This window comes from Dermacentor andersoni, chromosome 9 (assembly GCF_023375885.2).
Source record: "Dermacentor andersoni chromosome 9, qqDerAnde1_hic_scaffold, whole genome shotgun sequence".
In the NCBI taxonomy this organism is placed as follows: domain Eukaryota; kingdom Metazoa; phylum Arthropoda; class Arachnida; order Ixodida; family Ixodidae; genus Dermacentor; species Dermacentor andersoni.
In genome coordinates this window covers 86,342,955-86,409,476 of record NC_092822.1, presented here as the reverse complement: position 1 = coordinate 86,409,476, position 66,522 = coordinate 86,342,955, and the positions used below count along the sequence as shown (strand labels likewise).

Sequence of the window (66,522 nt, the reverse complement as noted above, 5' to 3'; positions counted from 1 at the left end):
TTCGACCTTCTGGATCTATTCTCTAGATCGTCTAGCCTTAATTCCAAGGACGATACAGTTTTTTGAAGGCTAGCGATTTGTTTAGTGCAAGCTGAAACATTGTCTTCAAGGCATGATAGCCGTTCTAGTTTTTTATCTATCGAAGTCAGTCGTTCTTCCTTTATTGTCTTTATATCAGCGGCGATTTGAGTTAACTGTTTGGCAAGGCCCGAAAGGTCAGGCCCGGGATTTGTCTCGACATCTCCGGCAAGCAATAACAACTTTGCAAGGTACACCATGTCATACAGAGAATCGAGAAGCACCGTAGGGCACGGCAGCACGACGAGACAGCGCTCACTAGAGCGAAAACACTTTCCAAAACGTCTTCTTACCTGCATAAAGAAGACAAGCGGGTGAGCCATCTGCGTGCAAGCCCTGCTGCCGTGCCCTTTGGGATGTGCTGGGTCGTCGCCGGCTTTTATGCTCCGGGTAAGGTGAGGGGCCGTACTGGATGGCTTCAAGAATCTTCTTCCACTGGAAGTAGACGATGACGGCTTCCCTTCCGCAAATGGTATATTGATTCCCACATGAAAGCGGGAGGTTGTAAACCACCCGGTGGACACACTCAACAAATTTTTTGAGCTAAAGTGCAGAAAGCATCACCGCAAAAAGTTTGTCGAGTGTGTACACCGGGTGGTTAACAACCTCCCGCTTTCAAGTGGGCAGCAACATATCGGACAAACTGGGCGTTGCCTCAATAATTGGCTCCGCGAACACAGCAACAACGTAAAAAATGGCTCCGGTGCGTTCTTGGTGATTCATTGTCGAGATCATGGATGCAAACCTATTGAAGGCCGATGCACGATTATTTCCCGTGGCAGCACGCAGCTCATCCGTGAAATATATGAAGCGGAGAATCTTGAAAAATGGGGTGATAAGTGTGTTAGCTTCCCTACACTGGCTCTCACAGAAAAAGAACTTAGTTTTTTGGAGGCTGCAGCACATGACATTAGCTATGTTACATGAATGCGCAGTTCATTTTCATGCAAGCGCATGCTCAGTCTTCACTGCTTCACGTGTATAAAATTGATTCAGTGGTACAATAAACTAAAGGGAAAGTTTGCGCTTGCTGTGTTGTCTCCTCTTACGTCTATGTCATTTTGTGTTGCACAATATCATTTGAGTAAAGCAGATATTCTTACAAATTAAATGGAACAGATATGAAGAGCAATGAACAAAGAAGGATAAGTACTTGCGGTATAACTTTGCAGAGTGATGTTGAGGGAGCTTAAACTGTGGAATCGCTGATTTTCCAGTCTACATAGTCTGAAGAGGCGTTTCCACTTTTGCCACATTGGCGCAATGATTAGATTGTCCTTTTTCAAACAGTATATTACCTTACAGCTTTAACCTGTCTGTACTGTACCGACTTGTCTGAGGTGTGACTCTTAGTTTGACTGCAGCGCCTAAAGCGATCACAAAATCCGTCCTCGTGCTCGAGATAACTAATATGCGCTTCCTGGAAAGTGTCCCGTATCGAGTATGTATAAAACACTCTGTGAAATGCAGTCTCAAATTGAGGCAGCAAATTTTGTCGTTGCCGGTCTGCGCTGTCAGACGAAGGGACACATGAACAAGTAATACATAGCGAACACATTGTACTTTGATCCTCGGGCATGCTTCCTATCGGTCCCTGATGCAGGAGTGGAAACAAATCATTTGGTATCGCGTGTACTACATCCGTGCAGACGAGATAAAGAGGGAGCGGCTCGATAGTGATATTTTCACGTGGTACTGACGGTGAAGAATGACACAGTGTCAAAACTATTTGCCTGTCTTTATCCTCGTTCATGTGCTGCACGCAACATTCCATACACAACGCTTGACAACCACCGTTCGTCGCAGTGCAGTGATTCGTGCCCATCCTGATATAGGTTCAATTTTTTAATGTGCTGCCTTAACCTGTCAATTAGGCATCTCCGAATCTGTCATATGTACACCTCGCCGCACTAGAGCGGAAAGCGTTAAGCGACTCTTTGCGAGAAGGGCGCAAAAGGAGACTGGTGCTTCTTTACGTAACCTCCGTGCGTCGTTGCAAACTAATTTGTAGTTTTAACCAACCTTGAGAGTTTCTGAGGAGCAGAAAATGCCACGCCCACTTGTACCTTGCGGCCCACTGTTTTTTTAACCCATGTGACACACAGTGGATATACCACACAACTTACTTCTTTCTATTTGCGTCGTTGCGGTCACACGTGCCATTCTGCTTCCTCAGCTTTCTGAGAGCATATTCCGCCACTGAAACAAGAAGGTGGTCAAAGGACCCTTTTTTTGCTTTACAAAGCTCGCGGACATTACATGGGGGCACACTTTGCAGTTGGGCACGATTTGTGATTAGCTAAGTAATCCGAGCTCCCGCAAGGCGGCTTTAGTACCGCACAATTTCTATTAAAAAAAATCAAAAAAACTATATATATATATATATATATATATATATATATATATAGTCGGCTCATAGCGCACAAAGTACACTTGCAGGTTATGGGATCAATTCATGACATTAAATGGTTTTAATACAAAGGTAACAAAGCCATATATACTGCGTTGCATAGGAACGTTCGGGAACAGGCGATGGTGGTATTTAAACGAGCACATAAAACAGATCTGTCCAACACCCCCACAGACAATGGAACTCGCGTACCAGCGGCAATGGGTGCTTGGAAGCCGGATTTGCTTAACACTGGGCAGCACTCCGACATGAAAAGTTGGGCAAGGTATATAGCGCCTCACATTGACTCAGAGTGGAGTGCACACCATTTGGGAGCCTACAGCCGAAAATGCTGTAGCAGACGAGGAAGAAGCGGTCCACAGTGCACGGAATTTATTCTTGAGAATGGCGTCGGCGATGAGACCCCGATAGGCCGGTTGAATGTAGTAACTTCTTTCTCTCAATTTCCTGACATTGTTGTCACCCACATCTCACGATTGGCCGATTGGGGTGATAACATGGGTGAAACGCTGGTCGGACACTCGATAAAGCACGTAATGCGAAAAAATATGAGGATTGGGATCGTCTTATTATCACAGATCCACTGTCGCATCGAGTTCAACGCCAAGCACATAGCTGTGGCCGCATGATTTTTGTGCAGCCGGCCCAGCGGTTTGATTGTCTTGTTTAGAGAGCGCCAGGCTATGATGAAACTTAGCTTTTCATTCTCGTCCTCTAAGCCTCCCACAGCCCAGCAGAAAAAAAAAGAACACGCATGCTTTGAATTCTCGAGATTGCAAGCGAAATCAGCGTTTCAGAAGACCAGCCAGAGCACTGACACACGCCGGCACCGCCTGCCGACCCTTGGTATTATTTCAGTGGCAGCCACGTCACCTGGCAGATGGCTCAAACCTCTTACGGCTTTGCTGTGGAATGTGGCGAGCACATTGTTGTTCGAACAAACGCTACAGAAATATCTCGATTAACGTCATTCGCAACAGCGTTTGCTGAGTGAGTGCAATAAAGTGTTATCAACAAACTCGTTCAATCACCTTGCGCAGCGTGGGCAGGCATAACACTGTGTGAAATTTAACCAAATAAGCTCTGAGCCATGAACCGCCTTTTTAGATGTAAGTGCCTGCTTTAGTGATGAGTGACTACTGGTGTTGGTTCGCTAGCTATAGTGGCACCTGTGTTGGAGCATTTGGTGAAGCTTCCTTTGTGATTGCGGTCTTCTAAAAAGGAAGGCATTACAGAATTAAGGCATTCAGAACAGAACAAAAGCGACGTTCAATAAAAAAAATATTGAAGAGCCGCACAGACTACATTCTTCCAGTATCCCGTAGAAGGAAGGTGGTGCTAGATTGGAATGTCCATGCATTATCAATGTGTCATCAACGTACTTTATTGACACAGAGATAGGGATAGTAGATTTAGTGGCCAGTTCTCCGAAAGTATTTGTTCTTTTAAAACTCCCGGGAGATGTGTTTCTTCATTCGTGCAATTTGTCAGCGCTCTGACTATAAATACCGCAACTACGCGCCCAATAAGAGTACACAAAAGCAATATTGATCGTTCTGCGCACAAGCACAACCTTATTCTACCATTGCGCGTACAATTAAAGGGGCCCTTAAGCATGCACATGGACATGTACTCACGTACGCTTTAAAAACAAGTGCCCACAACAATTTTTTTAAAGAGGGAGCGAACATTCTTAACAGAATGACTATATATTCTGGCCGATCAACCTGGCAGGACAGGACTCATAAAGTGTGCAACATTAGCGCGGAACTGCTCAACTAACGGAGTTTTCGTAGTTACTTGTTAGGCCACCGACGCAACACATTTCAGGTGCGATACTGAAATCTGTGGATGCTCTAAGCCAGTTGCGGATATTGATATTTTCGACACGGGCTCGAATTTGAATATATCAACGAAATATAGCGGTGTTTTATATAGTGATATCCACAGGGGATCGGCAAGGGAATACAGTTAATGGTACGTTGAAGGCCAATGAATTTCGCTCTAAGTCTGGCGATGTATTTCTCTAAGTTGGCTTTAGTCTTAGGATTGCCGCTTGCAGGACATCCAATAAGCAACGAGTGTTTTCAAGAGAGCAACCGCAGGGAGCCCGTTAAAAGCACTCAAGAAATAATTAGGGAAATATAATTCTTTAAATGGTTAAGTGACGCTTATCACGCGATATGTATCGCATGCCTGATCTGCTACGAATTTAGTCTGGCAAAATTGTGTACTATTTGGATTCAACGCAGTTGTCACTGAAACAGCCCGCAACCCGCTAATGGTGCTCTAAAAAGAATAGTGTAGGTGCTAAGAATTGCCTGCGCACACAGTAGAAGCCGGTAAAATTTACGAAAAACACTGAGGGATCCGGAGTTCAAGCTACGCTTGTAGTGAAATGTCTAAAAAAAGTGTAAAATGAACAATTTTGGCATATTGCATCAAGACGACTGGTTTATACATCACTAATGCAAAAGTCCCCGCGAAGTTGGATTTACGGCGGAACAAAAGAAATGCTTGCCGTAGCTGCACAGAGTTCGAGTAGTTATTAAACAACACGGACGTCAAAATGAATTTCGAAACGTGACAAGCGTTCACGCCTCTGCAAAAGACTAAAATGTTTGTATAGGCTAGCAGTTGCTTTCGATGCGCGAAATTCACATCCGTGTTTCCTATGTTAATTCTCAATGCCATTCGGCATTGCAGGAAGGAGTGGATGGAGCAACCAGGGACAAGCTGTGATGGGTGATCATGTAGCAATGATTCGAAGTTGCTTTGAACATTTCATGCTTGGTATTAGCAGGAATGATGTGGAGTAGTTTCGTTGAAAGCCTCGCTGCTCCGACGTTGAAATGACTCAAAAGCACGGTACGCTGAACACGTTGGTAATCCATACTGAAACTATCGACAGAACAAACGTGGGTCCGACACGTGTCCGTGAATCTTTTTTGTGTAGTTCATGCTGTTTCGCTCTGTCAGTAGTTTCAGTTGACATGATATTCGAACCTAGGCAATATATAACTACGGGTAATATATCGGGTATTTTTTTTTGCCTATAATGCTGCGCCAAATTTTGTGAGAAAGATATCGATCACAGATGGCATGTCATAATGAAAAGTTAAAGGGATCAAATTTTTCTTCGCTTGTGTAACGCTATTCGAAGAAGCGATGTTGGAGTGCTTGAAGCCTGCGGGGTAATTTTGGCTGAGCGAAATTCTAAAGGCCAGAAAATCAGTGGGAATATCCTATACGGAAGAATCATGTACATGCACAGGGCGTGTCAATAGTCTTCTATGACAGAAATTTCAAACGTGTATTAATGTGTAGTACGCCAATCATGAGACAGACCACCGATGGCCCTAAATTTGTAAGCAGATTCCTTGTTCATATTGTTGATTAGCCCTATACTTTCTTTTGCTAGTACATACGGTTTGCTATTTGTTCATTAGGCACGCTAGCAAGAAACGCGCATGGAATCAATTTATAATCTGTATTTTTTTTTTTTTGAGGCCCATGTGTGTCTGCGCATGTGCTGAAAGGGTTATCCTGGGGCAGTTTCATTTTCTTTGTGCTATTTTTATTTTCCTTTCGCTTGTAGGGCGACATCCAATTATTTATTTTTTTGAAAAGCGTCGTACTAGACGCACCATAGCGTGACATGAAAGTAAACTCTGTTAAAGGCCTCGGCTTCAATTTACAAAACAAGTACCTTCGACTGCACGCTCAAGGACCTTCCGAAACTACCTTAACGCTCATCCTTAAAGAATAAGCTTTCATTGTTAATGTCTCTATTTACGTTGTAAGCGAAGGTGGGCGAGATCGCACGTGAATTGGTCTTTAACCCTGCGAAGTGTAAACAGGCCCAATACGAAACGCGGACCATTGAAGTGGGGCGCGATAACGTAACTCTATTCCAAACGAAAAGTGTTCCAAACTCCGGACGTCAAAATGACGCGACTGTTTCTGCGTACGGGGGCGGGAAGCTGCGACGTTTTTCAATCTGCCCAATCAGCAGCCTCCATCGTTGCCACAAGCATGTTTTGCTTGTTTTTTACTTGCAAAGGGACCGTATAGCAACTAACATTTAGGTATTAACGCTTAATAAGAGAACAATTGTATGTCGCTGACCGTAAAATTGTTTTGTAATCTTTTGACGCAAGATAAGTTGAAGCGCGCTTGAAAGTAAACACAAATATTTTAATTTTTCGAGTCATAGCCACACATGTGTCAATTCCGCATTCAATCCATTTCGCTACGCACACGTAAGATGGCGTCTACTTGAAAACAGCTGATCGGTTCTGTGGGCCGCATTGGTGTATTTTTGCCCGTAACGCTGCCTGATTAGAAGAAATCTCGGCGTAGGAGATGTCCATTCGCCCGAGAAGAGTTTTGGAAGCTGTGAACATCATGAAGACTGTGAAAGCGTAGTGCTCGGTGCGTAAACACATCATTCTTTCTTGTGCTTAATGACTGAGCAGTAGCATCTGAACATCTGCGGGGATCGCATGGTGTTCACTTTTGTTCTTATTCGCATAGGATGCGGAAGAATCGGTGAAGGTTGGAAGGCATCTCAACAGATAGCTGGTTAAGTAAACGTTTTCTATAAACGATCGCAACTATCTGCGAATGTAGGTCCTGATTTAAATCGAAGGTGGTCTGTAACAGAGGCTGATTTTTTTTACTCTGCCACACACTGCTGCGCAGTGATACATTCCCACGTGCGGGCGGTACAGATACTTCTGCTGGATATAACTTGCACGAGAAAAGATTTTTGTTTTTGTTATTCAATTGTGTTAAATTTAACGTAACACCTATGCCCTGATAAAACAACAACACATTAAATGAATGTAACCGTTATGTTTTAACGGCATATGGATATCTGAGACGGAGCCATTTGCTGGTATTAATTCGCTGCGGTCCGGCGAAAACTGAGAGCAAGGAGGAGAAATGGCAGCTGCACGCAAAAGCGTGCGGGTTTCGGCAGCGCAGGCCACCATGTTAGTTGAGTTCATTGAGCAGCATCCCTACTTGGCGAGAGGCGCCACAAGCCTCTCGCCAAGTATGAGTGTTGCTCAGAAAAAAGCACTGTGGGAGGAGGTTGCCGCGGCGCTGAACGCGATCGGTCCGGCAGTCAAAGCAGCCCGGCGCTGGCGCCTGTATTGGGCCCGGCTGTGCTTTGACTGCCGGAGGATCGCGGCGCAGGTGGGCGCCGAGAAGAGGTGAGCCCGCGGCTAGCAACATCTTCGGAACGTATAAGCTCACGGTGTTCACGCATTTGCAGGAAGACGGGAGGCGGGAAGCTGGGCGGCCTGGAGGGCCGCGTGTTCGACATGCTTGGACGAACCGGCACAGCTTCCGCTCCGGTGGACTTCTTCGCCGACGACGCCGAGGTGCGTAGCAATGTTCGTTGCTATATGTTTACGTATGTCGGGCAGTTACACCGTGGTGAATATTTTGCCGTTGTGTGCTTGTGTGTGTTTTCTTACAATTCAGAACACCTGCCAGCACATGATATCCGTACTTTGCAAGAATGGAAACGCTGCCCCACTGCTGTTAAAGCAGTGCTGTTAAGAAACACCTTGTGATGTATTTCATGGCTCGTTAATCCGTAATGCATTAGCAACGAGTTGTCAAAGCTCTAAGTCACTAGTATGTCACATGCTGGATTAAGAATTTTCTGATTTAAAGACTAAGTGAAATAGACATTGCAACCAGTTGATGGAACTTAATCACATTATCTCCTGTACATTATTGTTCCGCAGGACACCTCCAGTGAGGAGGAGCATGTTCCAGTGCCCCCGGCCCCACCAGTAGCTGCCCACGTGTCCATCGGAACCCAGCCGGGCACAAGTGGCACTGCACGTAAGGCACTTCAGCAGCTATTGCAACACGAACACATCACTCAAAGCAACAAAGCAGTATCTGTTAAGACCTTTTAAACAGAAATTGTGTATTTATATTATTTACATGGCAAAGAAAAAGTACCTGCCTAAATATCACTGCAAAATGGAACAATAATCTCTTTGACTATTATCACCATTTGTAACGCAGCTTGTGTAGCGTACAAGCTGAAATTACTATCAGTGTAGTATTTTATAATGGTGTAGTGCCTCTTTGTTTATGCAAATTTACTGTTCATATTGTGAACGGTGTGTTGCTGGAATTAATTTTCTGGGCTGCCACCTGATAATGAACCAGTAAAGTCTCTATGCAGGACGGAGTAAATTTTTTTTATCCTGTTTACTGATTTTAATTTTAAGGACCATCAGCTCGGCAGCAGCCCCGTAGGCCACCCCGCCAACAGCCGCTGGAAGATGCGGCCTGCAGGACAGCCGCCTAGTATGCGCGGCAGGGGCAGCTGGCTGAGGCAGCGAATGCGGAGGCCGCCAGTTTCCACCAGCTGCTGCTGCAGCAAAATAGGCAGGTACGTACAACTTGGCCAGGTCATTTTTTTAGAGGTGATTAGTGCGCATGGTAATGCACATTACAACCATATTACACATGAGAGGCATCTGTAGTCATTTGGCTCATTGGCTCATGCACGTTTATATATCTCCTTTAGGTGTTCTTTAACACATAGCAACCTACAAAACATTTCAGTTTTATTCAGTTCAGTTTTATTTTCTTAAGGACGCCTTAGCTAGGGGTATTACATAAGGGGTATTTTATAATGGTGTAGTGCCTTTTTGTTTATGCAAATTTACTGTTCATATTGTGAACGGTGTGTTGGTGGAATTAATTTTCTGGGCTGCCACCTGATAATGAACCAGTAAAATCTCTATGCAGGACGGAGAAAATTTTTTTATCCTGTTTACTGATTTTATTTTTAAGGACCAACAGCTCGGCAGCAGCCCCGCAGGCCACCCCGCCAACAGCCGCTACATGCAGGGTTGCATGTATCTCCACAACATGATCGCCTTTTGTTTAACAATTCAACTAGTTACCAATACTGTCTTCTGGCAGGCAGAGGCAGCTTGGTAGGATTTGCTACGTTTCACATGTTTTTAACATAACAGACCATATACGTTTGCACAGCCATTTCTCATGTCATATGTAAATGATCTCGCTGCCCTTAGGAGTAACCTTGCTGAAACTTCAACACTTGCAAACAGTGCGAATCAAACATTTACATTGCATAACCTGTAGCTGAACTAAGTGAATTAGTTTCGCAGCATCATCAGCAGCTGGTGGAGGGGCTAAGGACGACCCACCAGGTCCAGCAGCAGCTGGCAGCAGAGATGCGTGGTCTGAGAGAGGCCACTGGCCTCATCGCGACCACGTGCGCCAGCTCCTGGCTGCTTTGGCTCGCCTCCGCGAGCCGCCTCAGCCATGAGGGACAGTTCTTTTTCCTACCCCCCCCCTCCATATCATTCTTTAGTGCTAGTAGGTGCAAGTGTTGCCTATCTTTCCGTTCAAATCACCGCTGCAGCATTTGGTGGTGGTGCCCATATGCCCTCGCAAGCTGTTGTGACGAGTTGCAGCCAGCCTTGCGAACTGATGTGCACATCATGCGCGACCATGGCAGTGAAAACTGATAGTGCTGAGATGTCACTTGAAACACGAACGAATGTTTTTTTTTTTTTTGGTATGTAGCACTAAAGTATGATACGACTATTTTCCGTACATTTCTGTCCCTAATCATATTTTTTTGCAAGGTAATTTCTTTTCATGTGTATTGTCACTTGCAGTGCATGTTTGATCAATCAGGCATTATAAGTTATATATAGTATTTTTGCAATATTTGCGCATCTTTGTTCCTAATCATATTTTTTCCGCAAGTTCATTTCTATTCGTCTGTATTTTTATTTGTCCAAGTGAGACGTTATAACTTATATGTAGAATTTGAGCCATATTTCCATTAGGTGTTATTCACTTTTGTTTTGCTGTTACTGATATGTTTCAATGTGCGCCGTTTTTCCAAGAAAGATATACAATATGGAATCACTTTTACGGCAACTTCGACATTGTCTCGCAGACATACAGGTGCACTTAACTACAATGCTGTGATAAGTGGAAATAGATTTTCATGCCATATGTATGTCATGTTTGCAATGTCAAACCTTTCGTGCCTACGCAATGCAAATTGGCCGAATTGGAGTTTTTTTAACACTAAGCGCTTGTTACTTGTGATAGTTATTGTGATATTTAAGGTGTCCTTACCTATGATAGCAATACAATCTAGTCCCCATTCTAGTTGAGCACAGTGTGTGACATGAATAATGGAGCCATCGATGTGGCCACTATTTTGACATTCGCTGCCAGGCTGCTCTTGCAGCCGTTATATGAAATACCGTTGAAGTGTCAAGCATTTTCTCACTTGTCGTTTCTTAGAAACATGTGATGGCTGTTTTATATTGTGATCTTATTACGGTACTAGTCATTGAAAAGAAACTATCTCGTGCTACAAACATGCTGACTACATAATACACACGACATCTTTCTTGCTGTTAAGTTGCTGGATGAAGATAAATGGTTGTGCGCGAGTTAAAAAAACATCATTATGCTCGTGTCATATTTGTGCAATTTAACATCTGCCAATGGCCCATTGGTAGTGTACTGGGTCCCATGCAGTGAACATCACACGGCTATTTTGGCGCCATGAAGTCATGCTCTGTGTACTTGTCTGTCATTTGCTTTGATGAAAGATGGCAGTGAAGATGGATCACATGGTTTTATTTACAATGCAGATATAAATAAACAATGCAAGTGGCACTTGAAATGAATAATTACAATTCGTCTTCCTTCAATTTCAGAAGCATTTACATAAGTACACTCTCCCAAGGGAGAATAGCGCTCTTGACATGCCAGGCGATCTTTTTCGGCATAACTTGGCCTTATGTCAAGGAACTGTGCGGTGGCTGTGTGGCAAAACAGCGCAGGGCCTACAAGGTGCGTGAGAATAGTACAGGAGTGAGAAGGGTTGTGCTTGGCAGCAGCCCAAATAGGAAGCGAGGAGACGAAGACCGATATCCTCCCATGCAAAGTGCAGATGCCGGTGACAGTATCGGTGATGACAGAAGCAACAGCAGCAGCAGCAAATCATTTGGCAAACCCCAGCTGCCCAGAGAAGTGGCTACAACATTCTGCTGATGAACACAAAGTGTTCTATCCACAGGTACTAAATGAAAGGCTCTCGTGTAGTGTCACAGTGGAATGATGCAATCATCTCCGGTAGTGACAGCTCACTGGCAGAGAACACGTGAAAACGCTGGTTATGATTGAGCAGATTCGAAAAAAAAAACAGCACGCTATCCACTGATTGCACACATTTCTTCCCATTGGTTCCTGCTCTCTATTAGGTGTGTAGACAGCAGTAATAAACAGCTGCCTGCAGTGTCAGGCACGTGTTTATTGCTGTTGTCGGCGCTGCTGTCGACGCAGCCGCCTTCGCACCCTTTGCAGGTAGTGCTGGTGCTACTGCCGAGTGGTGCCGAATGAGCTAATAACATTATCCCGGGCAGCACAGCCTTTAAAGTACATTATGCGTGCTGCTCTCACTCGGGGAACTCTCTGTGGGGAGGGGTTGCCGTTTTCATCGTCACTGCTGCTGTTGCTGCTGAAGTTGTTAACACGGTCTCTGTCTTAGGCGTAACATTCGCTAAAAATTTAAGTTGGAATGATCACGTGGAAAATGTAAGTAAAAAGCTATCTTCTGTTGTAGGTATCATAGGTCGATTGAAATCCTTTCTTCCTGTTAAAATTAAAAATTTACTTTATAATGCTTTAGTATTGTCAGTTCTGCAATATTGTAACCTCGTTTGGGGCACTACTAGCAAGGTAAACCTTACGAAATTGCATTTACTCCAGAAAAGAGCCGTGCGATACATTGCCAATGTCCCTCGTTTATTTTCTACGGCAAATCTGTTCTCAAAGTTTGAAATCTTGCCTGTATTCTCTTTATACAATTATCGTTTAATTTTGAACTACAGGTCATACTTGAAGTCTAATAACTCTATTGTGTTTGACATGGCTGACCTAAAAGCTAACCGTAGCACCCGTGATACTAGGCATAAAGAGGAATGGCACGTACGCACACCTCTGACCAATTACGATAAACAATCATTAACACTTACTGTACTCATTCTACTTAATCAACTCGCACAAGAAGACTTTGATCTTTTATGCAACTCCAATAAAGAAATAAGACTATTTTGTCAGTTATGCCAAATAGACTAGAATACTATAATATTTTTATTTACATATTACAGTCACGAGTGCATGTTAGCACACCTGTTCATAAGTGTAATAGATCTGTGTGCATTGCTTGTGCATATAGTATGTATCTGAATGTGTGTATATATGCATAAATGCGAAATTGTATCTGTATATGAGTATGTATGTATTTTGTGTAATTTCATACTAGGTTTTTTCCTTTGTTAAAAGTGCATTTGTTTTCCAATATTACTTTGTTGCAAGTGTTGCATCTTTTGTGATGTTTCTGCAGTGCTCTGCTGTCAAACGTATAAGGGGGCGGGACCCTCGTCAAGCTGTACCCCAGCTTTTAGTCCTGTCTCCTTTTTTTCAATGTGAAAAGAAATAAAAACATCATTCATTCATTCATTAATTCATCACTGGCATCATCCAACACGTCACCTTCGTCAAGACACAAGTTGTGCAACACTGCACATGCTGTAACGATGTTGGCAGCGCGGTCTGGTTCGTAGTGGAGGGCGCGGTACCGCTAAAGGCAGCGGAAGCGGCTCTTCAGAAGCCCAATGCACCGCTCCACTACGGACCGCATGGCAGCATGTTCAGTGTTGTACCTGCCTTCTGCAGTGTGTATGGGAGGGTGGCCTGTGACTGGGGTCAGGAGCCATGGTTCCAGGGGCTAGCCGCTGTCACCTGCAGGATCGTAAAAAATGGTATGAAATCTGCACAAAGTTGAGTAGGGGAAGCATGGGTCATGTAAAGTGCACATACTACATAAAGGCTGCAATACAGGAATATACAGGCTGAGCACCTGACGCAGATGTGATCGCAGATAACAATAGCTGGGACATAGTAACATCCCTATTTGCAGCAAGGCAGCTCTTTGTGTAGTCTTCATTCATAAATTACTATAAGTGTAAAAGAGAATCTGACAACACGTGCACTGTACACTCATATTAAACGTTAGTTTAGAGTACAGCGGAGATGTGTTGTCACTTTGTTTCGTGCAGATACCATTGAAAAGTTTTTACATCTCGCCTGTACTTAATAGCCTACTATAACATAAGGGGTTCGGGCTTCAATATTCTCTTGCGGCGCGAGCACGCTTTGCTGCATGCTGCCAGAATTGCAACTGTACAAAATATTCCCGCTGCTCACCGAGGAGGTATTCTCCGGCCTTGGCAATATGCCCCTCCTGGAACCGACGATGCAACCACGTAGTTCTCCAGACGTGGGCGTCGTGGTCTGACCCCGGTCGCAGAGCGTCGACGGCGAGGATCCGCATGCCTGCGTCGCAGATCTGACGAGAGCGCGCAAGCGCGTTGCTATGATGGGCAAATTAGACAAAAATTAAGATACTTACGAACATTGTGTTGAGGGCGTAGTAGCCTTTGCGGTACATGAATGCCGCCTTCTGCTCTCCCTTCGGTGCGATGATGGCTATAAGGCTGCTGTCCACGCATCCGATGACGCCGGGAATAGAGCCGCGTCGAAGGAACCCTTCCTTCACGGACGCCTTCTCCTCCGACGTCCTCGGGAAATGGACCCACTTGTTGCGGGCCCCGGCTTGGACGATTGCCTCCGCCACGCGTTGCACACACTTGCTGACCGCAGGCTGGGTCACGCCGATCGTCTCCTCACTCCCTGCCGAGGCTTGAAAGCTGCCCGTTGCGAAGAATCGCAACGCGCACAACACTTGTCGCTCCACCGACAGCGCTGAAGTTCTCACGCCTCCGAGTTCCTCCACCACTTCGTTGCACAGCCACCGCACAGTTTCTTTCTTCAGGCGAAAGTGCGGGCGAAACAGATCGTCTGGCATGTCAAACGCATCCTCGGGCTCCCTCCTCCTGCGCCCGGGCTGACGAGCCGCCGCAGCCGCCAACGCAATAAGAAAGCCGCCATTTTCTATTCCAAACGGAACGGGGCACTCACAGGTTATTCCGCGAATATGGCGGGCTTGTTCGGCATAATTTAGCATAATGAGTGCGTAAACGTCACTTTGAAGTGGCGGTTTTTGAGCATTACTGATGTCGCTTGACAGGCAGGAAAAATGGGCGCGGCCTCAAAAAGTTCGACCAATGAGCGAGGGGTGTCGGCAATTTTGGAATAGAAACAGAACGGAATAGCTTCACGCTATACCTACCCTGGCTTACCGCAGCTTCTTCTTCATTAAAATTGTACCCCGGCGGGAAAGACGCCATCCTGACAAACTGCGCGTATGGCTACATGGAGGGATCATCGAAAGACTGGAGCCTGTGTACGTGTACAACCTCACGACCGCAGTGGCATCGATCAGAAGGCTGAGGCACATGCTTGGTAGCAGAGTTCACAGGAGACAAATATATCCCGAGTCTGTAAGGGAGATGCACAAAGAAAATATCCCACGCGAGCAGTAGGGACACAAACCTGTGAACAGCGTGAACTGACCCAGTACAAAGCCCAGCCAATGAGGCTGGCTCAGCGACGCTTCTTTTTCGTTACACCAGGCGTTGAGATGTAAAAGGGAAGTAGCTTTTACAACAACTACATGTGTTTTTGCAAGAGTAAGATGTTTATACAAGGATTAAGTAAACATTTGTGACGCCGCGGAATGACGCATCACTATACAAGCTTGGGCTCTCCAGACGTACAGGAAAAAACAGAGAAAATAATAGTTTAGTGCAAAACTTTATGCTTTAAAAACCTTATTTGTTTAACCAGATAAACGTGAACAAATGTAAGATAGTATGATCTTCTAGTCTGTCTGATAGCAATAATAATTATTATTATTATTATTATTATTATTATTATTATTATTATTATTACTACTATTATTACGGAAGAATGAACGAAGAGAGGAACAAGATCGCGAGTCGCTGGCTGCTGCGTGTTGTTGGTGGTCAGGCATGCTTACTCAAACTCATTTTGTATATATATTGTAAATATAATCTTCTATACTCCCAACATCCCCGTAGCAATATTATTATTGTTATTATTATTATTAGTAGTAGTAGTAGTAGTAGTACAAGTAGTAGTAGTAGTAGTAGTAGTAGTAGTAGTAGTAGTAGTAGTAGTAGTAGTAGTAGTAGTAGTAGTAGTAGTAGTAGTAGTGTTTGCTTTGAGAACATCTATACACTAGACAGGACAGGGAAAGCGAGGAGCCGGCTGGCAACTGCTGCCACCGGAAGGGGCACAACGCCGGCCTACTCCTCAGAAAGGAGGAGACAGAAACACACAAATAGAAGCTAGGAAGGAGGAAAAGAAAGAGGAAAGAAAGAACAAGATGGCAGAACTCGAAGAGTTAAGAAGAACGCAGTGAGTACAGGAAACACCCAGTAGGGCCGGTGACTGCTGGTCATGCCACTAAAGAATGTCGAAATAGAAGAAATATTGTTGGAGGTCCCGTGACCCGTAAATAGAAATACGTTACAAACGTGAACCTGGTTAGTTTCTTTTAGAAGAGTAAGCAGAGTGCTATGCGCCTGATTGCGTCGAGACGCACAACCACTGGGGTACAAACATTGATCGAGTGTCGTGCACTCCACGCCAGGAAGGTGATAATCCCGCACTAGCGAATTCTGCTGAGGGATGTAAGGCGGAACACTCCGATATTACGTGCTGAAGCATCTCGCAGCAACCGCAAAGCGTACACGATGGCCTGGCCACACGTCCTTGTCGGTATGAACGTTCCCACAGCCAACCCTATGCTTGAGTAGTCGTGGTTTAGCGCGATGAGTTGTTTCGATATCGCAATCAACATGTGCATTTAAGCAGAAGCAATCGTTACTATAGAAGGGCACCGTGACAGTTAGAGTGCATTACCGTACGTGGCCCTAGGAGAGACCTTTGATATTTGGGTGATGTCACAAATCGAAGCATCGGTCTCATATTTATGCCGCCGTGGTCGTAGAGCTCTCAAAGCTGCCATTGGCGACGCGCATCCACGTATGCCCCCTTATCACGGAGCTTGAGATTGCGTGGCCCAAAGCACATATGGAGGGGCGGAAGGGGATGAGGGGAGCACGCCTGCCGAGCACTCGCGCGCGCTGCGCCTACCGATAAAGGTAAGTTTCCATGTCGTAGCGTTGCCCACGGTCAGGGTGCAAGCGGCGCCCAACGTCTAATCTGTGACTCCTCCACCTCCCCTGATAGAGAGGAGGAATTCGTGTGTGACGGAACGTTTTGCGAAAAGGTCACACAATACACAAGTTGATAACGGCAGGCGTGTCTCGTACAATGCTTCCGCAGCTAACGGAGGAATGGTATCGCTCGTTTAGCAATACCGTGGGGCGTAGTATTTAAGGTCTCACCGCTCTACCACATCCCTCTGGTCATTTTGACGCTGCGGTTCGCTTCAGAGAATGACGATGAAAGTGTTGTCGATGCTCGCAGGGGCCCTTGTGCTTTTCGCGCCGCTCGTTGTCGCCCAAGGTAAGACACGCCTTTCCCTCGAAAATACTGCCATTCTTTTAATTTTCTGAAGTGCACTTTACCCGTGGGACACGTTTTGGTCGACTTATTTATTTGCTTAATATGATTCGGAGTGCCTAAATCTACGTTGGGCGCACGCGGGAAGAATTCAACTTGTCGCCCTAAACACGTGTCGGGATAGCGAATCCGCTAGGAGAACGCTCTTTCGCAACCGCGTTCCGTGAAGCTTTACACTACCCTCACAATACGGTGGTTAAAATAGATACAGTGATGCTTTTCATACACGCGTACCTTCTCGTCATCCACTGCAAGAGCTAGGAACCTGGGCAAATGAAAAGGACGCATACGTGCCGTAGCGCGTTTCGACAGCAATTCGTGCTAGCCTGGCTCAAAGCCCGCCTTGGTAATGAAATCGGTGTGTAGAAGCGGCTTTATGCATTACACGCTTCAGAGAACAAGGGTTTAGAGTTGAATGCACGCGAAGCGCAGGAGAATGGGGGCCGTCGAAAAGCCCAACTCAACAAAAGTAATGCGGCAATTTGTCTAATGATTTTTAGGCAGTCGTTATTATAGCAACTGAAAAAGCCCCTTGCTAAGCTTCAGCCGTGGTGATGAGGCGAGTATGAGTAAATGCCGAGCAGCGGTACGCAGCCAGCCTGCGTCGTCTAATCTGGACATGCTTGGCGTCAGTTATAGACAAGCCTCGTTTATTTCGGGCCCAGCGACTACCATTACACGTCGCTGGCTAGCTATGGCGCGCCCCTGCGTGCCCCGTTCGGGCTTTGTACACACGGGATGACGCGCACTCTTCGTGTATCGCCTTTGAGGGCACCGAATAGAATGCGTTTCTCTTGCTGTGAAAGACCGCATCAACGCTATGGAAGCAGATGAGGCAGTTCTTACGGGATTGGTTAGCAGGCCAATCTCCGCAGGCTGTGCCGAAAAAGGAATGCGACAGACATAGAAGGAGCGCTTACGCGAAGGAAGCATGTATTTGGCTGTTCAGCGTGCTTATGCCGACAATCCTAACGAAAAACAGGGAACAACCAACTGAAACATCACATCCCATCACTGTATTTTCCTTGAAGACCCCTTTCGGGGTTACATAAAGGTTGGGGTGTACAAAATCGGACGTGCTTCCATAAAAAGTGCCGCATCCATCCAACGTACCTCTAAAAGATATCCGAGGACACCTAAACACTTCTTGCGAGTTGAGAATACGAAAGCAAGAATGTCCACTTTGGAAGCCGCTGAGTGGTTCTTCGAGTTTTGCACTGCGAGTAATGTTTGCGTTAATGGTCGCTCCACACGCCCTGTGTTTGGAGAGTGTACGATGGTGGATTTGGCTGCATGCTTCTTCGCTCGCTTTCCTGCGTTCTTCCGTTCCCTTGCAAAATCTGCGGTACGTGTACCCGCGCAGACGGCCACGTTTCGCTACTGCCGAAGTTGCGGTCGCCGACGATGTAGATTGTTCAGACTCCATAGCGTCACGGGCTGCCTGAGCCAGCCAGCGTGAGCCGGCATGCGCACAGTTCAGCCAAAGTTTATAATTTCACATGGTGAAGTTGCGATAGCAATATCTTTTATCTTAACATACAAGATACATTCTTTTATGCATCAAAAATACCGATACTGATACGCGTCCTGCCAAAGGTATCGTGATACAGATACAAGATACCCAAAAAGTATTTAAGGTACGTGTTTGTTCGATGCTGCCAAGCTCTGACCTCAGTACAGCTGCACGATCTGATACCCATTCCATTACTTACTACTCAGTGACTCAAGTAGACGGGAGAACGGTTAGATACATAGACAGAAACATAAATTGATCGATAGATAGCCCGCGGAAAGTACGTGAAGCACCCTAAGAATGCTAACGGGGGGCATAAAATAAAAGCAAACAATGAAACAAATCCATGAAAACAAAATTGGGACCTAATATTTAGAGTGTAGGGCTGTGTTGCTGGGCAACTGAGTCTCATTCCCCATTTCGGACGCGCAATTCTTCATTTTCTTTCCTGTGTGTGAGCTTTGCAGCACGACCGCCTCATCCAGCAGCGATGGTCAGCAAAGGTTATAGAACGGTCTGGTAAAAGAACTGCACTTAGGTTTTTGCACTTAGGGCTGTTCTGCCTTCGGATTTATTTCACAGCGAGATCAAAGATGGTCCCTATTGGTCAATATATAAAACTCGGCAGTATTATTTGCTTGATTTTGCAAACACACACACACACACAAAACGAGAATTTGCATAAATCCTTGGGGGATTAGACAGATTATGCGCTTAAAGCGTAAACTATAGCGCCTGCGCAAACATAAACACATAATAACACAACCATAGAATGACTTTAAAAAGAACTGATAGCGGGGAAACTTATTCAAGCTATGACATGTTATCATAATGTCACTGTGCCCAGATTTCTTAAAAATGATCCTCATAAGTTTTGGAGACATCTTGGTAAAGCTACACATAAGATAGAAGAAATCATGTTGGATGGCAATAGTATTACGGATCCACAAATAACTGCAGATAGATTCAAAGTTTTTACAGTGCCCCTACAACTGATTTCACGCATGCAGAACCCAAATGTGTCATTGATATATTAATGTGCGAATAGTTGCTGCGGGTGTCTTTGTGTCCGTTGTACGGAAACTGAGCGATAAAAAATCCCTGGCCCCTACGGACTGCCGAAGTCGTTTTTAAAGTGTTTTGCTTTACAGCTAGGCTTGTTCTTGGCGAAATTATTTCGAGTTTGCTCAAATTCTGCAGACGTGCTAAGTGATTAGAATAAAGCAAAATGTTTACCAACTCACAGATAAAAAAGAGATAAGCTACTAGTTTAGAATCACAGGCCTGCGTCTATTACTCCACCGCGTTGTAAATTGTTGCAGCATATCGTCGCAAGAGAAATTAGGACATATCATAGAGAAAACAAGATTTTGCCAAATTATGAGCATGGGTTCCGGGAGGGTATGTCTACAGTAACGCAATTAGTAACAACTCCATGCGAACTTTGAGTGGTTCTTGACAATGGTGAATAGGTTGATATTCTATTTCATTACTTTTGTAAGCCTTTGATAGAGTTTCACATTCCAAACTTTTGCACCAACTTGAACCTTACGTTGGCTTATTCATTGGATCGCATCTGGTTAACGCTGGTGCGCCGCCAGGCAGTGTACTGGAGCATTCGATGTTTTTAATTTATAATAATAATTTACCAGAGGACGCCTCATCAGTGTCGACAAAGTTGTTCGCAGATGACTGTATTACCTCTGAAGACGTAACTTCTACTAGTAACCACGGTATCCCCCAACAATCTGTTTTTAGCTTAAGTTCTTGGTGTCGAGCTTGGGATACGCAGGTAAACGTACATAAAACAGTTTTACTAAGGCTCACTAGAAACAAGACCCCGAGAGTATTAAGTACTGCTCCAGCAACATTGCCATCCAAACCGTTCACAGTTATGAGTATCTTGGAGTTTATTTTACTAGCAAAGTAATCTGGGCTAAACGTACATCTGACATACATTTGAAGGCATTAAAAAGGCTGTGCTTCTCACGCAGAAAGCTTTGTCATGCTCCTTCTCATGTGCGCTTGTTCGCTTAGTGCGGTCGAAATTAGAATACGCGTCCAAAATTTGGGACCCACACACGATAAGTGATGTTAATCAGCTCGAAAGGATTCAACGTAAAGCCACCAGATTTATTTTTAATAAATACAAAAGATCAGATTTCTGAAGTGAATTCATGACAGAACTCTTTCCTTGTATTCTAGAAGGAAATCAATCTCATAAAATTTCTTAATAATATATTGACTGGCTACACGAAGATAAGTGATCTTCCATACCGTCGCCCTTTAGCAACAAGACAAACAAGATCCAGAAGAGCTCGTTTTTTGCAACCAATTTTCCCAAAAGCTAAAGCATATTTTTCCCAACACCTATTGTGGACTGGAATAGATTTCTATATTTAGTAATTATGTCGACAAATTTCGTTCAGTCTCGGGAAGAACACATTGTATGTTAGAATTTAGGTTTCCTTTCCCGGCTGATGTTCAGTTTGATTAAATATATGATAGCGCGTTATTAATTATTATGCATTCATTGTAGCTTTTGGTTAATCCATAATGTATTGTAGGTAACGCGCAATGTTGTCTATTACTTGACAATTGTACGATTGCGTGTACATATCTATCATAGTCTTTATTATAGCTTATCTGCCCCTCTTGCTTGGGCCAGGTTGGCCAGCCGTATTTTAAAATGATTAAATAAATAAATAAAAATAAATGGTTTTGGATGCCTCCGTTGTTCATGGTCTCTCTACTGTTTCGCCACAAAACCTGCAATCGCCCCTTACTGGCCTCTATCAAGGACATGTTTTCTTTCCCCTTGTTACCTAAACCCAAGGGCTTCAAGCAGGCCAGATGAGTCTAGACCGGCAGCTGGGTAGATATCTTCACATTCTAATGAACATTCTCCGCCGTTTCCATAGCTTTACCGCAGCAAACACATCCGCCTTCTTCATTGGTGTACCACGCTTTATAACTAAGCATTTTAAGGCACCGCGATCTCGCTTCGAAAAGTGAAGGGCTTCCCTTCGAGTTAGCATATATTCGTTTATTGTGACAGCAATTGTATGGACACCACAAGAGCATTGCTGCCGTCGCCGTCACCGCGAGCTTGCGTATAACATGAGGTTCCGTATAAATGGTCCTAGCACGCCGTATGCTGTATGTCACATACAGCATACGGCGCGCCGTATGTTTGTGCGAGGGAAAGTGTGCGAGGGTGAGCAGGCGATCGCGGCTCAATATCGCGCACGCAACGGCGGAAAGCGGGGAGGAAGTTCGCCGCCTTCCATCGTACACAAGCCTTTGATGAGACGGTAGGGAGGGGAGGGGGGAGCGTACTACGGCGAGTGGCCTAGCCAGCCTCGCGCGCCTGGCCGGGCCGCTGTATTCCTAAAGCCATCTTAGACAGGTACAGAGAACGCGCGGCGCGGTGTTTTCAAGGCGGAGTTCGCATTGATGGGAGCGGCTGCACGAAGGTCAATTCTCTCGCTGCTGCTGCCGCGTTTCCTCACTGCGGCGTTTCGTCAGCGGTTTTCCGAGGTCATTGAGTGAGATGTGTTCATGTTGCCTTGTGCGCGCGTGACACTATGCTTGTTAATTTAGTTGTACTAGAGGATAACTTTTTGTGGCTATGAAGGGAAAGCTAAGAAGGCAACGCACGCACAACTGAGACCGCTTCTGAAAAGTTCCCTTCGTTTTAATCGACGTCAGTTCAGACTGGCGAAGACAAAACCTAAACACTTCATTAGCGACAATTAGAAAAGACAGAACACACCACATTTGAAATTTTTACTTATTTGGAGGCTTTCCCCCTCAACCTCTGGGGAAACGCGAAACCATCACACGTGGGAGCTGTGCCTATTCAGCGTCTGTTCCGAGCAACCAAAAGCACTGTCAAACAGTGGCGGTCTACTTCGCGCGGTAACACATATGTAGCAGCCACGCGCCCGTAGCTTTCCCGTCATTAGGACAGAAAGTTGTGCGCGAGTATAGTACGCCTATGCTTACAAGTTTATACGGCCGATAAAAGTACTTTTAAGCAAAATTACACCGTTAGTGTCGTATCTTACCGCACTATAACAATCGTCGTCTCTCTTGTTCGCATTTCCTTTCTTTAGCGCTGCAGGTATTTCCAAGTCATGAACGGCATGCGCGCTATCAGCAAAACCGAAAATTTTCGACAGGAAAGTAGCGAGCGTAGCCGTTTCAAGAAAGGAAAGGCGAGCAAGACAGATGACGATTATCGTTGTGTGGCAGGGCACAACCCAAAGGGCGTGTAATTGTTTGGGAGTGTACTATCGTTACTTCGTATGGCTATCCACCGATTTGCTGTCCCAATCGATGCTTTGCCTTTGTGGTGAAACTGCCGCTTTTCTTTCCCTGATTTCGATTTTTCCTTTGAGCCAGTTACTTATAGCCGGTATCTTTTCCGTTGCCGCCACCCATGCGATTGTCTCAGCCTCTCTCACTCTGCGTTTGACGTTTCTCGCTGCCATGTTGCTGACCATACAGGTCGTATATATACTTGCTAGTAAGCTTTTAGTTCTACCAGTATGCGTGAATCTTCTTGCGCGCAAGCGTAACTGGCCAGCTCGTGAGTCGGCTGTGTCTGAAGCCGCGAAGCAAGCGAAAGAGGAAGGCGCCAGGGCCTCCATGGTCGCTTCGGTTTGTGTGCAAATTTCTTCTGCACATTTAATTAGCACTGCGGGCAGTGACAAAACAGAAATTTGAGATATACAAATCGTTAAGCGTCCTTCATACTACCTAAGCTAACACTTTGCACACAGTAACACATTTAACAGAGTGTCTGAGGCGATATTCCTGAATTTACACTGCCGAAATGTTTGATATTATTGAATAATGAAAAAAAATAAAGAACCAACCCCGCTTACTATTCAAAAATACGTGGAGGGTGTTTATTTGCGGCACAATATTGCAGTCTGCCATGGGGAATGCTCCCCCTTGCCACCGTGCCTTCTAAGTACGCGGAAGCCAACCGCTACTTAGAGCTCCAGTTCCTCAAGCAACGCGTTCGAAACCCTGTGCAGCGCCTGTCACTGCCTCTGATCGCAGAGGTTGTGACCAGAGGTGCATCGTCTCAACGAAGCGTCCCAAAACTCTAGCTGTAACGAGGGAAGAAGTTCGAAAACGGAAGGATAGATGGATGGATGCTATAAGCTTCCCCCTTGGAAAGGGGCGGTGGGTTGCACAACCTAGCTCTTGTTATTGTATTGCCCAATGTCCTACGAATCTTTAAAAAGAAAAAAAGGAATGAATAAAAAGAACACGGAGAATTGTCATAACCAAACTTTCCGAACCCCTATTGGGAACATTGATTTTGTAAGCCTCCGTTGTTCATCGTTTCCCTATTTTCCTTCCACCAATCTTTCAATCATCTCTTACTAATCTCTACTGCGGACATGTTTACTTTTCCCCTGCTCCCGCTGAACCCAAGGGATTCAAGGAGGCCAGAGGTGCCTATATCGACCGCTGTGCAGATATCTTCACACTCTAATATAATGTGCTCCATTGTATCGCTAGCTTTACAGCAGCAAGCAGATGCTTCTACTTCCTTCATGTACCTCACTTTATAAGTGCGTGTTCTAAGGCATCCTGAATTCGCTTCGAAAAGTAATGAGCTTCCCTTTGAGTTATAAATTCTTTCTCTACTGATTTTGCTTTTTCCTCTTAAACAGTCCCTCTTAAATACCTTCTCTGGCTAATCCACCTCCATATGAATGCTTCGCCCCGAAATTTTTTTTCTGTACAAATACCTGAACACTCTCCCAGCCCATTTACTTTCTCGCATATTCATCAGCCGTTCTTCAAAATCAAATTTACTGTGAGCTTCTCTCAGTTCAAAATTTCTCCACACCACATCACCCTGCACAGATTCATTAGTGGCCTTCCTGTGAGCGCCCGATGCGAGGCGTTCCAGCGGCCTTTGGTGGCCACCGTGTACAGAATGTACGTACCTCTGACTTTAAGGAAACAACCGCATTTCCGGATTTAGGTCCTGGAGCCATAGCATATATTCACATACCAAAGAGCACATCGTACCTATTGCATCCCAATTGCGCTCTGTGTTTTATTATGGCGGCATTTCTCTTCACTATGGCTGTTTTTTTTTCCGTGTCTGCAGACATACGCCGCCTTGGTTTATCCATAAATCAAGGTGTTTGTATTCTATTATTCGAGGTATTTCCTGGCCCTGCATTAACACTGTGTATTTACTCTTTTCATTGAATACCATAAATTGTGATTCTTTAAAGCGAAATCTTAGTCCTAAATTTTCAACTTCTTGTCCACAGATATCAGCCACTCGACGCATATCGCTTTCATGGCGTTGCGAGAGGCTCCCTCCTAACGTTTTCCTTTTTCCATGACATCGTGCCAGTTGTCACATGATGTGAGAGGTGCACACCGTAGAGTTGATACGCGCACACTTTGTATCGCTGTTGCATATTTTTACACCAGGTGGCACGCCAGGTAGAAGTTCCAAAGGTAGTAGTATAAAGTAAATAGAGAAGGCTTGAGGAAAAAACGTAAGATTAAGGAGATCTACAAAAAATTTTTGAATGAGAAACATGCATAGCATTCGTGAACAAATCAGGCAGTCTAGATGACTGCTTGTCCGCGTCCCGATTCAAGGGGAATGCCGATAAATCAGCATCATCATTATTAACACTGCGTCACGGGATGTGACATGCGCGGCGCATAGCGTCGATAGCTACAAACTTCGCAGGACAGTTGTGTTGTATTCCACCAGGTGTCCGGACATGTAGCAGTTGGATGTAGCAGTTGCATGGAACGTGTAGCTCGACCTGGTTAACTCAAGCAGGCGAGGTGACTATTTGTCATCGAGAAAAGGTTGTTTCGAAGGGGTTGCCAATAAATGATCAGCGTCATCATCAACAACATCGCATCGTGCCACAGGCCAGGGGATGTGACATGTGCGCCGCGTAGTCTGGATACCAGTGTTCACTGATCGGTACACGTTATGGCGCCTCCTCGCAATTAAAGTACGAACCGCTGCTGAAGAAGCAAATCGTAGAGCTACGAACGCGGCTACGACCGGGAAACGTAGGGTTTAGCAGACCGCTATGCAGAGATCAGCACAAGCCGCAGCTCGCCGTCGATGCAACAGGGCGGATAGTTAGAATACAACAGTATCTTCAAAATGCAACAAGTTTCATTAAAATTGGCCCAGTGGATATCGTAGAAAAGCATTTCTGTCTTTTACATGTATTTGAATAAGCAGCATTGGAGTAGGACCCTAGCTAAAGCTCCCTCTTAAGAAACAATAAGGAAGCGCCAAGGGCAAAATTTTTCATGTGACACGTCAAATAGGTCATTGAGCGAAAAAGCCGGCGTCTGTAGCAGCGAAATCGAACCTAAGTTCTAAGTGGCTGCCACGTTGCGTCACGAGCGTGCCTCAACGGAGTTGCTATTGGCTGCGACGCCAAGGCACGAGCACACCTTCACGGAGCGGAGTGGGCGAAAGGAAACGCCTGCTAGCCAGTAGCGCGCCAAGTCTTGCGTGAGGGGACCGAGCATCGCTGGCGCTCCATGTCGCCCTCGCTCTCGCTCTGAGAAGCCTGTGTTATAGACCGTTTTATCGGCGAGGAGGAACGAAGCCTCGAACCAGGGCGCCGCGCCGCTCTCCTCCTCGCACTGGTATGTGCCGGTTCCGCTTTTCTCCCCGCGACAGTTTGGAAAGGTAGCGGTTTAATTGCAAATTAGTGCGGTTCTAACGCGTTCTGTTTGAGATTTCTGTGATGTCAGATTACTCAAGGTCGATGGGCTACCACTCTGCTGTATTGGGATGCAAAAATAACTTGAGGAAGCAAGCGTGAAGTGCATCATCAGCTGCGGAGACATCGTCGAAACCACCGCTGCGATAGCAGAGAGGCGTCCGTTTCGTATTGCCAGCATAAACAGAAAGGGCTTCATGCTATCGTGTGTGTGTACGGAAGGTTTTGTTCCCGGTGAGCGCTCAGCAGCGAACTTGCAACGAAAGCATGCCAAATTGCTTGCCATATGTTTTACATCTTCCTTCTCTCGTCAACCTCACCCATCATGCGCCTCTTTCTTTCCCTCTTCCCCTTCCCCCAACGCCGAGTAGCTGGCTACAGGAATATACCTCAGGCCGACCTCTCTGCTTTACGTATCACTAAACTTCTCTCTTTCTCTGTCAAAAAAAAAAAAAAAAACTCGGAACAGGGCAGTCTCATGATGAAATTCAGATATGAAAGAAAGGTGCTTATTACAATCGTTCAACCATTGCGAATGAAGCTAACTCTTTCTTCGTGCACGCACAGTAAGCTTATTCTGTTCAAACGTGTTCTAAGATTATGATGGTTGGCAACCAACGTTCTGGCGGAAGTTGACCGAGGATGTATTACGAAAAGAGTACATGCCGAGTAATAAATGATGGTGTGTCTTTTCTATTCTGTAAGCAAAGCCATACCTACCGTGTGTCGGCTGGCACTAGTTGACGTGGTTTTCCTGTGCTTCCAAAGCTCGCCGGCAATCTGCCGACGGCGCTCATCGCGCGCTGTTTTGTTGAAGAAAATAAAGTTGCAGCCGTTGCAAAAAGAAAAGTTCGTTTCTCATCTCACTGGAGTAGGCCAGGTGTCCTTGCGCGCACAGGCACCATTGGAGACCTAAGAGTGCGCACACTCTTTCAACGCATCCCGTGCGTCATGTATCGCGTGGAAAATTTGCAGCCACTATCATCTGCTCATTTTACCCATGTTAACAGCCATTTCGATCGAGTTATTTTACTGCTCCTCATTTTGTAAAGCTTGATACCCTGTTGCCACATAAACGATGTTTCGAAAATCGTACCGCGGAAATTGTAGCCCCACAAAAGCTAGCAAAACGCGCTACCACGGAGATTCCCAGTTACATGGATTGGGATGTACGCTGATGCGGCGCACCGCATGACACGGAGACACCTCTGATTGTTGTCACCTTAGTGATCCCTTAATAGAGTTCAAGTCTAGAGATACATTAACAACACGTTACACGCACACATTACGTATCGACACTATTCAGACTTGACTCGCATCCTATCTCGGGCGTGGGGAAAGCTGCGGGAGTGCGTCTAGGCCCATCGCCGTTCGATCTTGCGGCTATATCGACGCCAACAGCTTAGTGACGACACGCTAAGATGTTCTCCAATCCAAACAGCTTGTTGAAACATCCGGAAAGAGAGATAACTTGCCACTTATCGTGAAAAGCCCCTCAACCGCGCATACTCCAGCGAGGTTCCACATACCAGCATGGCGCCACACGATAGACGGCGCTGCAATCGCAAAATGGCGGCATCCTCAATGATCCTGTCTATACGCGCGTTCCTTTTCGGCGTAAGATCTCTCCCACGCTCTAAACTGCGCCTCGGTAAGGACAAATCAAAGCCTCTTTCATTTCTTTAGATCATCATCATCGTCAACAACAACAACAACAGGAACAACAACATCATTATCACCATCACCACCAAAACGCGCCAATAGTCTCAACGCGCTCGCTTTCCCACGAGGCCCTCATAACTCGATGCCTATCTCAGCGGCGCCCGGTCGGAAAATATTGCTTTCGCATTCACAATTCATAAGTGCTTAGGTGCCATCGGATATTTTTTTCTATGTTAAAATAAAAACACAAATTAGTGTATTTTTCAATGTCCATGGCTCTTATCTGCATCCTGCACCTCAACCTTCACTTGTGCTTGCTTTGAAGGTGGCGGTGGACAACAACTTTGCGACAAGCAGGGCATATCAGCCTGCTATTGGAGAGTTGCCGACGACTATGGGATGGCTCCACTTGTAAGAAGTGCTGAACGAAAAGATAGTTATCTGGAAAGCTTATGCAACGGGTGAGATATGTGTTGTTTCTTTCGCCTAGCTGCAACAACCAGAAATTCATTCATTGCAGTGTTGATCCGTTTATTGATTTTCGTGCCTCTCGAGGCAAGTCATGTTCTCTGTTCTCTGACACACCACTAAGGCAGTTGGCCGATGTAGAAACGACGAAAGGGGATTTCGCATGCATTGTTGCAGCCGCCAATAGTAATTTTTCTATGCTTCTTACCAACACTAGCATAGTCCCACTCTCACTTCCATTCACTTTCCGCCACATAGTGTAAAATTTGTTTTTCCTTTCTCGCTCCCCTTTGACGCTGTGAGCCACACAGTGCAAACAAGGAACGACAGTGACGCGTTACTGCGTAAGCTTTTTTGATTGCCGTTGTCAAGTTTTGGTTGTTAAAAGTATGCTAAAGTCCATCCAGCATAGTTACATAGCAAAGTGTCTGCCCAACCTGGCATTTGCAAAATGAGCGCCAGTGAGCCCAAGCTGCTGCGCACAGTGTGAAGGCAAGACCGCGACATAGCCGTTCCTCCACATAACATTATAAAGTATGAATGTCCTGAGCTATAAGGTAAGAGGCTCTTCTCTGAATGGGGGCATAATGCCCGTACACACGGCCGTTAGATAAATTATGTTCTAGGTAAGAAAGCTTAGTTTGTTGTCATTCGGAAAAACAATCGTTAGCCGTAGTTTCCTTATGCAAGAACGAAACAGTAATTAATATAGCTTTAGTGCGAAGCTGCGTGTTACAAATGTTACATTTAGAAAAACCTCAAAAGGCGCTATAAACTTGAACACCTTCACAGTACCCTTTTGTTGCAGCCTGTCCATGTTCAGACGGATGCCTCAGACATAGTTTTGAAACCTTTTTTTTTAATTTTTGTACAAATATGTAGCAGTAACAGCACGTTGCCTTTAAATATATTTAAGCACTCAACAAATGTTTTCTTGTTTGTCACATTCGCAGGCTTTGATAATTGCCGCATGCAATGTCGTCATAGACTGTTGGCCAAGGAGCGGTTAAGTTTAAGAGCATTCGCTTAAAACGAGAGTGAAAAAATAAGGCATTGCTGCAATGGCCTTTGTTCTCTTCGTTGAATAATTTGCTCATACCGCCACGGACTTAACTCGAGCGCCCAATCATTGCTGCTGTTCAGTTGATGGATCTCATTTCGCTGATGCAAGGGCCACGGTGTTCGTAGTCGGCGTTGCTATTGGCATACTATAATTGAATACTCGGGATTTACGTGAGAAAACCACCATTTGATAATGAGGCATGCCTTAGCGGGGGACTCCGGATTAGTTTTGACCACAAGGGGATCTTTAACTCCCTCCCAATGGTCGTTTTTGCATTTCACCCCCACCGAAATGCGACCGCCCTGGCCGGGTTTTCATCCCGTGACCTCGTCATAAGCAGCGCAACCGCATAGCCACTAAGCCACCGTGGCGGGTGTCTTGGTGTTCTCATGTGAGCTTCTCTGTGCTGTGACATGTTCTTCATCCTAAAGTAAAGTGTCTAAAGAATGCGAAGTTTCATACAAAGTGGAGAGTTCGGTAAAGTGCGTAATGGTAGCCGTGTGTCAGGGTATTTTTGCGGCTCTACGACAATGATGCGGAACAGTCTGTGACTGGCGAGAGTGCCACGAGTTGCACGTTAGAAAGGCACATGTCCATTTTGCTTGCAGAGGTGTTCAGAAGTTTCACGTTCACTCGGAAAACAGAAAAAGCGTGCGTGCTCTCAACCGGTGAGCAGGTATAAAGATTAAAACAGCTGTGCTGCACAATCAATCAAAGTACAGTTTTTCTCCCCTGTTTGAAGGTAAACATCACGTCTATTTACAGCAACGTCAACTGGCGTTAGGCATACCTATGCGTTGAGTAGTACCACTTAATTTCTTCTATTCTGAGAAGCAAAACTGCCTTCGAAGGCTTCCTGACAATAAATTCCGCTCAGTAAGCAGAAATCAGTTAATTCAATCGTAGTTTGGTTTTCCTAAATTAGGAAACGAAGTCGAAGCCCCAGTGTACATGGCCAAAACTGACTTCCGAACATGTCGCTCACCGCCTGGGGAATGCCCCCTTGTCAAAATCACCACAGAGGGAGACGAAGACAAACCTTTTGACTCCCCCTTTGGGAACATGTCTCTGAAGTGCATTGATGCAGCCAAGCTCTAAGACAGTATGCTGATTCCGATCAACTTTGTTCGTTGCGACATGAGCACTTGTACGCGCTAAAGATACTATAATATGCTGAACAAAACTGAATATTTCTGTAAGTAGCCGCAGGCTGCCCCATTCCAAAAGTAATAAAAGATGGCTGCTACCGACCGCTCAGGCACTGTTTACTCGCACCTGCCGGAGAGCATAGGTTTATTTCCGTAGAATAAAGCTTTTGCGTCGCCGCGTAACCTTTTCGAGCACTTTTGGCACGTTTATGACGTCGCCCAGCCAACTTTTCTTTGCTAAGGATCCTTTTTAGCGGCGTTATTAACCTTCCGTTCCATGCCGCCGCGATTTTAGACCAGCCACCGCAATCTAAGTAAGGGAAAACGGACCAGTCGCAGACGCCGGCACCGTCCTCTACATCCGGTCATCGATTTTAGTGCACTGGCTCGGCCCGAACAAATCCCTCTACATTTCAGCGCTCTCTTCGCCTCTTATCAGCCAATTAGATAACCAAGCTGCTCTGTGCAAGCAACTCGTTTTTATAGGAAACAAAAGTGTCCCCCTATAAAAGAGGAGAGTATTACATTGGTCTGTTTAGAAGACTCTGCGAGTCAGCACGCTGTGCTTGCGTCGGTGGTTACGCAAATTTGACGTCAGAAGATTGCAATAAAAAGATATTTGAATATCTTATGTTTAGGGTCCGGAATGAGGCTAGAAAATGACAATTTTAGGAACCTTATCGTAAACGTCTTGTTATTTCTCCACCGACAGCAATCCACTCGGTTTCCCCGAGATCAACCCTTGCAAGGAAGGTTTTTACGCCAGCTGCACAGACGCCGAAAAAAGGAAGTTCGCTCGCATGGAGACCGGCTACGCTGTACTTCGTAAAGAAATCACGTCTGCAGAAAGCTGCCAGTGTAAGTTTCCACTATAGACTTGTTTTTCCTCCAAACATGGAGTGGTGATATCAAAACTCCGAGAGAAAAGTATATACAAGTTTTAACGATGTACTGGGGTATCGGAAGTTATCACCAGAACTTACCAGATAAGAATGAATGACAACATGCTAGTACTAGTTCAATTACGACACTGAGCAGATAGCAATGAGCACGAGTGAGTTTTAAAGGCTGTGTGAGAAACTAATAAAAAAAAGCGCTGTATTTACACAGCTTATTTAAATGGTCCACATGTAGACTAACTAAAAAATGGTATTTTCTGTTTAGGGCCAAATCCGGACTTTCACTCACCAAAATTCTAGATAGCTGCGCTCCCTCCTAATCAAGCTTGAAAGAATCCTACTCAGCAGGGCTCACTCGGACTCAGGCTCGCGGGTCGGTCTTAGCCTACGTCTGCCTACTCATTAGTGACCTTTGCTTCTGTGTGCGCCTTCTCAGAAGAACGAAACATTCGAGAACTTAGCCTTCTATAGTTATGTTTTAACACCCTTCGTAATCTGACGTCGACACAGTCACATCACGATGCACTTATAAGCATCTCCACAGACTGAATAAAATACATGAAAATTTTCGGCATGTGGTCTTGACAGCACATCCAGTTTTGCCCAGCCAAGATAGTGGAAGCCTGGCTACATTTGGAAACAAAATAAAGGGCGACGTACAGGGCTGCAGGCATTGCGCAACCAGCGCTGCCACCCTCCTTTTCTCACATCGTAAGCTGCTTGCATTCGCCAGCACTGGAAGAAGGAGATAGGTCACATTGGTTAGGGCAGCGCTAGGCAACTAGGAAACCCGATCGCTCTGTTGGGGTTAACGAGGAATTTGCCGAAAAACCAAGTAACTACGCCGCCCTCATTTTACAACAACCACGCGATTCTACGACCAACAATCTGTGTTGTCTAATGTGACAACACATATTGCTTTGTCAGTTTTAGCGTGAACGACAAATACTGCAAGGGGAGCGCGAATTTCTATAGGATTCGTTCTTACACCGAACATTGAAATTGCAGGCTGTCCTAGCTAGCAAGTCAAAATGAGTAGTGGTCGGGAATGTCAGGAAGGAAAATGATTAGCTTAGTAAAAGGAAAAAAATAATTTCACCCTCGCCGATGACTCGGAAGCAAAATCTTCAGATAGAAAATATACCACATACACTCACTATACATACATACATACATACATACATACATACATACATACATACATACATACATACATACATACATACATACATACATACATACATACATACATACATACACACACGCGCACATACATACATACATACATACATACATACATACACACATACATACATACATACATACCTACATACATACTAAGTGGTTGCAGCGCTTATCATGCCTCGAGTTAGCTCATCATTAACTAAAAGAAGAGGTGATTACAAAAACTGCGGCTCAGTGCGTCCCCAAGACAGTGTATAGTACGCCTGTTCTTGTCAACGCTTCGCACTTCAAGCGGAAGCTCGATTTGCAAAAAAAAGCACACAAAACTGCATTTTCCGCAAGTATCTCAGTAAATATCAGTCAGTAAGCTAATATATGACCAATCTGGTTATTTTTCTCTCATATATAACGGTTTCCTTTTGCGCTTTTGTCCCTCAGCTGTTCAACAACTTCGTGAATGCATGGACCTGAGTACCATGAGCTCCTGTATTTCCAATCCAGATTTTGAAGGTGGAACCTTCGAGGCTCAGGCGGAAGCAATAGAGAGGTAAGCGTCCAAAGAAAAGTATATGCGAGAAGCCAATGACCTACTAATATTCAATCTAAAGTCACACGTCATGTCAGCGTCGGCCTCGACAGTCCTGAAATATGCAAGGCATTGGCGATCTTCCCACATGAGCGAGAGGAGTGAGGATAACCAGGGGATCTCATGTAGCTGTAACTAAAGAAAAAAAATCCAGCTGAAATAGTCTCAGGATGGCTGTCAAATTTAATGCGATCAGCATTTAAGCGGCACACCGCTTTGCCGCCGCAGAAAAGCGTCATGTCTGAAGCATAAGCAAAACGAGAACAATGTGAAAGCAGGAGCCAACATTTCGACAAGTGGACCTGTCGAAACGTTGGCTCCTGCTTCCCGTTGTTCGCAGTTTCGCTAATCCTCTTGAATTTCCATCTCCAGCATTCCCCGCGTTTTCCATGTATGAGCCATGTACTGCCACTGCCTCGTTCCTCTCTCGCGCTTATCTCTGGACAGGCTGCGCCATCTAGGGGCGCCACCGCGAATTTCACTGCTCTGCTCGTGTACGAGTATGCATTAACACAAGATTGCCTGCATGTGTATGATGCGCGTTTGATTCTGCTGAGCACGAAAACTGTGAGCGATTGCTTTGTCATTGAAGCGGCACATACTTAGTAACTAAAGATGGGTGAACGAGGTCCGCTGAAGAGTGGAAAATACCAAGGGTCACATGCCCACTGACCCAAGTTTGTGTGACAATTGGTTTCGAACCCGTTATATTAAGCACAGACGCCAGATGCTCAGGATTGTTGGATGACGTTTTGAGCACTGCTGAGCCAGGGGTAGGTTCGATCCCTAACTTCGGAAGCAGCGTGATATGGTGGATGAAAGGAAACAGTACATTCTGTACGCTCAGATTCCGGTACACGAACCCGAATGCGCGGTTGTTATCCTTAATATTGCGTTCATCTTCGCGCGGAAAAAAAATTGGCAGAGCACTGAAAGCGTCGTTCATAACACATGTGGTGTTTAGTATGGTAAACCTGATCAATCATTCCCATTTACTGTGTTTTGTATATTGCGTGTCATTTTTAACGTACCCAGAAGCTTAATTTGTACATGGTGACCTTCGGCGAGGCACAAGACGCGAAATAAGAAGAAACGTGGTGGAATGTCCTGAAAGTGTCACGAAGCCTGAAGGCATCACGAGGCTACTTGCCAAGGTTTACTGCCACTTTCAAAGAAAGTGTTGCGCTCAAGAAAAAATATTTTTGGAGGATTGTACCTGTCTCAATGTTTTCATCTCACAGCACTAGAAACAGGGAGCGTAGGGAAAGTAGTGAGTAACAACAGCATGTATCCTCCAAAAATATCTTTTTTTTTGAGAAATAGTTTCCTTGTGCATATATATATATATATATATATATATATATATATATATATATATATATATATATATATATATATATATATATATATATATATATACATTGTCACGAACACTGGCTAAGACAAAGCGGATGTAGTGAGGCTGGGTGAGAGTCTGCTGTTGGACTAAAAAACAAGCTGCTAAAACCTGTCTCCCTCGTAGGTAGAAAACGATGTCGGCGAGCATAAGCGTCTCATCTTCTATGCGGTGCTTGCTGACGCGCTCATACAATAGGAGCGAACCGTCGGCGTCATTGTTGTCCGTACCGCAAAATGTGCCGCGGTTGAAGGGATGCGAAAGGACCACCTGTACCGGAGCCGGGGGCGCGGGCTGCAATGACGGCGTACCGTCTTCGGCCATGGAGGCGGGAGAAACGCGGAGTCCGTTCCGATGATCCAGGGCCGGGACGAATAGAGTCCGCAACCTCCTCCAAAAACACGTTACGGGGAATATTTACTCAACAGCAAACGTCTAGCGCTTCGCAAATGAAGACTGCACAGGGCACACAGTTTTCTTCGGAAAGAGCCTTTTTCGTTCCGTTCGTCGCAACGTAACATCTTGTGACCTGTGTCACTGGAGAAAGAAACCTGCGACTCAACCTATTGGTCTCCTTCAGCAAACTGACGTTCCAACCCCGCCGTTCTATTGAGTGGGCCGAGACTTGCTCGGCATCTTTCCAATTCCCACGAAAGCCAACAAATGGTTTGCAGTGGCTACCAATTATACCACGCGATATGCACTTACTCGTGTTTTGCCAACCAGCTCGGCAACGGACGTAGCCGACTTCCTATTGTAAGATGTCATCCTCCAACGTGGTGCTCCACGTCACCTACTCCGAGATCGCGGTCGCTACTTCCTGTCTCGTCTGGTTGACGATTTGCTTCGATCAGATGTGCTACTAACCACAACTTTACCACCTCATATCACTCTCAAACCAATAGACTCGCTGAATACCTCAACTGTACACTGACCGACATACTTTCCACGTGCGTTTCTGATGATCACCACGATTGGGACGTTGCCCTCCCGACCGTCACATTTGCATAAAACTCATCGCGTCTTGAAACTGCCGGCTACTTACCCTTCTATCTTCTTTTTGGCCGCCGTCCCATATTACCCGTTGAAACCTTGCTCCCTTCTGATCCGGCGTCGACGTCCACGACTTGCTATGCGCAAGATTCCATCACGCATGCGCTCGTCGCACGCACAGTAGCCCGCCCTCGGCTCTCGCCATCGCAGACCGCACAAAAGTGCATCTACGATCGTCGACAGGAGAATACTGCTTTTTCACCGGGCTCTCTCGTCCTTCTCAGGCTCCCATCTCGTTGCGTCGGTCTCTGTGGAAAGTTAATGCTGCGGTACGTCGGGCTCTACCGCGTACCGGGACCCTGCGGCACCATCTGTCGGCGATCGGCTCCGCGACAGCCGCAAGAGTCATGCTGGCCTCCCTTAGCTGCCTCCAGGACCTCCGTTAACAAAACAGAGGCGGCCTCACTCTTCCCTTTTTTGCTATAATACCTTTCCACAATACCCTTTCTACGGCAGCGCTATCGGCACATTATTCTGTGGAATAAACGTCGTTTTAGTCATTCTACCCCGTGCAGCACCAGGTTACTCCTGTCACCTATGAGATAACTCCCATCGCATCCACTTCACCAACGGCCACACCACGAAATGACATCGTTCATATTTCCCGCCTCAAACGTTACAAATGAGATAACCCATTTTCACCACAACCAGCACCGGTACGCTGCTTCACCGGCCGGGGATAATGTCACGAACAGTTTCGAAGACAAAGACGGTGTAATAGGGCTGGGTCAGAGTGCCTCCAGTCGGACTAGAAGATCTGCTGAAACCTGTGTGCCCTGTGCAGTCTTGACTGGCCAAGTGCCAGCTGTTTACTGTAGAGTAAATACTCCCTTTAACAATATACATATACTGAGACTTAATATGAACGTGTATACGCTGATGTACCGCTTGAGCTAATATCGTTACGTCACACTCAATACTTTGGTGCCAAAACATCGGCCTTTCTTCGTTTACATTTCCTGGAGGTTTTCCTTGCACATTGTGTGACCGAACTGTGTCAGTTTGAGTGCAAAACTTTAGCCAGGTAAAATATCTGAAAACATTAGTTTCATGACCTTGGGTTACTGCTAATTAGCCATGCTTCCCGTATTTGCCCGTTTTCTTTCAGCCATGGGACCACATACCTAGATTTTTTAATTTTGATACTAAGACAGATACGCCTTACGATCTATCGAATAAATAATGTTACCCAGATTCCCTACCTGAGGCAGGTGATATTCAATATTTATTGAGCTTTAAGCTATACTGAATGCATAAGATTATTTTGGCTTCTAATAAGAAATTGTGTCTGATGTTTCTTTATGTTTGTTCCTGCAGGGGGGCACAAAATTTGAAGGCCTGCATCGATAAGGCGATTAAACCCTGCGATGCCAAGAAGAACGCAGCTGCCATAGCGCATTTGCAAAAGATTGCTAACGCCATTGTGGATCTCACCTCGACATCTGATAAACCAAACGGTGCTCACACAACGAAGGCCGCTACGGCAGTCGTTGCAGTATCCCTGCTGAGCTGGATAGTTCGCTACTCCTATTAACAGCTTTCGTGAGCGATGCCATCCCACAGTCATCGACCGCGTGCCCTCTTTATTATTATCAGCCATTAAACATTCTACATGACAAACGTGTTCGTGCTCGTACTTGCGATATTCGGCAACTGAAGTGGCACTCATGCTGGCTAAAAATCGTATTCTAGGTTTTTACTCCACTCAAAAAGACGGCTCAAAAGGACGGCACGTTGGACACGTTGGTAATCCTTACTGAAACTAGCAACAGCGCGAAACGTGTATTCGAAACGTGTTCGTGTATCTTTCTTATGTAGTTCGCAATGTCTCGCTCTGTACATAGCTTCAAAGGGTCGTCGAGCCTAGGCAATATATAACTAAGCGTAATATACCGGTTATTTCTTATGCTTGCAATACTGCGCGAAATTTTGTGGAAAAGATATCGATGACAAATGGCGCGTCGTAATAAAAAGTTAGGGGGATCTAATTTTTCTTCGTGTAAGGCTATCGGAAGAAGCGACGTTGGGATACATAAAGCCTGTTTAGCAACTTTGGAGGAACTAATTCCCAAAGGCCAGGAAATCAGTGTGAACCTCCTATACAGAAGAATCATGTAGATGCGCAGTCCGCCTCAATAGTCTTCTATGACAAAAATTTTAAACGTGTTGGTGCAAGTACGTCAATCATAAGACAACCAATGGCCATAAATTCCTACTAAAATATCTTGTTCATAGTGTTGATAAGCCCTATACTTTCTTTTACTAATGCATAGGGTTCGCTCTGTGTTTATTGGGCGGGCTAACAAGAAACCGACATGGGATTCTGTTTATAATCTGTCTTTCCTTTTCTTTTTTTTCAGGCGCATGTGCTGTAAGGGTTATCCTCAGGCAGTTGCATTCTCTTTGAGTTATTTTTATTTTCCTTTCGCTTGTTGCACGACTTTCAATTATCCATTTTTTGAGAAGCATTGAACTAGCCACACCTGAGCGTTAAAGGCTCTGCTAAAGGCCTCCGCTTCAATTTACAAAACAAGTACCTTCGATTGCACACTCCAAGGCCCACCGAAGCGAACTTAGCACTGGTGCTTAAAGACAAAGCTTTCATAGGTAATGTCTTTATTTACGTTGTAAGTACACTCTAAAAACAGAGAGCTCTGGGCCCTCTCTTTGAGAGTGTAGCTGCTTGTCCCATATTTCACTCTCTTTTCGAGAGTTGATCGACCCTCTTTGAGAGAGTAGGTCAACTCCTCCTGACAGAGTTTTGTTACTCCACCCGCAAGGGAGTGCTAGTACTCTTCCGTAGAGTGCTAATACTGTCCCCGCAGGGGTAATAGTGCTATCCCCAGACCGAGTACTTCTACTCCCCCAAAACATAGTGCTTGTACTCCTTCAGAACAGAGTGCTAGTACTCTTCCCAGTGCCCTCTTAGCCATGTCCTGGATGAAATCCACCCATGCAGGCAGGAAATCAGATCAAATTACGGCCGCTGATATACGGATCTTCAGGCGGCTCCCCAGAGACAGCGGGCCAATTCCAAGCGGCCTTCAGAATAGGCGTGAGCAAAGTTATGCAGGATTTTAAAGTCATTTTTCCTGGCTATTTGCTGCCTACCATGAGGCGTGACTGCTCTATAGGCGGCCTATGCGTATGCGCCCCGAACGCCACTGCGGAGAAATTATCTTGGCAAATTTCACAATCAGGAGCCACACAATCTATTAGAACATTATTGTCAAGGGAATCACGCACATATGAAGAATCACAATACTCTATGCATCACGTGGATTCGAACCCGCGACACTCGCATCTATACAATTCAAAGCACACATCCTAACCACTACACCAGAGCGCTACCAGGCCCAGTCGTGTTCTTTTAGAGGTTATATATATACCAAATGTATTTGAGGAATCGGCTGCGGTGGGTGGAGTTTCTCTGCAGTGTGCTGTGCTGTTGAGTACTGGAATACGTTTGCGTTTGCATCATTTCCATTCCTTGCCACGACTAACGAAGGAAGACAACGTAGACGACAACGTGCGAATCATTCACAGCTTGTCTTCACCGCAGGAAAATAACAAATGTGCCGTTCAGCTCACGATCGAGTGCTTCTCCAGTCCATACATTATATGTTCTCCGAAAATACGCGGATACAAAGTATCGCGCCAACCATCCACGTATGTGAATTTAATTTGCGCCTATACTGGTGAGCATTTGCGCCTATACTGGTGAGCCAGTTCCATTCGCATATGGTCAACTGCGACGCCAGTACCAGGCATTTCGACATGCCTCACGCTGCCGTGTATGCGTTCTTTTCAAGTGCATTAGTTTAGACTCTGGTTCAGTCCGCTGTAAGCTGTTGCCCTGCATTAGCAGCGCATCATTAGCGTTTTGAAGCGCATGCATTCCAGCATTTTGAGACTGCTTATGCCGATAGCCACGTCACATGCATCGGCACGCACATTTAAATTACTATTGTGTGCACTTGTTACTAGTGCTCTGCTCGTATCCTGTGGCAGTGCTCGTTCTAAGAGCTTCGAAGACCATCTACACTCATGCGTGTGTTCATTATATATGCACAGGATGGACTTGGCGGCTAGTTGGTTGAGCATTTTAGAAGAAACAGCGCAACACAAGGACGACGGGAAACATGGACCACACCACGTAGCGTACATAGTTTACCTTTATGCTCTTAGCGCACTTCACATGTCACCACAATACTAATAGCACAAATATAGCATATTTTACACTATTTACAGCCAATACGTTTAGGCCACTACACAACCTTGTGACAATACCCTTTATTATTGACTGCACCATCTCCACATCATATCATTTTTCGACTTTCCTTCCCCAACATTAGCCCTTCCGCCACAATACCCCACACAACATCAACGGAAAAAAGAACACTGGCTCAGAAATGTTTTTCCTCACGCAACATCTATGTGGCAAAATGGAATCGGTGCTGGAATTTATCATCGGCAATTTTAATCCGAAGAAGACTTTACCGTACAAAATAGTGTTCCCCTAGGTAATGTGGCGGTAGCATAAAACCACTGGTTCCGTCATCATCATCATCATCATCATCATCATCATCATCATCAGCCTGGTTACGCCCACTACAGGGCAAAGGCCTCTCCCATACTCCTCCAACTGCCGCGGTAATGTACTAATTGTGGCCATGTTGACCCTCCAAACTTCCTGATCTCATATGCCCACCTAACATTCGGTCGCCCCCTGCTACGCTTCCCTTCCCTCGGAATCCAGTCCGTAACCATTAATGACCATCGGTTACCTTCCCTCCTCATTACATGTCCTGCCCATGCCCATTTCTTTTTCTTGATTTCAACTAAGATGTCATTAACGCCCGTTTGTTCCCTCACCCAATCTGCTCTTTTCTTATCCCTTAACGTTACACCTATCATTCTTCTTTCCATAGCTCGTTGCGTCGTCCTCTATTTAAGTAGAACCCTTTTCGTAAGCCTCCAGGTTTCTGCCCCGTACGTGAGTACTGGTAAGACACAGCTCTTATACACTTTTCTCTTGAGGGATAATGGCAACCTGCTGTTCATGATCCGCGAATGCCTGCCAAACGCACCCCAGCCCATTCTTATTCTTCTGATCATTTCACTCTCATGATCCGGATCAGCAGTCACTACCTGTCCTAAGTATATGTATTACCTTACCACTTCCAGTGCCTCGCTACCTATCGTAAACTGCTGTTCCTGTCCGAGACTGTTAAACATTACTTTAGTTTTCTGCAGATTAATTTTTAGTCCCACCCTTCTGCTCTATATGAACACAACCTCCTATGTGAACACAACTGGTTCCGTACTCAATCATAACTTTTCTTCTTCATTGGCTACTGGTTTTGAGCCTACCGTGAAAGAGAATTTTGCTACAAGTAAATGTGTTCCGTGAAGAGAATTTCATTCCTGTACTGACACTGCTTTCGATTCAGGCCACGGTAATACCAGCACATGCACTCTCGCACGCGCGCTTATCGAGGTACTCGGATATGGTGCTGCAATGAGAGTGCATGGCTTGATCGGTCGCAATATTTCACTTGCACGCTGCACCTTGCAAGAAAATAAGCGGCTCTCCTCAGCGCTTGCCATGTATGCATGGAAGCTGCACCGATATAATGCAATGGGCGGCGCCCTGACGCGATCTAGTGGAACTAGACTACAAACGTGTGGAAGTGAAATATACTAAGCACGGGCGGATTTCGTGAACCGCGCACCAACGGACGCGTAAGCGCCATCTTCACGGCAAAATAATACTACCACCATCAGTTTCTTGGCGCAGCCAACGAAATCGTTTGCAGGGTATTTTAGGGCGCTGCAGATGTCATCGCAACATGGCGGTTCTTCTCGTGACTAGGCATGCAGGAGCTACTTCACTTCTCGTGACTTTCGTGCTGGCGCAAGGTAAGATTCATTTCGTTAGGGCACGTAGTTACGCAATAGGGCACTGACAACTATGCTAAAATCTTCCTCGCTGAACGAATAAGCCGCACCGCATACCTGCCAACCTGGGAACTGAAATATTCGTAAAGTTCTGTGCACAAAGCCAGAAAGAGGTGAGGAGAAAGGGAGAGGGGGTTAGTTGTAGAAAGTTTTTGTTTTTCCCTAAAGCTTCCTCTGAAGACACGCCTTTTGAGGAACACAGACACGCTTCAATGCCGATGATTTACCTATACGCGCTGCGCGCAAGCTTCATGGACCTTGCAACGACACAGAATGACAAGCGACAGCTCGCTTTCAGATCAAGGTTGCCTTTTCGGCACAATTGCTGCTGCCGATTTCGCCTGCCTAAGGAACTTATATGTGCAAATTTGCTCTACTCAAGGACCCAGTGCTTGGCGCTCTTTGGCCGTACTTGGCCTTTGCGCCATCATGCACCACATATCATCATCATCAAGGACCCAGTGGCTTACGTCCTCTCACCATCAGAAGACTTCCAAAGAAAAGCTCGCAGAGCGATCAAATAATTTTGCGAACAGAACGTAACTTTTCCGTAAGCTTACTCAATATTCGTAAACTCGTAAAAGGAGGCAAATTTGTTAACTCGACAATGAATTCGGCAGAGCTCGCAGGTTTGCGCAACGGTGCCTCACAGCTTGGTGACGTCTTGCTCGCAAATTCGCAGCAGGATTTCACCTTCTGCTTCAACCGCCTAATATCTCCAACACTACTAAAAGCAAGCGCACATCTTCAGTTGCCCCTTATTTCGTGCCGTTCACCGGCCAATCCACAGTCCTTTAGTCAGAGAAACAGGCAGGACTGAAGTGAAAGATCTTGTAGTGGAGATTTCTGCTTACTCGTACAGAAGTGTTCGTACTACTAAATGCGCATACGCGCATAATTTTGTAAATGTGCGGAATATTGGAGGTAGCAGTGCAAGAGAAAGCAACACGTAGGAACGAGGGCATTTGTACTCTGACAGGAGAGAAAGCGTTTTAATTTCTTTCTATCAAACGATCCACCATTTATTTCTGAAGTAGAATGATCATCAAAATTCCTACGCATTTTAGTCATGTGTGGAAACATAAGAGGAAATGAATTGCCGAATTTAACGCCGAATTAACCAGTATTTCTCCTCCCCGCTTTATACCAGGTTTGTGTGCTGACCCTTCCGACATTAGTGGATGAGGCGCCCATCGCTGCTTGAGCCTTCGCCCGGTGTTCTTTCATGCTGGTAGACACTGCCTCCTCCCACGGAATAGCTTTGTGGTCATTAAAAAAGCTAATCAGAAAGGGTCTAGTACCCATAGAACATGAGATTAAAGGCCCGCAGGCCCAGCATATAATGATAGAAATTATTCCTAACAGAACGCAAAAGAATAGCATCTTTATTCTGAACATATACAGTAGCCCATCCAAAAGACGGCAGCGTTTTCTCTCCCTGCTCAAAAAGGCAGCCGAGCTCGCCGGCCTGAACTCGCTAATAGTGGGTGGGGAATTCAACGCGCCGTGCCATGCCTGGGGATACGGCCACACCACAACCAAGGGCGAACAGCTATGGCAGGACTCGCAAGACTTGGAATACTCGCTCATCACGGATTCCAGCGCCCCAACGCGGATGGGCAATTCGGTTGCAAGAGATACCCCATCGGACTTAACAATGATCAAAAACATCGAGAGGTTTACCTGGAGACACAACCTAGAAGACCTAGGTAGCGACCACATGATCATCGAGATCACAATCCCCCGAGCGGCAACCACCCTCCCAGTCAAAATCTTCAAATGGACAGACTGGGACAAGTTCCGCAAGCCCCGGGATATCAGGCAAGACGAAGAGCCAATCGGTGACATTGACAGATGGATCGCGGACCTGACCAGGGATGTCGGGGAGCCCACGCAAACCATCACTCCCGAGTTCCTGACGGAGAAGATGGACAGTCGCCTCGCCCACCTCTGGGAAGCCAAGAAATACATACAAACCCGATGGCAAGGCCAGGGGTTCAATCGAAAGCTGAGAAAAAAGATAGCCGACTTAAACAACAAACAAATTGAAGAGCACTGCAAAACCTTGAGCAAGCAACAGTGGGACGAAGTCTGCAATGCCGCGGATGGCCAACTCCATAACGGAAGTACGTGGCGACTGCTGAGGCACCTGCTGGGCGAAACCCAATGCAAATCCAAGCAAAGAGCCGACATGCAGAGACTTCAGCACAAAGAAAAAGGGGCGGTGAGCGAGAAGCAAATCATCATGAAACTCTGCGACGAGTACCTCCCGCAACGACCGACGGTCGAGCCCGGCCGGTACACTGGCAGTCCTAGTCCCAAGTTAGAGGAAGACTTCAGTGAGGCGGAAATCAGAACGGCACTCCAAGGACTCAACAGGGAGTCAGCCCCAGGACCGGACAGGGTTAACAACAAAACGCTCAAAAACCTGGGCGACAAATCCATCAGGAAACTCACGGCCTATATGAACGAGTGCTCGAGAGAAAGTCGCATCTCGGAGCAGTGGAAGAGGTCCAAGGCTATCCTCATACCCAAGCACGGAAAACCGTTGAGTTTGGAGAACGTACTCCCAATCTCTCTCACGTCGTGCGTGGCTAAGGTCTTGGAACACGCCTTCCTGAACCATATCAACAGCCATCTAGAAGAGACGGAAGCCTACCCCCACACCATGATAGGCTTCCGATCCCGCCTGTCCACGCAGGACGTCATGTTACAACTAAAGAACCAGATCCTTGACGACAAGACAAGAAACACCAGAGCCATCCTAGGACTAGACCTGGAGAAAGCATTCGACAACGTCGCTCACGAGTCGATCCTTAAACAAGTGTCTAATCTGAACCTGGGGGAAAGGGCCTACAACTACGTGAGGGACTTTCTGAACGATCGCAAAGCCACCCTGACGGTTGGCGGCCTCGAGTCCGAAGAACGAACCCAGGGAAGGGCAGGTACCCCCCAGGGCTCAGTTATATCTCCGCTCTTTTTCAACTTAGTCATGCTGGGTCTCCCCAGCAAACTACGGGAAATCGAAGTAATCCACCACGCTATATACGCAGATGATATAATGATTTGGGCAGAGCGGGGCAGTGACGGGCAAATTGAACACGCACTACAAACGGCCATTCACAAAGTGGAAGAGTATCTCCAAGGAACGGGCCTCAAATGCTCCCCGAGCAAGTCCGAACTACTCCTTTACCGGCCCACGCGCAGAGGCATGCCACCAAAGAGCTACACAGGACCCCGGGAGTACGAGTAAATCGGCCTGTACACCCAAGAAGGAAACGCAATCCCCAAAGTAAACAAGATCAAAATCCTCTGAATGATCATTGATGCCAACGGAGCTAACGGCGAAACCGTGAGGAAGATCGAAGGCAAAGTCACGAGCGCCAGGAGACTCTTAAAGAGAATAACCAATAGACAAGCGGGCATGAAGGAAGAAAACGTCATTCGACTGATCCACTCATTCGTTGTCAGCTACATCGCCTATATAGCCGCCTACCACAACTGGTACGTCGTGGAGAAGAACAAGATCAACACGCTCATAAGGAAAACGCACAAGATAACCCTGGGCTTCCCGGAATCGACGAGCACCGAGCTCCTGGCTCAGCTGGGCATATACAACACCCTAGAAGAAATAGCCGAAGCACAACGCATCTCGCAGCTCGAATGCCTGTCGACCACCACGACGGGAAGGTACATTATGAACACGCTCGGCATAACGTACCACAACCAGCACGGCCAGAAAATGCAAATCCCCCAAAAAATCAGAGAGACCATTACGGTGGCAAGAATTCCAAGAAACGTGCACCGCGATTACAACCGAGGTAGAAGAAAGGCAAGAGCCGAGGCTCTGCCCCGTTCATTCGGCAGGGAAAGAAACGCGCGCTTTGTCGACGCAGCCGAATATGCGAATGGACAAAAATACACCGCCGTAGTCATAGACGCAGAGTCAAAAATCAGAACCACATGCAATGTATGCACCAAACACTCGGAAATAGCGGAGGAAGTAGCGATTGCGCTGGCTCTCGCAGAACAGGAATGCGAAGTCGTACTAAGTGACTCAGAAGCGGCAGTAAAGAATTATGCCAAAGGTCGAATTTCCAAGGAAGCGCTGTCCATTCTGGCGAAAGCGGGCATATCCAAAACCGTGAGCTCGAGGATCATATGGTTCCCCGCGCACGTCACCACGGAAGGCGACGCGCTCCTGAACCTAAACGAGACGGCGCACCAGACGGCACGAGACATGACCCGCCGCGGCGAAAAGGGCAACGCCTCTCGCACGGTATATAGCGAACGCTTCTCGAACAGAACGGGACAGGCTCGCCAGACACAACGACATAACCAGTGCATATTTGAACGCCAGAAGGATATACCCACCGCCGAGTTCCAAACTGAACAGGAGGCAGGCCGTCACCTGGCGACAACTCCAGACGAACACCTTCCCTAATCCAATCCGTCTGAAACGTATCTTCCCAGATAAGCATCAGGACGACACGTGCAAATTGTGCCAGGAAGGACCAGCAACACTCAAACACATGCTGTGGGAGTGCAGTGGAGGAGGGATGGCAGTTACTCCGGAGACACTGTCGTCGAGGTGGGCCGCCGCTCTGCGCAGCTCAGACCTCGGAATCCAGATGTGGGCAGTCCAGCAAGCCCGTGAGGCGGCATTGAGGCAGGGCCTTGACGTTCCCCCGTGGAGGACCTGAGCCCGGGTCACGTTAAACCTTGCCGGACGTACAAGAAAGTTGCATCCATCCATCCATAAAAAAAGCTAATTTGAATGTTTGTAGTATATTTATGTACCTCTTTCCTCTTTATAATATTGGAATGCAAAAAGCACCCACGCTTATATCAGTCTTCAGTAAGGTGGGTGATTTATCAGAAGGAAACAATCTCGTGTCATCAGCAGAAAAAAATAACACATGAAGATAACCATTTGGGGATGTACTTAATATGTGCGAGGAAGAAAATGGGCTTCTTTCTGAACGAATGTTTTTTTTTTTTTGAAAGAGGGTGAAATTGGGGTACTTAATATTCGAAGGTATAGACTGATTTTGTAGCTTCTTGGCCAGGTCTTGCTGTCTATTTGTATCTACGCTTTATTCGTCTTCAATGTAGGTAGAGTGGAACTGCTCAACATTGCTCCCAGTAGGGCAATATTAGACGATACTAGTTCCTGTATTGCCTTTATCTAGTGCCTTTATCTAAATTATCTCAAGAATATAGCTGTTTCATTTATTTTGTCGTCGTACTCACACGATGCCAGCGCAACACGCTTAAAAACCAAAGTCTGCATGGCCCACTTAGAAGTACGAAGCAATGTTCACAGGTTTTGGCATTTTTGACAACTTCCACCATTCAGAACCTCCTAAATTGTCTCATTACTTAGCAGTCCGCCATACCTCAGGACATACCAGCAACCAGAGGCCAGTGTACTCACTACATGTTCGCGATTGTTTCAGCACCATTCAGGGAGTAGTTAAGCCGTTCTACTTTACAGGTGAGAAATTTTCAGTTATATTAGTCCTGCATGAATACGTCGACACCTGGCTATAGGACTGGACTTGTAGTACAGGCGCATCAGTAAGCAGGAATTGTTCTCGCAATTTATTCGAAGCATGTCTTTGTTGAAGCATGGGAAGGTCATTGAAAGTAAGCGTTACTTAAAGACGAGATGGGAAACCTGCAAGTGTGCATCTCCAAATACGCTCTTTGACATGGCCGAGATGGAAACCCTCGGGATGGAATTGTAATTGAACTATTGGAACGCAGATCAGTGACCTCATTCCTGCCATCGCCAGAGCTTTCAAAACGCTGGAATCCACTTTAACTGGGTTACTAGCAGGAGCGCGGCCACCTTGTTTAAAAAGTACATTGCGGGAAAGCCCCCTTATAAACTTTTGCATATCCTCTAAACCACGTTTAATTTGTGCTTTCTATGAGCCTGATCCTCACTTTCCTGTAAATGTTTAAAGGAAACGTGGATATTCCTGAATCCAGAAATCCTCAATTGTTTGCGTACTGTAACCATATGGTTCGCGTCGCCAAGCCAAAACGCTAGTTGTCGGACAGGGCGAAGCCCATCCAGCCAAGCGGTCACGTTTTGTTAAGGGACAATCTAAAAGAACGAACGGACGCAGAGAGATCATGCAGTGTTGTGATAGTTGATGGACACGGCGGTTGTTCAAGACGCGTCGTGACACAATACAGTGCTGCAAAGCCTAGGATGAGCGTAGGGGCTACAGATTTGTTAGTACGAGGCGAGGACTGGCGGCATTTTTCGATGCTCGCTTGCAGCCTCCATGGGAGTTGCTTTCGACTCAGTTGTGCTCAGCTGCCTTTGAGCGAGTTCTCCGCGAATAAGCTCCACGTTAAAAACCTGGAGCATATGCTCGTCCAGGACCTTTCATAGAATATGCGCCATAACTCCAACATTAGTCAAGGCTTAAGAGCAAAGCGGTTCACCGCCAATGTGACTTGAACCATTCCAAGCAGGATGAACTTTATCACATCGAGAGGGTCACTGTCGACTGCCCCCGATTTCATATGCGGGGCTTGAGCCAAGGCTCATAGGCTTAAGAATAATGAAGAAAGGATCTTATGGAATAGGCACGCTTGATATATGGAGAGAACCGGCTTCGCACAAATGCTTCCACACGCCGTTAAAGTCGACTGCTTTATTGCGCGCGGACTTTGCACCTGGATTTAGCAAGATAATATGTCGGCACACGTGAAAAATATAGTTTATAAATGTTAACAATTTGGCCACTTGTTATACATTCATAATGGTAACAGCGTGAACAAAATGACGATGTAGTGAAAGGACACAGGACGAGCGCAGACCTGGGTCCTCTCACTTCGTCATGGTTTTGTTAGCGCTGTGTTCATTATGAAAAATATGGTTGTCGGAGATAAGCGTTCTTTAACTTGCACCCAGTGCAAGGTAATCAGATGGTTTTGTTATCCGACCCCATCGACATTCGAATCCGCGAGTCTGTAGTTAGCAGCGTGATGCCAAAGCCGCTAAGTCACCACATCGCGGAAGATTAACGGTGCCTGTATGTATCAGACACGACACCAGTTTTCCTCCAATTGGCCGGTTTGTGTCCATTTCGAGTTGGTGCTTTGTTGATTAAGTAAAGTATTATATCGGGAATGCGAGTGTATCACTACTAATAGGACTTCGTGCGTACACACTGCAGTCAGCGATCAGTATTTGTGAACCTTTATATTAAACACTTCCAACTTCCGTGTTCTGACGCCAAGGACCATCTAATAGGACCATGTTCATTGAACAACACGCCTCGAATGGCTGTTTGTAGCAGGGATATATTTGCCATTCGTTCTGTCTTTTAAGTGTAGTGGTGGTTATGACCTGTAAAACTTGGGAATAATGAACCTCTAGTTCGGTTAAGCCAAGATCCTATCAAAAAAGGTATACAAAAAAGTCAAGGACAGAGAGAAATGTTTTTATTGAAATGCAAGTAACAAAGCGTCACGTGATCTTTCGTGGTATCCTTTGGCCCAAGGTAAAATACGGCTCTAGCGTTTTGCTGATTGTGGTATGTCTCTGCCAAAGTATTCCTTCAATAAAAAGTACATCTCATTCACGAATACTTTGAGCAAATTGCACACATCGCAAAGTTGTAGAATTTTATTGTCGCTTAAAAATTGTGTCTTCACGCCTTGATGCTCCCGCCATAAAATAAAATCCGTAAGTGCTGTTGTGGTGGCAATGGGAGCTATCGTTTGGGCGCCTAAATTGTGGGCCGTCCCACGCGCGGTATCGCGATGACATCTATTGAGAGCGGCGTGATTAACCGAACCGGTCTTCCGAGATACCTAAGTTGAAACAATCAATGATGTTGCGAGCAAGGAACCACGCACCGCTTCGGAGTTTGGAGGCTGTGTGGCAGATAGGCATGCCAGTTTGAGCGGAATTTTACTGCATGCGGGTTATGGTCCTTTTCCGCTTTGTAATTCCAGCGGTTACTGCGTGTGTTGACGAGATACCATTCAGAGGTATTGTTATCGCACACGTAGCCTTTTTTAAAGTCCGTCCATGCACTCAAGAGAATGTGACTTGCATAGACCACGGATTTAGAGCAAACCAAATTTTAGAAAGAATGCAAAGCGCCTGTTCAATGGCATTAATAGCAAAACACTTGCGTGGCATAACTTCTAGCTTTCTTTGCTTAAAAAAATAATATCAGCAAACAACGGCAGAGCGGCTGGAAAGCCACAAAAACAAAAGCAGATAAAAAAACAGAAAACCCAGTTTCTGCGGTTCACGCTGCTTCGTAGATTCAGTGCATTTTATAACACCGAAGCACTGTACGACATAAAAGAACTATAGGTGATGATGATGTTAGATGTTAGCAGAAGAATGTATTCACTGCTAACATTAAATAGGTCAAGCTCTATGAATTGTGCGTTGTATACAGTCGTCAAACGATGACCAGGGGAGACTCGAGGAACCTAATGACAGCGATGTTGCAGCGCCATTGGTAGAGTTGACGTCGGTTATATCGCTAAACCATGATGTCTGTGGCATGGCATCGTGTGGTATAGACACATTGCTGGAATGGGCACACTGCTGAGGGGTGTATGCAATGTTTTATTGTTTTTTGTAAATGGTTAGTAATGCTAAGTTTGACAGCACGCAACCGCCCATACCATTGCTGCGACAACATTGAACTGAGTTGCTAGGCTGGTTATATTAAAAACGAGAGGCTATGGAGGTCACTCCCACGTCACAAGCTGCCGTCGCCGCGGCAGCTAGGGCAACAGTAGTCCTTGCCGGGGAACGTCCGCGGGGAGCATTACGTGCTCCGCATTGTTATCGGGAGCGCCTTATTGTCAAATATGTGGTTAGGATGATTGTATTGTAATTGTTTTTCATTGAAACGTATGCTACTTTGTACGTCGTATGCGGAATTCCAAAGAATGTTTACACAGTTCGCTTCGCATTTCTGACTTCGTGAATCCTTTGCCTTACGGGGCGCGAGCCACGGCTCCTGGCCCTGCACTGCCTCCAGGATCGGTCCACATTTTTTCCACGGACCCAGACAGGAAAAATGCCGACCATCTAGGGGCTAACAGCTTCGCTCTAAGAGAGGACCGTATTGATAGGGCGACACCAACAATAATTACGCGAGTTCGCTTGTGCGTCTTGTCATGTCCGTCGACTTTTTACGAATGCTAATATGAAAGATTTAGAAGGTTCGTTTTTAACATCAAGGAACATTTGAGGAGGCCGCGTCAAAAAAAGATAGACGCCCTAAATTCTAACCGCTCTCCATGGTAGTGATACTTATTACATCATTTCCGGCATATTTATAGTTTTGATGTTTATTGAAGAACCTGAAAAAGCTAGCATTTAATAACACAGCCGAATTGAGCGAATATGCAGCCGAAGAATTCATGCACGCAACAAACGGAGAGACAGACAGAGTGCTTTATTTAAATACAAATAAAATAGACTCGCATCGGAAGTTTCGTGGCATTACTTGATGCGACATAATTTATGGCCCGAGTATTCAACCCTTCGTGCTGTGCTATGCCCAAATAAACCTCCGTGGAAATTCCTGTAAAACAAAATGTACCCCCACACCCCTTTTGTATTGTTTTTAGATGACTGCCTACATCAGACAGTAGCACTTTCTGGCATCGTAATGACCAAGTCTTCGATGCATCGATTACAGTATTTTCTCATATACATCACTCCAATCAGGATAAGGACGAGCGGCTCCTTGAGGGGCTCCAGCCTGGACCACGTGCAACCTACTGAGAACTGGCGGACTAAACGATACTGTCTCAAGAGATCTCCGTGTAAGAGAAAAGAGAAGTATTTTGAGTTCCACGTCATTCCCCGCTTCGCGGACTTTGGTGCGGTTATCGCAGCTAGGTTTACTAATGAACGGCAGATTACAGTCGGCGAGATCCGCTTCAGTATAGAGTATTCGGCGTTTCGCGTGCTTACACTTGGAATAGTTCCTCACGTGGGAATTTTTTTTTTCACATTGCTGCTGATATCATATGCGTATCGGCCATTGTATCCTGTTTCTTTCGCAAACCAAAAGAAAATCTGCTTTAGCGCACATCAGCGATATTGTTTTAAAGTAATCTATTCAATCGCATCTTGCTTTAGAAAACAAACATTTTAAGTTTTTACTGTCCTCCAGCATAAACAAAAGAAAGTGAAACAATGGCACTAAATTCGAGGTCTAGAGAAATAAGTTTAGATAAACGGACGCAAAAACGAAATGGTTACGTTTGTTCAATTACGTAACCGAGGCGTGGCACACTGTGCACTTATCCTTCCAGAAATATCTTTGTTAGTATTTGGCCAGCCCATCCCTCTCTCCACCCCTCAACCTCGTCGTGACCAGCCAAGTGGGTACCTCCCATCTACCCCCTAAAAATGTTTCTGGCTACGCCGCTGGTGTAGTTGCAGGTTTGGAGTTTCAGCGAACTTTTACGGCACCGGTACATCTCGCAAGATCACAGTTTTCACAAGTGCTTGAAGGAATAGAAAATTGGCGTAAATAACAATAATAATAAACTCTTCTATTATTCTTCGAAAACATAATACATTCATCAGGCCTGACAAAGACACATTGGGCTTGACGGGCAGAACGTGACAGGCTGCATAAAAACTGTTACAATATCATTGGTGCAAAAAAACATAAGAAGCAAAAAAATATCAAAAGCGAATAAAGGTGTATATATATATATCTGTACTGCATGTACATATATGACCACAAACATGTTTTAGAAGTACATCTGGCGCGTACATTTATCACCGCGCCACACGATTACTTTGCATGGAACAATAAAAAAATTAGTACATGGTTATAAACAACAAAATGAGTTAAAGAACCAGCAATGCGCCAATAAAACATTTGCAGAAACAAACGTTCTGGTCACTTTTTTAACCAAAGCCACTCTATAGGCGTAATACTGATGGAGGTAAGTGAGATCTATTCCTTTGTGCGTTATAACCGCTGAAATCCACCCGTTTTGGTGCTTTCTTGAGCTTATATTTTTATGTTGACTGCAGCGCGTTACAATGTAAATAATTAAACAACGCCGGAACATAGCATTCGGGCATTCTTTTGTGGTATTTTGGTGCACATCGAGGTATTTGATAACGCCATTTTGGTCTAAGGCAAGGGGGTATGAGGTATCTTGAAACTATTGTCCCAGAAATCTCTCAGGGCTATGCTATGCAGCCAAACCGAAGAAAAATCATGCATTGATAATACCTTAAAATATTGTTACGGTGGAAAAAGAGGAAAAGACGGTGAAGAGGACGAAGTGGCAAGAGCCTCTCGGGATTCTCGGCAGCTGTGTATATACGCTTTGTAAATACAACGTGTCAATAGTTTTATACTTGTGACATTGTAGTGGACGTGCGGGGTACGCGTCTTCGGCACGGAGCTCCGCAGCGGACGTCTCACCCAGCCTGGGACGATGCTTCCAGTGGAAGGCACCGCATCTGCAGCTGCAATACCGACTACGCATACCCAGTACGTTGCCCTACCTCAGCCGCAAGACCCCGGCAAGTTCACTGGCCTCGTAAGTGTTGACGTGGAAGAATGGTTGAAGATGTACGAGCGCGTCAGCAAGATGAGCAGGTGGGATCCAACTATAATGCTGGCGAATGTCGTGTTCTACCTGGACGGAACGCCACGAAAGTGGTTTTACACGCACAAGGAAGAGCTCACCAGCTGGGGCTTGTTCAAAAAAAAGCTGTCCGACGTTTTTGGTAATCCGACCGGTCGACAACTAGCCGCCAAGCAACAACTCGCCACGCGGGCCCAAACTGCTACCGAGTCGTATGTCTCCCCACATTCAGGACGTCCTAGCCCTCTGCCATAATATGGACACGTCCATGCCAGAAGCAGAGAAGGTTGGACACATTATCAAAGGCATCGCGGACGACGCATTCAACCTCCTGGTCTTTAGAAACTTGACGAATGTCGACGACATCATGAAGGATTGCCGCCGTTTCCAGCAGACGAAGAGTCCCCGTACATACAAGCAGTTTACACGGCTTCCAAGTACTGCAGCGACCTCTTCTTGTACCAACCCCACCGACCAATCTAGCTCGCCACCTCCAAGCGAAAACGTGACCCGAATTGTACGCCGCAAAATCGAAGCAACGTTTCCTGCATCGCCTCAACAGACACTTTGGAACAACACTGCTGAGACGATATCGCTGATCCAGTCCGTGGTTCGCCAGGACTCATGGATGCAGAAAAAGCACCGGGACGGTGCTTTTTCTGCCGGGATTCGTGTTATGGTGGAGAAAGAGGACAAGGTCGTCGACGGTGAAGAGGACGAAGTGGCAAGAGCCTCTCAGGATTCTCGGCAGCTGTGTATATACGCTTTGTAAATGCAACGTGTAAATTGTTTCATACTCGTGAGAATATGTCGGTGTTGCCTTCAAGAGAAGTCATAACCTACAATTATCAAAATGTAGCCCATAAGTGAGTTAATTTTTTTTTGGCAACGAAGAGCGCAATGACCGTAGGCAGTAACCCCATATCGAACTGCATGCACTGTAGCACAACGCATGGGCTGTGGTTTTTCTGACTGATATCGGCATGAGGTAACGGGTTTTATAGAGCAAGCAAAGCACTGAGCGAATCCTCGGACAAACACAAGAAACATGCGAATTCCATTAAAGATCGCGGTCACAACACAACCGATATATCTTACGGATGATGTGTAGTCGATAAGATTGGAAGAGCATGGATTAGAATGCAAATTTTGTAATATAATTTCCCTAGTCAGGTATATTCTCTTTAAAGGGCTTCGAAAGCAGACCCATGGCGTTCTTAATACGCTAATGTAGATTGAATTTGTCGCGAACTAGTCGATTGCCTTCGTTGCTGCTTCTTGTAACTGAGAAGCAGCATCAGAATATTGATTTGCACGAGAAACTAACACTGTATCGTCTGCATACTGAAATATTTTAATGGGGATTATATTAGACAGATCATGAATGTAAATGTTAAATAACAGAGAGCTTTATACTGTACACCTTGTGTAACACCGGCTTCGTTTTGAACAGTACGTCCCACTTTTGAACTGAGACGTACGGAAACCGGTCCCGGAGAAAATTATTGAGAAATAGTAGAGATAAACCACGGAATCCCATCATCGAGAGCTTTGTTAACCATAGGCCATGGCAGGCACTGTCAAATGCCTTGCTTAGATCAAGAAACGATGTGCACGCTACCTGGTTACTTTCTAAGCAGAAATTCAGGAAATCGTAACAATAATCCAAACTCGCCTGAGTGCCTTTGCCTTTTATAAAGCCGTATTACCACGGTCACAACATGCTGCTGGTATAAAGGAAGCTATTCATAGTGAGCAACATGATTTCTCTAAAATTTATGTCATGCAAGTTAAAACTGATTTGGGCGATAGTTTTCAACTTTGCCTCTAGATCCTTTCTTATAGAGTGGTATAATGATTGCCATTCTCATCCTGACTGGATTAACGCCACATGACCAAGAAGTGATTAATTATTGCTCTCAAAGCGGCGTTGATGTAGCAATGGTTTCTTCGAAGCTCAATGATGGAGGTGCCATTGGTACCTACGGACTTGACGAGTTTAAGAATAGGAAGAATTCGTTTTAGGCCACAATCAGTCAGAAGCGGTAGATAAGTCGAGTGCAGGTTACTTGTTTTTAATGTACATGAATCCGGATGTGGTCTGGTGAAACCTGATATTCTAGAAAAAAAATCCTTAAGATCATTTGCTATACGCTGGCTATCAGATGAAAAGTGGGAAAGAAAGTAGTTATCGTTACGTTGTTTCAGACCAGCACCTCTGACGTCATTTTGCGGCTATCAAACCGGGAGTCCCATAACATTTTGCGAAAGTGGTTACGTTTACCGAGGCGAATAGCTGCATTAAGTTTGTTTCTGCAAAGCTTAAATTATAAACAAATTGTGTTGGAGTTAGAGGCTCGGTGACACAGACTCCAAAGCATATCTTTTTTCTTTTATAGCCGCAAGAATTTCTGCTCACAGCCAACCATCCTCAGCGCTGTGCAGTTTAACTGTTATAATTCGAGTAGATGCTATCCTGAAGTCATCGAAAAGAGGAGCGAATTTTTCATAAATTTCACATGGCGGCATGGTTGATAGAAAACTGTGCCGAGCATATTGTTGGACTAGATTATCAGACAACCTTGAATCAGTTAATGCAATTTCTTTCTTGGAGGTGCTAGAAGCAATGGCAACAGATGACTGTACTAGGGCAGTGTAAATGAAGCAGTGATCAGCTAATTTTGTTTGCACTACTGTGGAAATTACAACTAGACTGCATCACCACACGTTTATCTGGTCGATGCAAGAAACCGTATGGTTATCAACCAAAAATTCTTCGCGAGTGGCACAATGGATCGTTGTTTCTAGGCCCCATTTTTAAACAGTGTCAAGGTAATCACTCACAGGTGCCTTTGTAGGGCCGATAATGTCTATTTATTTCGCCTATCGGCGACACATATTCATCATGTTCATTCAAACACCGCGCTTCAACACGCGGTTGTTTCTGAAAGATATTCCGTACTAGAATGCGCTGGGCTACACGGCATATATGCCTGATAGGGCGATCAGGAGGAGAAGCAAGGCACCGAGGGGCAGCATTACGGCAGCGCCGCTTTGCAATGCAGGTGTTAGGGTAGGGTTGCCGTCAGTATCATTAACCTTGATTGTCGTTGTAGTCCAAGCGGAAGATACGGCCTGGGGCATGGACGCACTGTTATCCCAAAAGAGTTCCGTCAAGGCCAGTCCGTACGAGTTGATGATGTGGTCCTTGGCGTAGTGGTGTTCTCCCTTCGAACAGGATGACAAAGCGTCACGGAGGCAACCACACAGAGTCGATGCAGCCCTGCAGTTATAAAAGAAAGGAATAGACACGCAATCGTCTCGTGAGGATCCTTGTGGTTTGTAAACGCCGTCATTGAAGTTCTGACTGCAATGGCGAAAGCTACTATCTCAGATGAAATGTGCCAATTATTAGAGGCAGTATAGAAATTTCGTTAGCGGCGTAAGCGCGACCCAGCGTTCAACGTGAAGACAATGACATACAGTTGAGCAATTTAAATATGTACTCGTTTTCGCCGCGATATTTGTTATCGCTTCTCTGTTAAGCGGTGATCATAGATGATTGCGGCAGGTTCAAGAAATTAGCCGCTAGCCAGCGCTGCGTTCGCTGAATGTGATGCCACAATTGTAAACCACGGGACCCCCGAACTTAGTGCAATTGGATTCGATGACCATCGAAGCCTGCTGCTGCTATTGCGGGAAGCGACGTCCTTTGCAAGTTCCCGGCTGCAAAATGCTCACAGTTTAATTGTTCTTGGCTTCTTCGGTACCGCCCTACGCACACTTGCGGATGCATGCAAATATAGTATCGTAGATTATTGCAAGAAAACTCAGTGGAATGACCATCGAAACATTTACATTTACACCATTTGCTCGCCTGCCAATTGTTCAGGATCTGCTTACGCCCACCAAATGGGACAAGAAAAAGCATTCGGCGGATTTTAGAAGAATATACGTCATTCAATTCACGAATACGTCGCAACTAAAAATCGACCGCTTCATTGTACTATCGAAATCAAAGAGACTTTTGGAATTTGCATTCAAGGCCACAACTACAATCAAAGACTACATTGTAAGCCTAGATGAATCGAAGGATATGCCGTTATCCTGCGGAAGATGTAGCCTCTTCGTTTCTCGGTCATGGGAACCGCACTGCAACCAAGCCAAATGCGAAAACGTTTGTACACTTTCAGTAATTTACAAGCCAAGTAATACCAAGTGATCAAAAATATCCGAGAACTTTTCGCTGCGCCGTCTCCGAAGACTACTTTGAGACGTTAAACCTGAAAAATTATTTCCATTTTGAAAAACTTCTACTGGCACAAAGAGGACGAATGTGTTTAGTTTTGGAAGCGTGGTGTATATTTGGTTTTAAAGACGTATGCGATAAATGAGCCTTGGGATAAATAGAATGACAAAAAAACATTCCGGGAACAAGTCATTTCACAATGACTTCAGATATTAGGGCGATTAGCATTCGTACAAGGTAGCAACACATTGTATTGCTGAAGACACCTTTGTTGAGAAAATGCAGTGCTCATTCGGACATTTCCATTCGTTCGCCTATATGTGACATGCACTATTTCCCAGATCAGCCCATGTCGCTGAAACTCAGTCGGCAGGGTCGGCCGTGACCATGACCGCAAGATTACGACTGTATGACGACGACGCAATGAAAACGACGAAACCAAAAATAAGGAATCATGTGGATGGACCAAAGAAGGCGGTATAACAGCGATGGCATGGCAACAATGAGATGATTCTGGAATGATGGCCATAGTATAACAACGACAGTGTGACAGCGATGTTATGAGGGTTATAAGATGATGACGATGGAATGATGCCAATTGCATGATGACGATGGTATCACGACGATGGATGGACCAAAGAAGGTGGTATAACAGCGATGGCATGGCAACAATGGGATGATTCTGAAATGATGGCCATAGTATAACAACGGCAGTGTGACAGCGATGTTATGAGGGTTATAAGATGATGACGCTGGAATGATGCCAATTGCATGATGACGATCGTATCACGACGATGGATGGACCAAAGAAGGAGGTATAACAGCGATGGCATGGCTACATTGGGATGATTCTGAAATGATGGCCATAGTATAACAACGGCAGTGTGACGGCGGTGTAATGAGGGTTATAAGATGATGACGATGGAATGATACCAATTGCATGATGACGATGGTATCACGACGATGGATGACAAAGAAAGCATTACTACCACTGTAAGACACGACTGAGTGGCGGCGATAGTATAATGATGGAGGCATAATCACGATAGAATCATAGCCACATCATTACGAAGGAGTGATAAGGAAGGAATTACATCATTGGAATGATCTAGGCTGTATGACAAAGGCAGCATGACGAGACTGGCATGCCGTTTCTGAAAATTTATTAATTTACCTGGTTATTTATTTATTTACAACACTGCCCATTTAAGTCTGAGGACATCGCAACGGGCATATGGTTCAATCAGGTTGGATTTACACACTCAAGAAAGGAGAACGTGCCTATTCATAGAATATCTGAATAGGTGGAAGGTTAACAAGGCGGGTAAATGTACGTATCTACAACAATATTTGCGTCCACGTACTTCCGCCATTGCGTCCACGTAGTCCGCCATTCGTCCGGCAGGGTGCCGGACGAATGGCGAACTGCCAATGCAGTCATCATCCTCAAACCCGGAAAACCTCTCCGTGCAGTAAATCTGAGACCCACATCTTTTACGTCGTGTCTCCGCAAGGCCCCGGCACATGCCCTCCCCAATAGAATCGGAGAGCACATTGAACGAAACGGCCTATTCCGCCACAATCTTATAGGCTACAGAAAATCACTACCCACGCAAGATGGCATGCTACTCATCACGAGCGCCGTCATAGACAACAAATCCAGGGATGTAAAAGGCATCGTCGCACTCGACTTAACGAAGGCCTTCGACACGGTCAGGCATGAAGACACCCTCCACGAAATGTCCACTTTAAATCTCGGAGTAAATTTCCACAACATTGTAAGATCGTTTTTGCCTAACCAAACGGCCACCTTAAACGTGGGACAAATCAGAAGCAGAAAGCACAGGGTAGCCAAAATCGGCACCCCGCAAGGATCTGTGGTTTTGCCGCTTCTTTTCCATATCTGAATGCCCGATGTCTCCAAAAACTCTTGAAAGTCTCGGGAGTAGGGCACGCAATTTACGCGTACAACATCACCATTTCGTCTCTCTGGAGCAGAACCTACAGCAAGCGCTGGGCACAACGGAAGCTTTCCTTACAAACACGGGACTAAAGTTCCCCAGCAAATCAGAGCTCATCCTGTGCAAACAAGGGCTCAGGGAGAGACAGCCCCTTAGCTCCCTCCCCATTCACCTACACACCATGGACGGAGGAAACATCCCCAGGTGTAACACAATGAAAGTCCTGGGCAAGGTAATTGGGGCTTACAGCAATGACAATGCGGAGGCACTAAAACGCATCGAAAAAAGCACCCTAAACTTCACTAGGGTCACATCACGGGTCGCCAGTACAAGGGACGGATTGTAAGAAGACAACCTGATGAAATCATTTCCCGTCTTCCTCATCAGCCACGTAACCTACACCGCCCCATTCCTCAACTCGAAGAAAACGGAGCTGAACGAAATCGACTCACTAATCAGAACAGGATTAAAAAAGGCCCTAAGCCTCCCTAGAAACACTAGCACGGAATGACTCCTCCAACTGGGGCTACACAACTTGGCAACCAAACTCTCAGGCAAAGCGAAACGCCCAAATTAGTCGGCCCTCACACACAAGGGCTGGGACCGACATCTTACTAGAAGCAGGAATACATCCCCGTTGGATGCCAGCAGAGAAGTCACCCTCCGTCTTTTACTCGGACGAAGATTAGCCAAGAACAGGACTCAAGAGTTGCAGACTAGAACATACATCACACCAACAACACTAAGCAGGATCAATGCAGACCTTTCTACTGACTGCCCAGAATGCGGCCACGAATACAACTTCGAACACATGCTCTGGATGTGCCCTGCCAACGCGGACACTGACTTTCCTGACCAGTCCTCCTGGGACTCAGCGCTCAGGAGCACAGAGCTCATCGCTCAGCTCAAGGCTATCAAGAAGGCCCGGGCCATCGCCGAAGGACTCTGTCTACCACCGGATTGATTTAATTCTTTCTCCTCAGGAACTAAATGAAGTTCGCACAATCTCACTCACGGCAAAACAGACACACACACACACGCATACACGCAAATTGCTTATTCAAAGCTTATCTTTGGATATAACATGGCTATATTATGCAATATTAAGAGTGGAATTGAAAAATCTTAGTTTGTTTTATGTCTTGAGATGGAATTAAAAATGCTGTATAATTCAAGAGAAACTTTTCATTGAGTGAAAAACGTCATCAACGTTGCTTTGGCGCAGAAGTGAACATACACATATTAAAATAGTGAGAATAAATTTATAACTTGAGACGTGCACTTGGAAGCCGTGTGCCAGAAGACTAACGTGCTGTATACTTGTAGCGAAAGGCTTTCCCTGAGTTACGAGCTTGTCAGGTCTGCCCGTCTATCAAATCGCCCTTTTTGCTTGCTTCCTTCGCCCCATCAGACGGCTGTAAGGTGATTTAATGAGGTAGCAGTGATGTTTCATATGGCCAGGTTTAACACTGAATCAACCAAGTTCAATTTCAGTTTCTCACAGGAGACAAAACTGTGCGGCTTGCATTGTTAAAGTGGCAGACATCACGAGAGCAGTAAAACGTTAGCATTGACAGGCTCACGTACATATCCCTCGAAACCCTTTGCCAAATCAGGCAATTTATGTATTCATCGGCACTCTCTTTCAATGGAGCGAATTTTTCAGCAACTTGTCTGGGGACATGGCTCTCGTGACGTCATTGTTTAGGTGGTCATTTTGGAGGAATCCCTTGTTTTTATAGGTCTGTTGACCCACAGCTAACACTTTGTTAAAGATGCACCACTACTTCACTGGGTGGAGTGCAGGCGATGCTGTGGGTTGTCACTTTACTACCACCAGGTTAGTTTAGATGAAATTTATTTTAGTTGCAATGGGAATACCACACATAGCTGAAAAAGCAACGTAGGCCACTGGCCACTGTGAACATAACCTGACGGATAAGGTTCATCTGGCACCCATTAGAAAGCTTTCAGCATAGCGTTGGCGAGACATTGTAAAATATGCATTTTTCACAATGTACTTTTGTAGGAGAAAACAATAATACCAATGTGACATATTTTTACTCTGAGACACAATAACGAAAAATTGTGAAATCGAAAATTGTTACTTTCGGTTTCCTCAAGCTTGGTGTAGCCTGCAGATTAGCCTGTTATTTTTGTACCCTACAATGTAGAAGCATCCTTGTCATAGGGAGACCTATGCATAAGATAAGAAAGATAAAAGAGAGATGCCTCTTTTAAAACAAATCGGTATTCAAAACGTGATCGCAGCTTTAATTTTTTTTTAAATAAAGATTTTTTTTCGATAGTTATTTCCATTTCTTGGGTACCAAAAAACAAATAATTGCACAAAATGTCAAGGCAAAATTATGCATTATTCTTGCCTTCGCATTGTTCCTTTAAAGGAACAAATGGTAAATTTAGTGTCAATCCACTCGTCTTTCTTTCTTCCTGCTCTCTTACAGTTTAAAACCCACAAATTACCTCAACGCTCTTTTTTAGCCAGGGTGAAACAGTACGTTTCGCGGAAACCTTTCACTGTCATTGCATTGTACACTTTACCTATCATACGCGAGCGTTCAGAGGAGCATTCGTGACCTGCATTGATTGCTCAATTTTAATTAGCACCTTTTCATCTCGACGAACTATTCGTGCTGCCGCCCCACCAACGAATTTCCTAGTTTCGCCCTTGCATCAGAAAATACTGCAAAAAATCTAATTTCCGCAATTTGAGTATACTGGTGCTTTGTTTGCCGTAGCACCTCACTGAAGTAATTTCAGATGCGAGCATTCAGGTTTTCGTTACATACGGTTTGTACTAACGATAGTGGCAGTATTTTAAAAATAAATGTCACTAAGACTTGCATTATCGCCTAGCTGTCAAAAAGAGTGACCTTGATTTCAGCCGACTTACTTGAAGTTATTGTGAGCATTCTCAACCGTAGGTTCCAAGGCAAGACTAATACGGCAACTGCGTAGCAAAGCAGATGAGTCGATGCAGGAGCTCAGTACGCCCAGTCCTGTAGGAGACGAAAATGAACGCATTGGTCGAATTCTCGTCCAGCATGCAGTCATACACTTATCGAAGCATAAACTGAATTGAGTTTTGGTAAAATAATAAAACGTTACCACCAAGAATAGCACTTCAAAACGAAAACCGGAAATATTACAAACAAAAGCTGAGCTTCTTCCCAAAAATGTTATGTTTTTATTTTGGATTGTTACTTCACCTAAATATATCTCCTTCTGTTGCTACATATACAAAATGGAGGCGCCATGATGATTCCTTATAATTCCGATTCATAAATAAAAAGCATACTTAAAATATACGTAACACGTTTAATGAATCTGGTCATGATTGGGCCGCTTGTGCCTTGTAATGCATTACGCCTGGACTCTGGCTAAAATACAAACAAAAAAAGAACTTGACAAGGTTAATGTCCGGGTCTTTTTGGGTCATATACAAAACTCAAAAATTGCTGGTATCGAGAAATTATGCGGTGCGCGAAATATTTTGTTCCATTTGTGAAGTATCATTCATAGCTTCATGATGGATTCCACATTAGGGGACAGCAAGAAACTTTCACAGCAATTTTAATATAATAATGTGTTGTTCCGCTGTATCAGTAAAGTTGACTGAGCCAGAAAGTCCGTAAAGGATAAATTTGAACTAAGCGCATTTATTTTTCGCCTGGAAAGATACTTGTGCACAAGAGAAGCGATGTGGCACTCCGTAATAGTGCACAGTGTTCCGGCTTGGGGTAGGGTTAGGGCAAGCAATCCACCAACCCCATCGACTGGTACGTCAGGATCTAAGAATATGGTTATTGACTTAGTTACTCGGCTCCAGTTACGGAAGACCACTCCATGCAGGAGCAAGTTAAATGTCCGAGTTGACATCAGGACCCTCTGTCCCAAACTAAAAAAGCATTCGCTTTAATACCGTTGTCTTCAATAGGCGAGTCCACTAGGGTAATCTGAAGACTGTCCAGCAGCCAACCACAATCGTCGGATTCATTTCGATACCATGCCCATACTCGCAACACTGCGCCGTAACCCCGTATCCGATGCCCGATGGTTTGCAATATGTGGCAAGAAAGCAACCTGTGAATGCAAGGTGGCCGTCATTGTTTGGTAGTATTCGATGGGGCTCACCTTTCATCCTTAGTTCAGGCTGTCAGGTAATGGTGGGAGTCGTGGCGTTTTGTGGACCCGTTACAAGAGTCGGTGCTCATGCTATGTAGACTTCGGGATAGGCGCTGATGTACGGGTGGAGGTTTTCCTCGTGGCAAACGTCTAATTCACTGCGACTCTGAGATCGCCCTCGTTGTTTGGTAGCCTTAAATGGGCCCCCCCTCTCATATTTAACTCAGGCTGCCAGGCAATGGTGGGGTGCTGGCGTTTATAGAGGGGGGGGGGGGACCCGTAAAGAGTCAGTGTCCACGCTGCGTTGATGTCTGCATAGGTGCTATGGGTGGGCAGGTATTTCCCTTGGACCGAACGTTCAATTAACGCCTTTTTGGTGTAGGGACGTAACAAACACCTCCGCGCAAAGCGATTCTACCTGAGTGTGACCAGATGTCAGGTTGCCTAAAGCGTCTATGTTCGGTCGCGGCATTGTGTATAGTTCCTAGTAGTGATGACTGATGTGACACGGCAGCTTGCGGGCCCAACCCTCGCTTCGTTGTGTCCACCATTGGGAATATCCAGACACACAAACACACACACTCGTCGGCGTGCCGTAGCAACACGCCTACCGGACGCTCTCCTTTCTAGTCGTGATCAGCGCTCGACAAGACAGAAATAGGTTGCCTAAATCAGTAACATCACTAGCGATGCGTGCAAAACCCGTTCCTAAAAAACTTTACTCTGAGTTCCTTGCTTAAAATCCCCGGCTCAAGCCATCTGCATTCTTATTCTTGCTCTCTTTTTTATACTTGACCTCTAAGTTGTATTCCTGCAAGAGGAGACTCCATCTCAGTGGTCTCCCGTTTTTTCCTGACATTTGTCTCAGCCATGCAATAGGGCTATGGTAGCTCTCGACCGTGAATGTAGAACCTTGAATATTGCATCCTAGTTTTTGAATGACCCATATTATACACAGACACTCTTTCTCCGACTTGCTAAACGCCTCTTATCGCGGTGTCAATTTTTGACTGATGTACAGCATGGGATGCTCTTCTCCGCGTTCATTTAGTTGGGCCTCATGGTTCCGCTGGATCATCCTCTTGCGCTATCGCCTTTGTTTCAGCTCACACTCAGCGCTCCGTGTTTGCTTTCATTCTTCGCGGCGCTCTTTCGCTTGGTTACGCCGATATCGAAGCACAACGCCGACGATCGACGCAGGAGGCGGCGCCTCAGAGCTGCGCTCTAAAGTATCCGCCTCCATTCCACGCTATGAAAGTGGATGTGCGGCAAAGCTATTGCCGACGTTAGACAAGCACGACCGATGTTAGACAAGCGCTGCCATTACAAGCGAAATACGGCACGCGCAAACGCACATGTGAGGAATTGCTGCATAAATTTTCGCCCTCCTGGGTCCTCCGCCAGCCAAAGGGTGTTATGCAACTGATTGAATTTATCAAAGTAAATTTCGTCAGAAAATTCGTAAAGTACGACTTATATATAAGCTACAGACATGATAGCTTTGGGTTTTAACTATCGGCGTTGTCACGTGACGATGTCGCCTGACGACGTAATCTGATCACGTTTGCACGTAATGTGTGACGTAACGCGATGGCGTCTTCGTCTATTGATGTCACCCGTATTCGTCTAGTGATGCACATGTCACCTGAAGACGTCGTGTGATGTCTGTTGGATAAGCAACACTCTGTGCCCTTGCCGTTTCTTTTTTTTTGTTTTTACTCTCTTCAGAATGGGCTCACATTTTTGTGTCAGCGCCGCGCACGCGCACTCAGCAATCCCGACGAGTTAGGGAATAACAGCTTCACTGTAAAGAACCTTGGCATTAGTGAAGTTACAAGCAATAAAAAAATTATTATGGCGTTTTAAGTGCCAAAGCCATGTTCTGATTATGGGGCACGCCGCAGTGGAGGACTCCGGAAATTTTGACCAGCTGGGCTCTTTAACGGGCACCTAAATTGAAGTACATGGATGTTTACGCATTTCTCCCCCACCGTAATGCGACCGCCGTGGCCGGAATTCGATCCCGTGACCTCAGTCTCAGCATCCCAACGCCACAGCCACTGAGAAACTATGGCGGGCTCTGAAAGCAATAGTTTCCATTTGTAGTGCAACACACGGGCTCGTCGAACTGGGCTTTTGTGTAGCCTACTTTGAGGATATCGTTGCCGGCGAGGAGGGCGCTATTTCACTATCATGCTGTGTTATTAACTGCTACCATAAAGTAGCGCAACAGTATTGCAGTTAGTTTTTTCTTCCTTATTATTGTTCGACTAGTGTAGCGTAAGTATTTCGTGTTACACGTTCTTTTCCTTTTCTTTAAGTTCCGTTAAAGGGCACCAGCACCTGAGCTGTGATGTAATCTGTGGATTGCTTGGAGCATGCATCCATGATTTCTATTTTGTCGTTGATGTCACGCGGGGGAATATCATGGGAACTTTCGAGTTCGAGCGAGACAAAATTTGAGACATGCTTATGATTTCACTAACGATAACTGTTAATAGTATATATCCCGAGAGTTATCCGAATAGTTCTTGCGTGGCCTGTGGTGAGGTAGCTACGTTGCCTCATATTCTCGGGGAGTGCGGGTCGCTGGGCCCGAAGTTCACTAAGGAAGAGTGGGACGCGCTCCTGCGAAGTCCCGTCTTTGAGGACCAAAACCTGGCCGTCCACCGCGCCCGCGATCGGGCCGGTAGACTAGATCTGTCAGTCCCGTCGTGGGATTGGCCGGGCGCGCGTTTTATCGCGCTTT

At 45.6% G+C, this 66,522-nt stretch overlaps 3 protein-coding genes across 3 annotated transcripts in view; 1 reads left to right on the top strand and 2 right to left on the bottom strand.

The window, feature by feature from the left end:
• Positions 1 to 13,294: 13,294 nt before the first annotated feature.
• LOC140213327 (putative nuclease HARBI1) lies at positions 13,295 to 14,456 on the bottom strand. Its single transcript, XM_072284564.1, has 2 exons — positions 14,001 to 14,456; positions 13,295 to 13,330 (listed from the first exon to the last, which is right to left on the bottom strand). Exons 1-2 carry the CDS (start codon positions 14,454 to 14,456, stop codon positions 13,295 to 13,297), a joined length of 492 nt encoding a protein of 163 aa, XP_072140665.1.
• Positions 14,457 to 16,818: 2,362 nt separating this feature from the next.
• Positions 16,819 to 37,451, top strand: LOC126528362 (uncharacterized). Its single transcript, XM_050176260.3, has 5 exons — positions 16,819 to 17,047; positions 28,359 to 28,494; positions 31,425 to 31,570; positions 33,235 to 33,343; positions 37,149 to 37,451. Exons 1-5 carry the CDS (start codon positions 16,978 to 16,980, stop codon positions 37,363 to 37,365), a joined length of 678 nt encoding a protein of 225 aa, XP_050032217.1. The 5' UTR covers positions 16,819 to 16,977; the 3' UTR covers positions 37,366 to 37,451.
• Positions 37,452 to 51,228: 13,777 nt separating this feature from the next.
• Positions 51,229 to 66,522, bottom strand: part of LOC126527857 (uncharacterized) — a 23,036-nt gene continuing 7,742 nt past the window's right edge. The window contains exons 4-5 of the mRNA XM_050175706.3: positions 62,542 to 62,647; positions 51,229 to 56,700 (exon numbers count right to left, since the gene is read on the bottom strand). Of these exons, the coding sequence (XP_050031663.1) occupies positions 56,394 to 56,700; positions 62,542 to 62,647 (413 nt within the window). The 3' untranslated portion in view covers positions 51,229 to 56,393. The remainder of the gene's footprint in view (positions 56,701 to 62,541; positions 62,648 to 66,522) is intronic.

Excerpts from the sequence above, each read along its gene's own strand:
- LOC140213327 (XM_072284564.1), bottom strand. The coding sequence starts at position 14,456 with ATGCCAGACGATCTGTTTCGCCCGCACTTTCGCCTGAAGAAAGAAACT. Across the intron at positions 13,331-14,000 it reads ACGCCCTCAACACAATGTTC|GTGACAGCGGCTAGCCCCTG; the intron begins GTAAGTATCTTA and ends ACGATCCTGCAG.
- LOC126528362 (XM_050176260.3), top strand. The coding sequence starts at position 16,978 with ATGACGATGAAAGTGTTGTCGATGCTCGCAGGGGCCCTTGTGCTTTTC. Across the intron at positions 17,048-28,358 it reads GCCGCTCGTTGTCGCCCAAG|GTGGCGGTGGACAACAACTT; the intron begins GTAAGACACGCC and ends CTTGCTTTGAAG. Across the intron at positions 31,571-33,234 it reads GTCTGCAGAAAGCTGCCAGT|CTGTTCAACAACTTCGTGAA; the intron begins GTAAGTTTCCAC and ends TTTGTCCCTCAG.